This window comes from Arachis ipaensis, chromosome B06 (genome assembly GCF_000816755.2).
Source record: "Arachis ipaensis cultivar K30076 chromosome B06, Araip1.1, whole genome shotgun sequence".
Lineage (NCBI taxonomy): Eukaryota > Viridiplantae > Streptophyta > Magnoliopsida > Fabales > Fabaceae > Arachis > Arachis ipaensis.
The window spans coordinates 77,558,634-77,628,718 of record NC_029790.2 but is presented as its reverse complement, the minus strand read 5'-3'; the positions used below and the strand labels follow the sequence as shown (position 1 = coordinate 77,628,718).

The 70,085-nt window shown below is 37.0% G+C and overlaps 2 long non-coding RNA genes across 2 annotated transcripts; one reads left to right on the top strand and one right to left on the bottom strand.

Moving 5' to 3' along the window:
- LOC107648235 lies at positions 10,867 to 12,748 on the bottom strand. Its single transcript, XR_002348872.1, has 2 exons — positions 12,485 to 12,748; positions 10,867 to 11,243 (listed from the first exon to the last, which is right to left on the bottom strand). It is a non-coding gene; the product is annotated as an uncharacterized LOC107648235 (long non-coding RNA).
- On the top strand, positions 14,870 to 37,420 carry LOC110263361. The gene is made up of 4 exons (XR_002348873.1): positions 14,870 to 15,095; positions 19,695 to 19,697; positions 22,025 to 22,034; positions 37,407 to 37,420. It is a non-coding gene; the product is annotated as an uncharacterized LOC110263361 (long non-coding RNA).

Below are 70,085 nucleotides of genomic sequence, written 5' to 3'. Positions count from 1 at the left end.
CCAGTCAGGTGCAGAGATGACTGGTGCTGTGACCAGCTTGGCTTTCAGGGTTTCAAACACCTACAGACACTCTGTGTCAAATACAAATGGCATGTCAGCAGCTAGCAGCTTGCTCAGAGGTTTTGCAATTTTTGAAAAATCCTTTATGAACCTCCTATAGAATCCTGCATGCCCCAGAAAGCTTCTGATTGCCTTTACATTGGCAGGTGGTGGTAATTTTTCAATTACCTCTACCTTGGCTTAATCTACCTCTATTCCCTTGCTTGAAATTTTGTGCCCAAGGACAATTCCTTCAGTCACCATAAAGTGACATTTTTCCTAATTTAAGACCAGGTTAGTTTCTTGGCACCTTTTCAGGACAAGTGCTAGATGATCAAGACAGGAGCTGAATGAGCCTCCAAATACTGAGAAGTCATCCATGAAGACTTCCAGAAACTTCTCTACCATATCAGAGAAAATAGAGAGCATGCACCTCTGAAAGGTTGCAGGTGCATTGCAGAGACCAAAAGGCATTCTTCTGTAAGCAAATATTCCAGATGGACATGTGAATGCTGTTTCTCTTGGTCCTGAGGATCTACTGCAATTTGGTTATAACCTGAATAGCCATCCAAAAAGCAGTAGTATTCATGACCTGCTAGTCTTTCTAGCATTTGGTCTATGAATGGTAAAGGAAAATGATCCTTTCTGGTGGCTGTATTGAGCCTTCTGTAATCAATACACATACGCCACCCTGTAACTGTTCTTGTGGGAACCAGTTCATTCTTTTCATTATGAACCACTGTCACGCCTCCCTTCTTGGGGACAACTTGGACAGGGCTCACCCAGGGGCTATCAGAAATAGGATAAATAATCCCAGCCTCTAGTAACTTAGTGACCTCTTTCTGCACCACTTCCTTCATGGCTGGATTTAGCCGCCTCTGTGGTTGAACCACTGGCTTAGCATCATCCTCCAATAGGATCTTGTGCATACATCTTGCTAGGCTAATGCCCTTAAGATCACTTATGGACCACCCAAGAGCTGTCTTGTGTGTCTTTAGCACTTGAATTAGTACTTTCTCTTCTTGTGGATTTAAAGTAGAGCTTATGATCACTGAAAAAGTGTCACCCTCTCCCAGAAATGCATATTTCAGGGATGGTGGTAGTGGTTTGAGCTCGGGTTTAGGAGGTTTCTCCTCTTCCTGAGGGATTTTCAAAGGTTCTTTTATTTCCTCTGATTCCTCCAGATCAGGTTGAACATCTTTAAAGATGTCCTCTAGCTCTGATTCAAGACTTTCAGTCATATTGATATCTTCTACCAAAGAGTCAATAATATCAGTGCTCATGCAGTCATTTGATGTGTCTGGATGCTGCATAGCTTTGACAGCATTTAACTTGAACTCATCCTCATTGACTCTCAGTGTCACTTCCCCTTTTTGTACATCAATAAGAGTTTGTCCAGTTGCTAGGAAAGGTCTACTTAGAATGAGAGTTGCACTCTTGTGCTCCTTGGTGCACGAAATTGTGATCCTCAACAATGGCACCAAAGACTTGGAGCTCTCAAACGTGAATCACACTTTGTCACAATTCCGCACAACTAACCAGCAAGTGCACTGGGTCATCCAAGTAATAAACCTTACGTGAGTAAGGGTCGATTCCACCAAAATTGTTGGCTTGAAGCAAGCTATGGTCATCTTGTAAATCTCAGTCAGGCGGATTCAAATGGTTATGGAGTTTAAGGTGATGAAATAAACATAAAATAAAGATAGAGATACTTATATAATTCATTGGTGGATTTCAGATAAGCATATGAAGATGCTTTGTTCCCCTTGAACCTCTGCTTTCCTATTGCCTTCTTCCAATCATTCATACTCCTTTCCATGGCAAGCTTTATGTTGGGCATCACCGTTGTCAATGGCTACATCCTGTCCTCTCAGTGAAAATGGTCCTGATGCTCTGTCACAACATCAGCTAATCAGCTGTCGGTTCTCGATCATGTCGGAATAGGATCCATTGATCCTTTTGCGTCTGTCATACGCCCCACAATCGCGAGTTTGAAGCTCGTCACAGTCATCCCTTCCCAGATCCTACTCGGAATACCACAGACAAGGTTTAGACTTTCTAGATCTCAGGAATGGCTGCCATTAATTCTAGCCTATACTACGAAGGTTCCAATCTTAGATAAAAAACCCAAGAGATACGCATTCAAGTCATTGCTAGTAGAACAGAGGTGGTTGTCAGGCACATGTTCATAGGTGAGAATGATGATGAGTGTCACGGATCATCACATTCATCAAGTTGAAGAACGAATGAATATCTTGGAGAAGAAATAGACTTGAGTTGAATAGAAAAACAGTAGTAATTGCATTAATTCATGAAGAACAGCAGAGCTCCACACCTTAATCTATGGTGTGTAGAAACTCCACCGTTGAAAATACATAAGAACAAGGTCTAGGCATGGCCGAGAGGCCAGCCTCCAAAACGTGATCAAGGGATCAAAAGATAATTCCCCCGATTGTCTCAAAATACAATAGCAAAAGGTCCTATTTATAGAAAACTAGTAGCCTAGGGTTTACAGAAATCAGTAATTAATGCAGAAATCTTTTTCTGGGCCCACTTGGTGTGTGCTTGGGCTGAGCATTGAAGCATTTTCGTGTAGAGACTTTTCTTGGAGTTAAACGCCATCTTTTGTGCCAGTTTTGGAGTTAAACGCAAGAATTCTTGAGCTGACTTGGAACGCCTGTTTGGGCCATCAAATCTTGAGCAAAGTATGGACTATTATATATTGCTGAAAAGCCCAAGATGTCTATTTTCCAACGGAATTGAGAGCGCACTAATTGAGCTTCTGTAGCTCCAGAAAATCCACTTTGAGTGCAGGGAGGTCAGAATCCAAATGCAGTCCTTTTTCAGCCTCTGAATCAGATTTTTGCTCAGGTCCCTCAATTTCAGCCAAAAAATATCTGAAATCACAGAAAAACACACAAACTCATAGTAAAGTCCAGAAAAGTGAATTTTAAATAAAAACTAATAAAAATATAATAAAAACTAATTAAAATATACTAAAAACATACTAAAAACAATGCCAAAAAGCGTATAAATTATCCACTCATCACTCCTCCATTTCCAGCACTACAAAATCAGTGAGAAAGGCAAATGGCCCAACTTTGACAATCATGTCCTCAATGATGCCTGATGGATATTTAATGGAGCCATCAGCAAGTTGAAGACATATCCGGGTTGGTTTGACTTCTTCAGTCAAGCCAAGCTTTCTAATAGTAGATGCAGGTATTAGGTTAATACTTGCTCCAAGGTCACATAGGGCTGCTTGGTACAAGCACCCTCTAATGTGCATGGTATCATAAAGCTTCCTGGATCTTGAAGCTTCTCTGGTAAGCTTTTTAGAATGACTGCACTGCATTCTTCAGTGAGAAACACTTTTTCAGTTTCTCTCCAATCCTTCTTATGACTTAAGATCTCTTTCATGAACTTAGCATAAGAGGGTATTTGCTCAAGTGCCTCTGCAAACGGGATCTTTATTTCAAGAGTCCTGAGATAGTCTGCAAAGCGAGCAAATTGTTTATCCTGTTCCGCTTGGCGGAGCTTCTGAGGATAAGGCATCTTAGCTTTATATTCTTCAACCTTAGTTACTGCAGGTTTATTCCCTACAGAAGTGGTTGGAGAAGCCTTCTTAGAGGGGTTACTATCAGCAGTTGCAGGTGTCTGATCCCTCATTGGCGTTTGAACGCCAGGAATGGGGGCTGAATGGGCGTTTAACGCCAGGTTCCAACCCTTTTTTGGCGTTTGAACGCCAGATTTGGGCATCCATTGGGCGTTTAACGCCAGTTTTTCCCCCCTTTCTGGCGTTTGAACGCCAAAGTTATTCCTCTCTGGGCTCTTAATGCCCTCAGAGGGATTTTGGGCAGTGGTTTGGTCATCCTCTGTCATTTGTTCCTTTCTTGACTTTTTGCTACTTTGAGCTGAGTTATTCAATGTCTTCCCGCTCCTTAGTTGGACAGCTTGGCATTCTTCTGTTATCTGTTTAGATAGCTGCTGTCTTGTCTGATTCAATTGTGCTTCTATATTCTTGTTAGCATTTTTAGTGTCTTGGAGCATCTCTTTGAATTTTGCTAATTGTTTTGTCATAAGGAGTAATTGCTGATTAAGTTTAACAATCTGTTCTTGAGGATTAGGATCAGTAGTTACTGCCATAGCCTTTTCTTTTATGGAGGACTCACTGTTTGAGTACAGATATTGATTTCTAGCAACTATATCTATGATCTCTTGAGCTTCTTCAATTATTTTTCTCATGTGTATAGATCCACCAGCTGAGTGGTCTAGGGACATCTGAGCTTTTTCTGTAAGCCCATAGTAGAATATGTCTAACTGTACCCACTTTGAAAACATTTCAGAGGGACATTTTCTCAGCATCCCTCTGTACCTCTCCCAGGCATTATAAAGGGATTCATGATCCTTTTGTTTAAAGCCTTGGATGTCCAGCCTTAGCTGTGTCATCCTTCTTGGAGAGTAAAATTGATTCAGGAATTTATCTGTTAATTGTCTCCATGTTTTTATGCTTGATGTGGGTTGGTTATTTAACCACCTCTTAGCTTGATCTTTTACAGCAAATGAAAACAATAATAATCTGCAGACATCCTGATCCACTTCTTTATCACGTACTATGTCAGCAATTTATAAGAACTGTGCCAGAAACTCAATAGGTTCTTCCTGTGGAAGACCGGAATATTGGCAATTTTGCTGCACCATGATAATGAGCTGAGGATTTAGCTCAAAGTTGCTTGCTTTGATAGGAGGTATACAGATGCTACTCCCATATGCAGCTGTAATGGGGTTAGCATATGACCCCAGAGTCCTTCTAGACTGTTCACTTCCACTTATGTCCATGATGGAGAAAAGGGAATTGATATGAATTATATATTTTTTTTTTGAATTTTAATGCGGAAAGAGAAAAACAACAAAATGACTCTAAACTTAGAAATTTTAGATCAAAACAAAGAGAACAACAAGAAAACCTTGAATGTCAAGATGAACACCAAGAACACTTTTTTTGAAAAATTTTTAAGTAAATAAAAGCATAAAAACACACCAAACTTAAAATTTTTTAGAGAATCAAACAAAAATTTTCGAAAATTTAAAGGAAAAACACAAAGAAGACACCAAAATTAGAATTTTAAAGATCAACAAAGAACTAGGGACATGCAATTTTGAAAAATTAAAAGAAAATAAATCATGCAATTGACACCAAACTTAAAATATAAAACTAAACTCAAATAAAAGTCTCTAAACCAACAAAAATAAAATATTCCTAATCTAAGCAACAAGAATAACCCGTCAGTTGTCCAAACTTGAACAATCCCCAGCAACAGCGCCAAAAACTTGGTGCACGAAATTACAATCACACTTTTGTAACTCCGCACAACTAACCAGCAACTGCACTGGGTCGTCCAAGTAATACCTTACGTGAGTAAGGGTCGATCCCACGGAGATTGTCGGCTTGAAGCAAGCTATGGTTATTTTGTAACTCTTAGTCAGGATATCAGTAATTCTCAGATTTAATTGTAAAAAGTAAAAGAACATGAAATAAATACTTGTTATACAGTAATGAAGAACAGGTTGAGGCTTTGGAGATGCTTTGTCTTCTGAACCTCTGCTTTCCTACTGTCTTCTTCTTCATGCATGCAAGACTCCTTCCATGGCAAGCTTTATGTTGGGCATCACCGTTGTCAATGGCTACATCCCGTCCTCTCAGTGAAAATGTTCCAAATGCGCTGTCACCGCACGGCTAATCATCTGTCAGTTCTCGATCATGTCGGAATAGGATACATTGATCCTTTTGCGTCTGTCACCACGCCCAACACTCGCGAGTTTGAAGTTCGTCACAGTCATCCCTTCCCAGATCCTACTCAGAATACCATAGATAAGGTTTAGACGTTCCGGATCTCAGGAATGACCGCCAATGATTCTAGCTTATACCACGAAGACTCTGGTTTGAATCATGAGGCTAAGAGATATGCATTCAATCTAAGGTAGAACGGAGGTGGTTGTCAGGCACGCGTTCATAGGTGAGAATGATGATGAGTGTCACGGATCATCACATCCATCAAGTTAAAGTGCGAATGAATATCTTAGAATGGAAGCAAGCGTAATAGAATGGAAAACAGTAGTAATTGCATTAATTCATGAAGAACAGCAGAGCTCCTCACCCCCAACAATGGGGTTTAGAGACTCGTGCCGTAGAGAACACAACAAGAAACGTGTAAAGTATCATGAGGTACAATATGAATCACTAAAGGTAGTATTTATAGTAAACTAGTGACCTAGGGTTACAGAAAATGAGTAAGCTAGGTTGTTTATTGTAAAATTCTACTTCCGGGGACCACTTGGTGTATGCTTGGGCTGAGAATTAAAGTTTTCATGTGTAGAGACATTTCTTGGAGTTAAACGCCAGCTTTTATGCCAGTTTGGGCATTTAACTCCAGCTTTTGTGCCAGTTCTGGAGTTAAACGCCAGAATTCTTGAGCTGACTTCGAACGCCTGTTTGGGCCATCAAATCTCGAGTAAAGTATGGACTATTATATATTGCTGGAAAGTCCAGGATGTCTACTTTCCAACGCAATTAAGAGAGCACCAATTGGGCTTCTGTAGCTCCAGAAAATCCACTTCGAGTGTATGGAGGTCAGAATCCAACAGCATCTGCAGTCCTTTTTCAGCCTCTGAATCAGATTTTTGCTCAGGTCCCTCAATTTCAACCAGAAAATATCTGAAATCACAGAAAAATACACAAACTCATAGTAAAGCCCAGAAAAGTGATTTTTATTTAAAAACTAATAAAAACATAATAAAAACTAACTAAAATGTACTAAAAACATACTAAAAACAATGCTAAAAAGCGTATAAATTATCCGCTCATTAACCGCCAACTTGTGACTCATTCGCTTGGGGTCTATGCCTGGCATGTCTGCAACTTTCCATGCGAAGAGATTGACATTATCTCGTAAGAACTGTACCAGTAATTCTTTTGCGTCTCCCTTCTGGATCGTGCCAATATTAGTTGTTTTGTCCGAGGTATCTCCGATCTGAACTTTCTCTATTTCTCCTTCGGGCTGTGGACGGAGTTCTTCTCGTCTCTGAACTCCACCAAGCTCAATTGTATGGAACTCTTCTCCTCTGCCTCTGAGGTTTAGACTTTCATTATAACAGCGGCGTGCCATCTTTTGATCTGCTTTTATTGTAGCTATCCCTTCTGTAGTTGGGAATTTCATGCATAGGTGTGGAGTTGAGACTATTGCGCCGAGTTGATTTAGTGTTGTTCGACCTATTAGGGCATTGTAGGCTGAACTTACGTCGACCACGACGTAGTCTATCTTGAGTGTTCTGGATTGGTTCCCTTTTCCGAGGGTTGTATGTAGTGACACGTATCGTAGCGGTTGTACTGGGGTATCTCCCAGTCTGAACAGGCTGTTAGGCTATGCTCTAAGATCCTTTTCTTCTAAGCCGAGCTTGTCGAAGGCAGTATAAGATATCGGCGAAGCTTCCTTGGTCTATTAATGTGCGGTAGAGATTGGCGTTTGCTAGTATGATGGTAATGACCATGGGGTCGTCGTGTCGTGAGATGATACCGGATGCATCTTCTTTGGTGAATGTGATTGCAGGGATGTCGGGAGCTTCCTCCTTTCCTTCGACATGATATACTTCTTTGAGATATCTTTTGTGGGATGATTTGGAGATTCCTCCTCCTGCAAATTCTCCGTGTACCATATGGACATGTCTTTCTGGCGTACGAGGTGATCGCTCGACTCGTCCGACATCTTCATCCCTTCTTATCTTTCTTTGATCATCATCTCAGGTGGCCAGAAACTGATCTAGTTTTCCTTCTCTCACTAATTTTTCTATGATGTTTTTTAAGTTAAAGCATTCGTTGGTGGAATGCCCTCGGACTCGGTGATATTCACAGTATTCGTTCCGATTTCCTCCACCTCTTTTGCCTTTGAATGGTCGAGCTGGGGGTATCTTTTTCGTATGGCAGACTTCTTTGTAAACATCTACCAGGGATACCCTAAGAGGGGTGTAATTGTGATATTTTTAATTTTTTCCCCTTGTCGATCTTCCTTCTTTTTGGATTATTTATCTTTGTCTCGGTAGGAGAATCCGGATTTTGAGGTTTCTCCCAACCGAGAGTTTTTTTCCATGTTGATATATTTTTCCGCTCGCTCCTGCACCTCATCCAGAGATGTGGGATATTTCTTCGATATAGATTGGCTAAAAGGTCCCTCTCGTAGGCCATTGATGAGGCCCATGATGACGGCCTTTGTTGGCAAGCTTTGTATGTCTAGGCACATTTTGTTGAATCTCTCCATGTAGTTGCAAAGACTTTCCCGATCTCCTTGCCTGATTCCTAGTAGACTGGGGGCATGTTTGGCCTTGTCTTTTTGGATGGAGAATCTGGCCAGAAATTTTTTGGCTAGGTCGTCAAAGCTTGAGATGGACTTAGGAAGTAAGTTATCGAACCATCTAATTGCTGTCTTCGTGAGAGTCGTTGGAAAAGCTTTGCAGCGAACAGCGCTCGAGGCGTCGGTGAGGTACATTCTGCTTCTGAAGTTGCTGAGGTGATGGTTGGGATCTGTAGTGCCATCATACAGAGTCATATCCGGGAGTTTGAAGTCCTTAGGAATTTTAGATTTCATGATGTCCCTAGTGCATGGATCTTGATCTTTGCGTGAATTGTCCTCAGGGGTGGTCCTGGTAGCCTTTGCTTTGAGATCGGCTTCGAGTTGTAGGATTTTATCTTCTAGCTCTCGACGTCGCCTTACCTCTCTTTGTAGATCCTTGCCAACTTCTCGTTGATGCTGGCTTTCTTTTTTAAGTTGCTTTAAACGATTTTGAAGTGCTTCTATTACTCCTGGATTTGATGAGTTTTTGTCTCCGTTAGACTCCGGAGTATCTTTTGGTGTAGCGTCCGCATTTTTGTGCGGCGTTCTGTCCTCTAGATCTGAATCATGGTCGTTGTCATGGTCATCCGCCATGATGATGGGATGACTTCCAGGTCCCCGGCAATGGCGCCAATGTTCTGAGGGTTACCTGAAACTGTAGGCCGATCTCGAATGAGATCTTCTGTACTAGTCGGAGATGACGTCTCCGGCTGGCTGGTGGCGGCCGGAGCTGTTATGTCCGACTGGTTGGACTGGCTTCACTTCTGATCCTTGGTCACCGGAGGGTGGGGGTACCTGCAAGAGACTCCGATGCTTAAGTTAGCATGGGCATTAAGCAGGTTTATTGTAGAATCAGAGTATGAGTTATACCTGGGTGCTCCAGTGTATTTATAGTGGTTGTAGAGTGACCTTTTTAGATAAGATAAGTTAGTTATCTTATCTTATCTTTATCTTTGAGTTGAGGTCAGCTTATCTTCAAGGGAATCGCCTTTATCTCTATAGGCTTGGACGGCCTGTGGATTTGGGTCGTGTTCCTCTATTTGGGCCCTTTATTTGGGCTTCCTGTCGATTTGACCGACCTCTTTGAGAAGAGGTCGGATAGTCTGACCTGAAGAGGTCGGTCACTTTTGTCGCCAATCATCCCAGGTCGGGTAGCTCGACCCAGGGTATGAACAATTATTAAAGTATCAACAAAGTCATCATCTATTTTTTTGTCTATTTTAAATTTAAAAAGTGATAAGAATGTCGTTGATTTTTTGTCTATTTTAAATTAAAAAGCGACAACATTGTCGTCGATTTTAATAGCTATATTTTTTATTCATTTTTTTATTTGAAAATAGTAGACAATTAATACCAATAAATTTTTAAATATAAAAATAAAATTTATACTAAAGATTAAAAAATGAGGCAAATAAATTTTTGAAGAATATTCTATTATTATGTATCAATATGATGCCTAATAATATTGATTCACAAGAAGAAAACTATACATATAAAAATACTGAAATACACGTAAAATTAAATAACAAAACAACTTCCAAACTTTTTTCCATTATGTGTGCTAATTATGAAACTTTACATATAAAAATACTGAAATAAGGTGAAGAGAACTACTCGCTTACAAGACCCAAGAACTTAAACTAAACTTCAAAAAGGTTTTGATGAAAAGGAACAAAGCTTTGGGCTTCAAAGTTCAAACACTACATATTATAGTTTCCAATCTATGGGATCTATTCCCCTTTTCTCCAGAAGCTGGTTTGTGCGAGAGAAGTGCCTGCTCAGATGGATTCAGAATACACAAGATAGAAAGTAAGCATGAAAACTGGTTTAGGGGGATGATAAATAGATAACTGATTAACGTGGTTTTCAAAATATTTTTTTAGTAATATATGAGATCTACGTCTCTATTCATTTAAGTGGAAACCAAGATATGGCTCAATGTGTCAGCGGAACAGAATGTGAAACAGCTATTTCAGATCACTTGCCATGAAGATGAATAATGAAAACCAGTGGTGGAGTAGGAGAAAAGTGAAAAATGTTTTTTAATACAATAATGCCAAGTTGATGAAAGAGATTAAAAGAATGTTTGTATTTTAGACTGTGATGACTAAATATATTTGCACTCTCCACTTAATCAACCAAGCATGATGCTAACACTTACAACTTCCACTTTAGAACTCTGCAGGTCCTATTATAGAGCAGTAGTATTGTGTATATTATTTACCAATTCAGAAGTTCTTCTTGCGCTCATTATTTACCAAATTAACACAATTAAATTATACTTCAAAACAACCTTACCTGCACCCAAATAAGCCTTTATTTGCAGACAAACCAGAAGGAAGTGCAGCTTGAAGTATATGATGTTTTGTTGCATCAATTAACCTGAGTATGCACTCAATACAAGCTCATCAACAAATTTTGCAGAAATTATCTTCCAAGCAAGGAAAGAAAATAGTCCAAATTAGTTTATAGAAACTCTTCTGGGAGCAGCTTATAATTTTATACATTATAGATGTACATTTGCATAAAAAACATGCTTGTCATCTATTTCTGAAAAAGAGACAATAAATACTTGAAGTTTAATCTTTTCTGATCAAGCTAACTACATAAACCCAGGATGCCGACTCTACATTTAGTTTCTAAAGCTTGTAAGCTTTTAGTGTGTTATACAATAGAGGTAGTACCTAGATTTCTCCCGAGCATAGTTGCCCCACAACAGAAAGACAACACCTTCCCTTTTCTGTGAGATTGTTTTGATAACAGCATCACTAAATTGTTCCCATCCCTTTTTTGCATGAGAGTTTGCTTGATGTTTCCTAACTGAATTCACAAAGTATTTGTTAAAAGTCAACACTTCAGTACAAGCATAAAACACTAAAGATAGGTAAGAACAATATCCCACTAGATTAATCTGCAAATAACACAGCAAAAAATAGTACACATATAACTAAACAAAATAACTGATTGCACGTTCATTAAAATAACTGATTGCACGTCCACTAAAATAATAGCACACCATCCTAATTTGGTTTCCATCTCCAAATCTAGAATACTTTGATTTGTAGGGACCTGAAAATGGAAAAGAAAATAGTTGTTATTAACCTTACATTTCTCTTAACTCTAATTAGTCCTTAGAAATATTTCAACTTCTAGAATGATGATAGACCCTCTTCAGCTACTGTACAATAAACCACAACCTCTAAACTTGAATATTGGGAGTTTGGGACTCTATGAGAAAAAAAGGGGTATTGGGACTCTTGATAGAAATGGAATGTGCGATGTTATCTCAATTCTCAAGTTCAAATAACTTGGTTACTGGTAAATCAATTTGCCAAGAAAATCATGTCACAATACAAAAACAGTTGATGGTACATTGTCAATTTCTCATTCAGCCTACAATAACATTAGTCGCAAGGAATGTACTTTAATTAAATTAATGTGACAAGGATAATAGAAAGTAACAATACTAATAAAAATAATTGTTCTTAAAATACTAAAATGGAAGTCAGATTTTTTTTCCCTCCAAAGAAATGCAGCAGAGCATGGTCGCATTTTACTTTGGTTCATTAGAAAAAGAGCAGGCACTAGGCCAGAAAAAACAACACACATATCGACCCTGCATATGCTTCACCTTTGCAAAAAAAAAATGTGATTACAATGAGCAAAAATTAGAAATTGAATATTGAAGCATCTTCAACGAAAACAAGGATCAAACAGTTCATCTCAATAAAATCAATCCAAAGAAGTGGTTATACTTGGGAATGAAAGAGCCCTACAAGCACAGGAAGCAAGATCTAGCAAATACATAATACTAGACTGAAAACACAGTAACAACATGGTCATCAATGTCAAAACAACATCTATCTTTTGTGATCGATCTTAACTCGTTGGAATGTTAGATAAATGTTTCATGTTTCTTCAATGCAATTAATTATGTATATCTATGTCTATATTATTCCCAATGTAATTAAACTGATCTTAACATTTAGGATTCGTAACAATAAAATTGCATATAGCAAAGTCTAGATTGACATGCAAGAAACAGCAACAACTTCACTTACCAATTCGAGCAAGACGATTTATCTATCGAGGGATGGAGCTTCTGAACTTTAATTTATCCATCAAACGTCTCCCATCATTTTGGTGAGACGATCGCCACTCTCGCCAACGGAGATGTTGAGGACAAGCTTCTGAGGTGAAATGGAGAAAGCAGAAATTGGGGTAAAATGTAACCTGTGAATTAGGGGGAAACGAGTGAGGCGGGGAATAAGAGCGGGGGTAATTTATTGTTGATAAAAATCGACAGAAAAGTAGTCGATTTTAGTTAAAAAATAAATTAACATCCTGACCGTCGATTTTATATAATAGATCTAACACCATTCATTTAATTTTTGCAAAGAATCTCTATCATTTAAATTTATCGACAATAGGGGCCGTCGATATTATAAATATTAAAATAGACGAAGTATTTGTCGATTTTAAAGAAAAAGCATTTTCACCCTATTTACAGTCGACGTTACGACGATAATATTAAAGTCGCCAAAAAAATAGATGACTTTATCATCGATTTTAATATTTTTATTTCTGAATTATTTTTTTATTGTATCGACGAAAAACTATCGAAAAATATCGACATTAAATCTAACCGTCGACTTTTGGCATCGATAATTACAATATTTTTTGTAGTGTCTACAAATTCAACTAAACACAACTTTTTCTTAACATAAAATTTTATCATATAGAATTTATAATTCTTGACTCTTCTAGCATATTTCAGTCAATATAAAGTCTAGCATGTTGGCATCAATTTTGTACCCCTGCAAATATAAACAATGAAAACCAAAATTAAAAAATAACACATAACATTATCTCATCCGAGTAAAAATTAAGTTAGAACTTACAAGTTAAAATTAACTAATTCTTTAAGAATCTATTCTCAAAGTTCAAAACTAGCCAATCAAGAATGCAAATTATCAAGAATTACAAATTCAATATATAAACTTGGGCTAATTAATCACAATTCAATCACAACTTAGTGAGCAAAGTTATTAAATTTACATAAGTATCAATTGTCAAACAATCACTACAAAACACAATTTTCACCAAAATCTTCATAACAAATATACTTGAATTTTTTTTATGCTTTTACACTCATAAAGTTCCATAATGAGGTTTATGTCAAAATACAAGATAAAAACATAGAGAAGCACCTAAACACTATCAAGTAAAACATAAATGGTAAGGTAACTTGGCCTTGTATTTCCAACAATCTTCTATTACACATAAAAAGGAAAATACAGAGAAATAATATATTGATCATTACCAGTTGCTATGATACTCTCACCCAGTGCGAGGATAGCCCCAGGTGGACTCATGAAACAGCTTTTAGGTGCAGTCGTTTGAAACTGCATATACATATGAAATAATAATAAAAAAAAGGAATCTTGTCAAGATGTATAGCTAAGTTATCCTATTGATTTAAAATCATAACATATATCAATAATCAATTAATATAGTGGTATCGAATTGTTCTCCTGCAAACTATTACAAAGTAAGTAAGAAACAAAGAATACGCAATTGAGTTCAAAGCCAAAGTAACTCAATAGTAACAAAAACTAGAAATGGGGAAAAGGAAATGCTAAAAGAGGGGAATAAATAAATAGTTTTAGATATTCACTCTACCTTGAAAGCTACATAGGATTTAATGGTATTTTTAATCCTGATAGCACTCCTAACTTGTTTGCCTGGCTCATCTACAGAAGATAGCAAGGAACGATTAGACATCCACATAACACAAGGATTAGATTGAGCAATCATCCACAACATCAGCACAAAGAATCGTATCTATTGGATAAAGATCAAAATCACGCATTGAGCAAAAAAATATGAACACAAGCAGTGTGTGACGTCAACACATGCTGAATTGCTAAGACAGGAAGACGCAACAGAAGCACAAAGAACTTGCAATCTTTTTGCTAACTATCTCATTTATTAAACCTATTACTTTCAGACTTTATGGTTGAGACTTGTCGATTAGAAACATCCATAGGATTTACCTGATGATAAGTAGGCTAAACTGTACAAAGTATTTAATCTTCCATAGCATGTACATTAGGGTGTCACATTGTTAACATGAAAATTTAACGTCCTAAAAGAGAAAACATGAATACAGAAAAGCATTCAAGGCACACAAAATGGATGGACCTGTTTTGTTATAATTTATAAAGGTAAATGTACGTTAGCAGGAATTCATGTTGAATGCTTATCTGCCAACTTTTCATCTAAATCAAATTCTCAAGTTCCAACATCATAACAAGCATGAAAAATTTGCTACCAAATTTTCAATAAAAACAATAAGATTAGTAACGTACTTAACCCTGTGCAAATTAGACACCTCTGTAATAGTTTTTCTCATCTTTGAGGTCTCTCGATTGATCTGAGTCTCAATGGCGCAAAGCCTTCTAGAATGTTCAGCAACTTGGCTTTCTTTTCTCAGCACTGTTCTCCTATGAGCCGCTACTCTCCTCTCCTTGTCTCTCTCAAACTTAACCACCAAAAATAAAATCAAATCAACAAAATAAGAATAACTTTATGAATACCCAGATATTAAAATTACACCAAACAAAAAAGTAGCTCAGAATTTTAGATAGAAATAAAAAATTGAACTTCTCAGTGAACCATTAGTAGCAAAGGTCTCGATTGGTACCAGCGGCGAGTTACAACAGTTGAGAATTGAATGAAGTTGCAGCGGCAAGGAAGACGGCCATGACAACAGCAGCAACCCCCTTTCTGCAACGACGGCAACAGAAGCTTCGCTGGCAGTGAGTGTGGTTCGACGGTGGTGACGCGGATGACTCCCTTCCTTTCCCGCCGTTCTTCCTCCTCTCCTCTACTCAGATCGGCGTCGACGGCGGTGAGGGAAACTGCGGGACGTTGCGTGTGATGGCGGCAACAGCAACTTGAACGTTGGCTTAATTATATAGGGACCCAACTAAAAAAAATAGTGTAGGGACTCAAATAAAAGGGAAAAAAAGTGTAGGGACCCAATTAAAAAAATAAATTGGTGCAAGGACTCGATTAAACGAAAAAAAAGTATAGGGTCCTAATTAAAAATTAACTATAGGGAATAACATAGTAATTAAACCTATAAATTATTTAAATTAAACAATATAATTCTTCCATTACTAAATTTTAATCTCTATCATGCAAAATATTGAATTATAATAAAATTACATAAGAATCTTGTTTAATATAAAAATCAGCCGAACAGATGCTTTGTGACAAAAATTTTTATATTTTGTGACAAACAAAAAACTTGTTACAAACAATATTGAATTTTGTGACAAATTATTTTTTTTTTACAAAATAATTAAAGTTTTTGAAACAAATGGATATTTTGATACAAAATATTTTAAACTTTTGCAACAAAATACCGATTCGTTACAAAAGCCAATATAATTTGTAACAAAAAAAATTAAGTCATTACAAAATAACAAAATATTTTGTAACAAATTATATTGTTGTCACAAAACATTATTATTATGTAACAATTACTAATTTTTGTTACAAATGTTCCATTTTCTTGTAGTGTTGTATTGGAGTTGGGTGTGTTATCCTTGGTTGTGAAAGACAGTGACAAACAAATCAGATGGTCAGATTTAGGAAACCAAAAATCGGACCTTCCTATTTAGATTTTCTAAATTTCTAAAATTCTTTTTCACAAAATCTACCCTCATATTTGGATTTTTTTGAATTTTTCAAAATTCTTTGAGAAAACCTACTCTCAGATTTAGGTTTTCTGCAACTTTATTTTTCTTTTCAAAAAACCTATCCACCGATTTGTTTCCCCTTTAAAATAAAAAACTAACCCTACATAAATCGGAGGTTCAATTTGATTTTCCCATAAATTTGAATTTACTTTGTCAAAAATTGGACATTCGGTTTGTTCGTACCAGCCAAATTTGAGCCTCCGATTTGCAATTAGAAATTAAAAAAAATCCATATTAATAACGAACACCACTAATCCATAATTGAGCATAACACATGCTCATTCTCTTTTACTATAAAATTGAGCCTTTAAAATTACCTAACCTTAAGCCTTTTAAACTTCTCAGTTTTTACCCACTTGCTAAAATTGATGTAATTGAAGAAATTAAAAATACCTCCACCCATATTTTATTTCCATGAGCTATCCATTTAAGAGTACATATCTGATAGATATTTTACAACAATCATATCTTTATTACAAGTTGGCTTACAAATAATAACTACCTTATTTTTCTTTAACAGATCATGGAATGAGTTATTTATCAAGGCCCAATCTACAGAACTACAATATTGAGAGACAAAATGAATCATATGCAGAAGAGCATCAAGGTAAAATTGTGTTGTTTAAGCAGTTCTCAATTCCATATCATGTTTAAATTGAATTAAATTAAAAAGTGAGGAACATTTTTCAACTTTGTTTCGATTCACACATACAAATAGTTGACTTGCTACCTTCTGCCTTACTAACAAAATCATAATATTACATTACAGGAGAACCAGACCAGCAGCACGATATTCATAATGACTCAGAACCAATGCCACACGGTTAACAGCAAAAAGAATTATTCCCGCTTTTTTCAAAATAGCCCTATACAATTTCAAACTCACTATATTTTTCATATCACAGGTTATCTAGACCTTGGAGATTCGAATTTCAAATGCCGACATTGTGGAGCTGAGTTTTGGTATCAAGAACAAATTAACAAAAGCTATAATGCAAGGAATCCAACTTTCACTTTGTGTTATCGTCAGGGCCAAGTTGAATTACCTAAATTACAGGAAGCGCCTCAAATATTGAATGATCTAATTTTTTGTTGTGATGCAAAGGCTACTCACTTTCAAAAAACACGCGCACATACAATAGTATGTTTGCTTTACCTTCTTTGGGTGGAAAAATAGATAGATGGTCCTCCTACATTTATATTACATGGTCAAAATTATCATTTAACGGGAAGCTTATTACCAAAAGAGGGAAGTCAGCAAAATTTGCACAACTTTATATCTATGATACACAAAATGAGATCAAAAATCGCAGTTCCATTCTTAGGTATTAATTTAGTATTACTTCAATCTTGCCTCTATTTATTAAGCTTTATTTCATAGTGAGCATAATTTATACACAACAAAACCAACCAATGGAATTTGGAGATCATATCTAATGTTATTAAAATGTTAGATCAACATAACATTCTTGCAAAAAGTTTTCGCATGGTACGAGACGTAATTAGAACTAATCAACAAACTAATGTTCATTTACGGCTTATTGGAAAAAAGGGCAAAGATGGAAGGCGATATAATCTACCATCTGTTGATGAGGTTGCAGGTTTAGTTGTTGGAGATTTTGATTCAAATACAAAAGAAAGAGATATTATTATCAAAACAAAATCTGGCCAACTTCAACGAATTTCAGAATTCAACCCATCATATTTAGGATTACAATATCCTTTACTATTTCCTTATGGTGAAGACGGGTGGAGAGAAAACATCCTTTTAAACAAATTGCCAAAAAATTCTACACAGGAAATCTCCTACGTTACCATGAGGGATTTTTTTGCATTTAGAATCCAGCATAGACCAAGTCATGAAGGTATTTTGTTGTATTCTCGACGACTTTTTCAACAGCTTTTAGTTGATGCATTCTCAATGGTTGAAGCGGCTAGACTTAAATATGTATACTCAAAGCAAAGACAATTCAGAGCTGAAATCTATAAAGGTCTGAAAGATGCAATTCTGAACGGTGAAACTGAGGCATCGTCACTAGGCAAGCGCATTATTTTACCTGCAACATTCACAGGGGGACCACGATATATGATTCAGAATTACCAAGATGCAATGGCAATTTGTAGGTCAATTAGTTATCTAGATTTATTTACAATAGTAACCTGCAACCCCCAGTGGGAAAAATTGAAGCACTATTATAAGGAAAAGAATTTAAAACCTGAAGATAGACCAGACATGGTTTGTAGATTATTCAGGGCAAAGTTGGACATACTCACCAAAGCTATCCAAAAGAATAGAATTTTTTGTACATGAAGGGCAGGTAATACTCCAAACTCGCGCTTTTCATGGGAAAATGTTAACTATTTCAATCCATTATAATACAATCATACTTAATGCATATCTATTATTGCAGTTATATATGCTATTGAGTTTCAGAAGCGTGGATTACCGCATGCACATATACTACTATTTCTTGCGCAAGAGCAAAAATTCCCTGGTCCTGATGCATAGACAACATTATCTCAATAGAAATTTCATATCAGAATCTGGATCTAGAATACTATCAGACAATTAAGGCTTTTATGATGCATGGACCCCGTGGAATTGCAAACAAAAATTCACCTTGCATGGAGATGGTGTTTGCACCCGACATTTTCCTAAAAAAATTGTACAATTTACCACGATCGATCAAAATGGATATCCACTTTATAGACGTCAAAATGACGGTTATACCATTGAGGTTTCAGGTATTCTTTTGGATAATCGTTATGTTGTGCCACATAATAAGTTCTTATTAATGAAGTATGGTGCTCATATCAATGTTGAATGGTGCAATCAATAAAGATTGATAAAGTATCTTTTTAAGTATGTTAACAAAGGGAAGTGATCGAGTCACGGCTTCTTTTTATTCAACTTCAACGCTTCCCAATTCTAATTCAATCATAGATGAAGTGAAAATGTATTATGATTGTCGGTATATCTCTCTATGTGAATCTGCTTGGAGAATATTTGCATTTGGTATTCACTGTAGAAGACCTTCAGTTGAACGGTTAAGCTTTCACTTGCCCGATGAACAACTAGTTATCTTTGAAGATCAAGACAATTTGCAAAGAACTGTTGATAAAGAAACAATTAAAGAATCCATGTTCATAGCTTGGTTTCAAGCAAACACAGAGTATGAGGCAGCTAGACAATTAACTTATAACAATTTTCCGACTGAAATTTTTTGGAAACGCAGCCTTAGAATATGGGAGCCTAGAAAAACAAACACTGTTATTGGTAGATTATTCTTTGTCCCTCCATCTGCAGGTGAATTATACTATTTAAGAATGTTACTCAACATTGTTAAAGGGTCAAGAAGCTATGAAGAACTTTGGTCTTTCAATGATGTTGTTTATCCTACATTCAGAGACGCATCTTACACGCGTGGGTTACTTGATGATGATCAAGAATACATTAATTCTATTGAAGAAGCAAGTCATTGGAGTTCTGGATTTATCTGAGAAAGTTGTTTGCAAATCTTTTGTGGTCAAATTCAATGACTCGGCCTGAAGTAGTTTGGCAAAAATGTTGGACTTTACTTTTAGATGGGATACTACATAATCATATAGCTATGTTCAATTTACCATGTTTGAACTTATTCTTTAATATATTTTGCTGCAACTTTCTTCATCAAATGTCCACATGATATCATTTATTATGTTGATATTAATATCAAAATTGTTGAAACTTTTTAGCAAATATAAATGTCACAATGTACAATCAAATGTCTTAAGGTGTTTTTAGGGTGAATTTTCTAATACTCATTTTCAATTTTAATTGCAGATTTGGTTTTATCAAATGATGAATTATCAGAGCTTACTCTAATAGAGATTGAACAAATACTTAACAACAATGGCAAAATACTTCGAGAATATGCAACAATGCGATTTCCCAACATGGATAACATCCACAGCATGAGACATGGCTCTTTGCAAAACAAATTAATATTGGATGAACTCCGTTATGATCGAGTTATGTTGGCTAAGCAACACAAGCAATTTTTATCACAAATGACAACAGAACAAAAATATGTATATGACCCAAATCCTTCAAGCTGTCAATTCAGATATGGGTATGGAGCTACAGGAAAGACTTTCATTTGGAATACTATCTCAACTACTCTTAGATCAAAGGGTCAAAAAGTCCTAACAGTTGCTTCAAATGGAATAGCTTCACTCTTGCTATCTGGAGGAAGAACAGCTCATTCCAGGTTTGCAATCCCCCTAACTCCTGATGAATATTCCACCTATAATATAAAACAATGAAGCCCACTAGCTTAGTCAATTTTGGCAACCAGACTTATTATTTGGGATAAAGCACCAATGATGAATAAATTTTTCTTTGAAGCACTAGATCAAACTATGAGAGACTTGCTTCAGCACATAAATCATTCAAGTTTACAGTTGCCATTTGGGGGGAAAACAGTCGTCTTTGGTGGTGATTTTAGGCAAATCCTCCCAGTGATAACAAAGGTATCTAGACAAGATATTGTTAATGCATTGATTAATTCCTCTTATCTATGGCATGAATGCAAGTTATTAAGTTTAACTCAGAATATAAGATTAAGGTCTTCAATAGAAGATGAAAGCGTAAGAGAACAAAAAGAATTTGCACAGTGGATCCTTGATTTAGGAGATGGAAAGCTTGCTCATTCAGAAGATGGATACAATGTGGTCCCTATACCACCTGAACTCTTAATTACAAATTTTAATGACCCAATTCCTACAATTGTTGAAGCTACATATAGTGACTACCTAAAGGATCCCACAAAGTTCAGGAATTTGCATGGCCGTACTATTTTGGCTCCAACAGTCAACATTGTTGAACAGGTTAATGATTATATGCTAGCTTTAAATAAAAATGAAAAAAAAAGTTTATCTCAACTCCGATTCACCTTCCTTTAAAGAAAGTGCAGCAGACAATCTGGCATCAATGCACACTCCAGAATTTTTGGCAACTATTAAATCTCCCGGACTTTGAAATCATGAGCTTTGCTTTAGGCAAGGCTGTCCTGTCATGCTTATTAGAAATATTGATCATTCAGTAGGCCTTTATAATGGTACTAGATTAGTTATCACAAGGCTTGGCAACAAAGTTATCGAAGCAGAAGTCTTATTATGATCTAATATTGGTGAAAAGGTTTTCATACCTAGGATGACATTAACTCCTTCGGATACAAAACTGCCATTTAAGTTTCAACGAAGGCAATTCCCTTTGATGCTCTCATATGCCATGACTATAAATAAAAGTCAAGGACAATCATTGGATTATGTTGGGTTACTCCTTAAACAGCCAGTATTCACACATGGCCAACTATATGTTACAATATCAAGAATTACTAATAAATATGGACTGAAGATTGTTATTTCTCATGACAATTCAAATAATTACACTAAAACCAACAATGTCGTTTATCATGAAGTTTTTAGAAATATTTGATTTTGCCGCTGTATTGTGTCACACACAATAAGTAAGGATTATATTCTCAATTTCTTTGAATTATTTCTTAACTATTTCTTCCTTATTTATGTCTCAATATTTTCTTTCTAAAATTTTACCAAGTTTTACCCTTATCATTCTATCTATATGTTGTACACATTATTAATTTACAAACTCACTTGGTATTTATGTTGTTTATTGCAGCACAGCTATCAAATTTAGAATGGAAAATTTGCACTTTTGCTTCAACAAACAAATTTTCTTTTCTTGCCATGTATTTATACTAATTTACCATGTTTAATTAATGCATGATCCAGAATTATTATTTACATCATTTTCATCATATTTCTAAGCTTCATAAATGTAGATGACAAACATATCATTATCCAATTTCTATATTTTCTTCTCATATATCTGTTATTAATTGCTCAAACTTAATCACCCACTCGCGCATATGCGCGGGCCTCTTGCTAGTTATATATAAAAACTATAATCATCCCTCACAACACCAAAATTTACCTTATTTTTATTTTTATTGTTTTTTTTATAAGTCTTTTGACTAAATCTTATAGTGGTCCATCAGATTTACGACTTACACTAATTTGATTCTCTAAATTCTAACGACAAGATAGTAGTCTTCTAAATTGAGCTCTGGCCACCTTATTGGTCCATGAACCTTTTTTCGGTGCTAACTCAACAAACACAGTAATGATGTGGCTTTTCCTTATCACCTTGGACTGGAGTGAAATGACTACATTTTAGTTTGAAGGTCAAAATGATATGTAACAATTGTTACGACATGTAAAAATCGTTTTAGATGCCAATAAGAGTCATAAAGACAAAATTTTGTCCTTTATTGGGGACTAAACATAAACATCAAAGTTTCACATCAGTCCAGCGTGGCAAGAGAGTGCCATATCATTATTGTGCTTGTTGATTCAGTGCAAAAAAAGAGTTTATGGACCACTATAGTGTCCGAAACTTAATCTAGGGGACCAAATAAAACACAGACATAAAGACACAAAATGACATAGACACGATAAAACATAAAATTTGAGAACTTGTTTGATACTCATAAACATAATACTACTTCCAATTTACCATTCTAACAAAATGACAATGTTATCCCTATCACAAACTATTAACATCACCTCTTACCATTATTTCAGTTCAAATTACCACCATTAAAACCACTATAACCACCTCTCTACCACCATTTCAATACAAATTATAACTATTAATAATGATAAATAGAGAATAAATTAAAAATTTAGATCAATCTAATTTAATATATAAACACAATTTTCAATCAAAATCTAAATAAAAAAATATATGAATTAAAAAATTAAAATAGAGAACTAGATGGTTCTGGCAACGATGAAGAGAGGCGGAAGAATTGTAAAAAAAGACGGAGGCAAAACTGAAAGAGGCGGAGAGACGAAAGTAGATCTATGAGGCTGATTGAGAGAGGGAGAAGGAGGCACGACAGAGGCGATGGCGGTAAATTTGACAAAGATAGATACAAAGCAAAGTCGGCGATGAATCTAAGCAGAGGGAGGCTCGAAAATAAGGAAGCAGAGAAGAGTTTAGGCAATGGAGATAATGAAGATGAGGAGGAGAAGGATGAGGAAGAGGAGGAGGAGGCAGTGGAGATAAGGAAGATGAGGAGAGGCAACAAAAAAGGACAAAGAAATGGAGGCGATAGAGAAGGACAAAGAAGATGATGAGGCGGCAGTTGGAGTGGGAGGCATGGAGGAAGAAAGAGGGCATTGAAAAAGAAGGTAGGAAAGAAGAGAAAAAGAAGTGAATTAGGGTTAAATGAAGAAGGGTATAAATGGAAATAGAAAAAGATAGTAACGACAAAGGTGGAAATTAAAAACTATGTCTGTGTCTCAAATGTGTGTCACAGGTTAAAGGTGGAACACTAAAAACATGTATTTTATGTTCATGTGTGTGTCGCCGTATCTATGATAATTTTATGTCTCATTAAACAAACAATATACATATGTCACTGTGTCTATGTCTCTGATGAATATGGACACCAACCAAACAGGCCGTTAGAATCTAGAGGACCAAATTTGCGAAAATTGTGAATCTGAGAAACCACTATAGAATACTGGAGAGTGAAAACATTTTTCTGAAAGTCTCAACATCTATGAACCCTTAACTCTCTTAATCATATTGTTTTCTCACTCGTTTATTATTGCCTTTGTTAAATTTCCTGTTTTTATACTAAGTGTTCTTGAAATCTTAAGTTTTTCGTCTAACTAGAATAATCAATTGACTATTGCTTTGCTTCATCTGTTAAATTGTCGTAGAAATTATAATCCACTCCCGTGGTATTATTTAAGACGATTCGGTACACTTGCCAATAGTTTATAGTTTGTAAAATCCACATCATGTTTCAACAATTCTTTAATTTCATAAAGATTTTAGTCCATATGAGTTGCTGCAAGTTAATTTAATATTTTTTTAATCAACAAATCTACACTGTAACTCCATGATAATTTTCAATTATTGTGCACGTACTTGGAGACAGTGATGGTCATATTACATCTCTTTTATCATCAATTAGAGTTTAGATTGTAATTAAAATCTATTGTATCAGGTAAATTTTTTTCCCAAGAATATGACTCTCTAGATTTCATAACTTGTAGTATACTATATGCTTCCATGTAGTAATTAGGAAGTGTCATTTATGTTCTGGTCTTCCTCTCTCTTTTAATTTACCTAGCCACCTGATAGGATTAATATTGGGCTAGTCCAATTAGAGAATTATACTATAAATAGAAGTACTACGTAATAATGTAGGATATGCATGATGTAGTGAAAACTCTACTTTCTCTCTTTGGCCCTAATTCTAGGGACTTCTCTTCTATTCTCTCTGATTATCTCTAATTCTCTCTAATTCTTTGATATAAATTCGTATCAAATGGTGCTTTCATTGAACAAATCTCCTATGTTTGATGGCATTGGAGATGGTTCCCAGTGGTTTATTCTCATTGAACAATTTTGGAATTCCCAAGGTACTCCTGAAGAGCAAAGATTATTGGAAACTTCCAAATACCTCACGGGCAAGGCTCTAACATTGTTTCGGTTATGGAATAAATTCAATCCTACTACAACTAGATCAGTTTTTGATATGGCATTTTTGCATCAGTTTGTGCCAAATTCTCGTCCTATACTGCCATCAGAAATTTCTTGGAAGGAAGTTTTAGATCTAGATATAGCTTTGGAAGAAATTAGAATATACTTAGATAAGTATCAACCTCAGCCAGAGGAAGAATGTGATTCCTCAACAGCCAATCCAAATCCAATAATTCAAACCAATTCAACGTCAAACAAATTTCAGAATTCAACATGAATATAGAACACACAGAAGAAGAAGCAACAGATTTTAATTTTGAATTTCAACTTCAACAACAAGAGGATTCAACAGAAAGTGCAGATCAAGCGAAAATTCAAATCTCATACCCAAATATTCAATCAAAATTTCAAGCTCCAGTTACAGAAATTTCAGATCAAGCAACAAAGCTGCAATCATCGATGTCAATTAGTAATTACAATGACGCAACAACACATTATCAGCAACAATTAAAAAGTTCATATCAAATTTCAAATAACACAGATCTAGAAAAGAGGAACAAAGAGATCTTCATGGAAGGCGGCGACAGTGTGCAGAGTGGCGAAGATTAGAGCAGAGGCAGCGATACCGGGGATGAAGCCGTCGCGATGGAGAAGGTGGCGTTCACGGATCACGACCCGGCAGCAGTGAGGGTGACGCGACCACCACCAAAACCACCGCATCTGAACTCACACGTGGCGGTCTTGGGTGGCGCCGACAACACTTCAATGCTGAACAGAGGAGGCGGCATCGAGGAAGAAGCACCAGCCGGTCTGACCCTAGGTAGCGGCATCGAGGTCGGCGCGTCCACGATGGGCTAGCGGAAACTCGTGACGGTGGAGGGGAGAACAGCGTCAGTGAAGACGGAGGGCAAAACAACAGCGGTGACCGGTGGAGCTTGGGGGCGAGTGGCGGCTTTGGGAAGAGGCAGGGAGAACTCGAACAGCGAACAGCGGAGGGACGAGAGCCGGACGGCAACGGCGGTGCGTCCATGCGAGCTCGCAACGGCCGGCGGTGCGAGGGTTGGAGCTACAGCGGTGGTTTTCCATGGAACTGCGAGTGTGGATTCAGAACAAGGTCGATTAAAGAAGCAGAGCACGAAAAAAGGGGAGAAAAGATGCAATTTTGAGATAGGTTACAAATGACGCTATGCATTGGAGACCCTTGGGGTATGTAGTGGGCCAATGGCAAACCCAATTCCACCAGTCTGAAGCCAGCACAACTTTTTTGTTAACGGATCAAAACTCAAATCATAATTTTTGCTGAAGGTATATTAAGGTTCATTATGGGTTATTTGATTGTTTTGGTTCAGATGCAGGAAGCTTGTTATCTTTCAATTGGTAGATATTATTTTAAACAATGTGATCTTGGTGGCCAATTTTTATTTTAATTTTTAAGTAATAGTATAAAAAATATATATTTTTTAATTAATTTTGTTTAGTACTTATAATTCACATTTACGATTTTAATTAGGCTTTATATTTTTTTCCAACCTTGAGAACAAGGTTGTTTTGAAGGGTAGGATAATGATAGGATTAATATTGAGATAGACAAATTAGAGAATTATACTATAAATAGGAGTATTATGTAATAATGTAGGATATACATGATGTAATAAAAATTTTACTTTCTCTCTTTGATTTTAATTTTAGGAATTTCTCTTCTATTCTCTCTGATTATCTCTAATTTCGTCTAATTCTTGATATAAATTCGTATCACCACCATGGTCCATGTAATCCCATTTTTTATTTTCCATTTTATAAAAGAAATGCAAAATTTCTTTTCATTATTTTTTTCTTTGCACTAACATGGTAATTATAATTTTTTACCACCATCAATAGTTGCTAACAAGTTATAATTTTATTTATACATTGAGTTTATGAATTATGTTCCATTATTATGTATTTGTTATCGCTTGCCTTTTTTCTGCATCGGGTGTAGAGAAGCAGTAATCTTTAGCCCTTTTTTCACCGAAATCTTATATGATGTTGCAACGATTTTTTATACAAGTGGTACTAGAAAAGGTGCGTGTACGTAAGTATTGGACAAACATCAAACAATTGTTACAGTTTTTGCTTTTCTTTTTAAATATTCATCCAATATAAATTTATCTAATTCTTAACAAAATATCTTCTCAGATTATTAAAGTCATTTTTTTCTTTTTAGAAAAGTTTATTATTTAATTAAGAAAAATGTATTCCGAAAATGAAAATCCGAGTAAAGTAATGAGAGTTATTTTAATGATTGCGAACGTAATTAATATTTATTATTAATTGAAAAATAGTAGCTAGATATTTGTATTATATATTTTAAATTATGAAAAAAATAAATATGAAATATGTGTAAACAATTCTTATTAAATATACCACATGCTATTATGAAATTGTTCTATAATTATTCTCGTTATTTTAATAAACTATGCCATTTTTAGTTTGGTTTTATTTTTTTTTAAGAGTAAACTACCATTTCTATCCACGAAAGTTGAAAACGCTGACATATCTACCCATAGAAGATGAAAATTACCATTTGTATCCATAAAAAATAGTTTTTGCAAGCAAAATTATCCAAACCCTAAAAAATTAAATAAAATTCCTAAACTACCCTTCTCTCCACCACTATCATCTCCTCCCTCCTTTCTCTCTCTCTCTCTCTCTCTCTCTCTCATTTCTCTCAGCCACCCAATTCCAAAATCAACCACATACCACCGTATCACCCTCCTCATCACTGTTCACCCCCTTCTCCGCCAGCAACGTCGCAGGCTTACGCCGAGACCAGGAACACCGCGCCAACTTCTCCTCGCTACCATCACCATCGGCCTCGAACCAGAGACTACTGCATCAGAGACCCTCCTCTTCACGCTACCTTATCGCTGCCATAGCCAACCCTCTTCACCTCTTTTCGCGTCGTAGAACCACCACCGTCGTTTTCTGATCCCTGCCATTGTTATATCTACCTCTCCCCTGATTTCCTTTTGCTTTGTTCTTCATTACAGGTTCATGAACCAACCCATTTTTTGCAGGCTCCAATGGTGTCTCCCCGCAGGTGGAGCATCAGGCCTTCACCCCCGAAGAGGACGACACCATAATCAGAGCTCACGCTCGGTTCGCGGATGAGATATTTTCCGACGAGTCGCGGTAGCGGAGAGTGATTAATAGCGCGATTGCGCCGCTGAGGGATTCGGAGTAGAGGAAGGAAGGAAGAGAAGGATCAAAGCGTAGAGTAGAATTCATCGAAGAAGGCGATGCAGTCGTCGATGGCGGGGTTGATGTCAGGGATGTGGGCGATGAGGCCGTCGCAGAAGCCGTGGCCCTAATGGTTAATGGCGCAGGTGGCGAATCCGACCTCGGCGAAGTAGATGGTGGTGAGCTGGAGGAACCAGCTGGATTCGCTGGTAAATCCGTGAACTAGGACGAGGATTCCAGTGACGGTTGCGGGGGGGTAGCAGGAGCCACCATTGAGTGAAGAGCTTGAGGGGTGGTGGTGGGTGAAGGGGGTGGTGGTAGGATTTGAGATTAGAAAGAGAAAGAGGGGTGGTGACAGGGTGAAGAGGGTTAGGGTTAGAAAGGTGATTGGGTGAAGGAGGTGGTGTGGTGGTGAAGATAAGGGTAATTTAGGAATTTTAGGTAATTTTTTAGTGTTTGGATAATTTTGTTGTTCGAAACCCATATTTCATGGGTACAAATGGTAATTTCCTTTTTCTATGCGTAGATATGTCAGCGTTTTCAACTTTTGTGAGTACAAATGGTAATTTATTCTTTTTTTAATTATTAACGACTGATTACTATTTTTGGCATTGTTATCATCATGACTTGAAAAAGTTAAAAATAAAATTTATTTAAATTAAACATTAACAAAATTTGATATATTAGAGACAAAAAAATATAATTTATATTATTTTATATATATCATATTCTTTTTTTATCTACTAATTATTATACAAGTATTCTAATAAAAAATGTTTAGTTCTTAAACTCATACTTTAGCCGATTTTCTTAAAAAAATTTCAGATTCAGTTTTTGTCTCCACCATTTGTGTTTTCTTTTTTTTTGTTAACGGTCTACGGGTCTAGCCCACAGACGAGCCCAAACCGCAGGAACCGGAGTCCCCAACCCTAAGACCAGACTCGGTGAAGAAGAACGCCTCCATCTCCATTATGCGACCGAGATTCCTCGCAAGTTTCAATCCAACTGCTGCCTTCCGCTGTCTGCTTCCTCACCGTCGCCGATCTTCCTGTCGTCGCCTGCATCGGTGCCTTCTTCTGGATCTTCACCGGCGATGCTTCTGTAACGCCTAAATCACCCACTCGATCTCGACTTGCTGGGAGCACCAAGACAGAAGCTCGACGCCTTCTCCTTCGAGGTTCATCAACGATTTTGGAGTCCGATTGTTGCTCTCTGTTTTGTCAACGGCGCTAAACATCTCCACTCCAACGCCGACGAACACCTCCTTTGCTGCCACATGTCCAATTCAGATATGTTTCCCACCCTTAACTATTTAGATTTGTTTCTCACCGTTAGCAACCCTGTGCGTGCGTGCTTGTGATATGTTTCCCACCCTAAACCCACACCGATAATCATGTGTGGACGGAACTATTCTAAACTAGATCCAATAGGAATCTTCTTAATGTTGTTCTCCGAGTGCAGAACTAGCCTCGTCCTCAAAAGGTGGCATCGCTGGGTCTTCCTAGATACTCTAGTAGGTAAGTCTGAGTATGTCTGATCGTAACCTGCTCCTTAATTAGCATACTCCTCAAGCTTGGGCTCAAGCTTGGCCTTAGGCTTAGGTGCAGATGGAACAACAACAACAAGGGCCAGTGTAGCAAGAACCTTAGGGACAACAGGTGGATTAGCTCCATGAATCTCAAATCCCTCAAACGGACCTGCAAGATCAAGGACTGATGAATCGAAAGATATAGTAAGATGGTGGACAAACAAAATGTAAGTATGAATTTTGGTCGAAGCTGCCAAAATTGCACTCGACACCTAGAGGTCTAGATGGCAGTCATGCCCCTCTAAATAGTGGGTGAACTTGATCATCATCCCCATCTGTGAATCGTAGGAGGTAGGGAGAAGAGATAGAAATACATACTGTTTGAGACAGAGTCTCAGAAGGGGGAATGAGTTGGAAGCACAAATAGCGCGCGCACACACACATATCACCAGACATAACCTTTTTGTTATCACAACCACCATCCCGGAGTCATATCTCGTATACATAAATTCGCAGAACTACTACAGAGCACCATCGTCCAGCTTTCAAATCAAAACCAGAATAGTTTACTCACGGAACTAGTGCATAGCACTATTGTGCACTTTCATACCCAGTCTAGGTTCGCAGAACTTTCACACCTGCAGGTCATATTTGCATAATCATTCCTTTTAAAATAAACTAGGACTTATATCTTTAGCAACGTGTTCAAACAATTCATGTTTGGGAAACTCTATTTTGCTCAGGGATAGGTCTATGGTTATGTCATAATCATTTCTCAAATATCTCAATATCAAATATGCAAATTCTCAAAGTGACTTGCACACTTCTTTTCAACAACACCATACACTTCCAATATCCTCAATTAAGCCTTTAAATTGCCAAGCCAACAAAATCCATCCCAATCTATAGCCTTTATTAAACAAACAGCCCAAAGCACATCTTATCTCATTTATCAAGGTTCAAGGTCAAAATTTGCATAACGGGGTTTTATTAACTCTAATCCAGTGGCCCTAATCAATCTTGGACTCTAAGAGTAACACTCGTTTGACATCATAAGGATTAACAATTTCATATTCAATAGAATAATTCTTAAATATAGCTGGGTACTCATTCAAAAACCATTGTCTTTTAAATTTAGTTTAACTTCAAAGTACAACTATTTAAAACACAACTCTGCTTCTCAAAATTCACCAAAAATAACAAAATGCTCCTTCATTTCCAATAATATTTTATATATGATAGGGTTCTAACAATAACATCTTTCAGGTTAGATTTGGTCCCAACTCATTTGGTATATATAAAAATTTATGAAGAATTTATAAGGTGCTGCAGTTACAGGGTTTTAAAATCAGAAGACTAGAAAAATGCAGCCACTTCATAAATTCTTATAAATTCGCTCATTGATCATCTAACTTCACAATTTTACAACGAATATTAGAGACACTAACTTCACCCTCCTTTTAGTCTCAATGCATTTGGGTCATTGTGCAATTAAAATAAAAATTAACAAGTAGATTTTAAAATCACCGAATTTCTTTCACTAACCCAAATGACCTGAAACTTCACAAGAGATAATTGTGCTCCCCATCTTGTAACAACCTAACTTCTAGTATGTCATGATCACACTAGAGGCTAAGTGTTACTAACTTACTTTCCTTAAATTTAACTAATATTTTATTATAGGAGCCTAATTCGTTGTACGGAATTATTTTGCAAGGTAATTTTAATTTTTTCTTTTGAAAATGCGTTCGGTTTGATGAACAGAGACCTTTATAGATAAAATCACAGATAATAATAGATAAAGCAGTACCAAAAATTTCACGTATTTATATCGCTTGTTAATTAAAATCAGTAGTTATGATATCTCCAGGAGTAGCTAGTTATTAACTATTTACATATATACACATATGACATTTCCTAATCCCTCTAGATTACAAAAACGAGGGAATAACACTCTAGTTCTTCAAAATCTTGAGCCAAGATGACGTTATCAAAATACAAAATATCATCCATCACTTCTCTGCACGATCATACGTTATTACTGGGTCGTCGGTGCTCCATCTAAAGGGGAGAACAGGGATAAGAACTTGGAGATTCTTTGTAAGGTTGGGGTTGTTAGTTAATTTCTTTGATTCTTTGAGGTTTAACAAACAAATATTAGAATACAGAAAGACATTATACAGACAAAGAATTTAAAACAACATCACGCAGAGAAAGAATTTAAGAGGCACACGCATACACATGGAATATACATATAGCAAAAAAGTATGCACAAATAAGTATGATGCATGTCTGTCCTATACAGGTCATGAGCTCACGTGTCAGTTCACACTCTGCAACCCGATATTACCCAGGCACAAGACCCGGATATGGCTTTCCTGTTACATCAGTTGCATACAAGTTGTATGGCCAAAGCCACATCAGTTGACTTGAAGTCGTATAGTCGAAGCCACATTAATTGACTTTTAACCCATTTTTTACAGATATGCGTTCCCCTGGAAAGCAATTCTCAGTCCGTGCGTGTCCTACTATATAGTCGATGCCAAAGCTCAATCAACATTCACTTTTCAGTTTTCCTTTTTTATAAATCTTTTTTAGTTCCTTTCTCTATTCTTTCTATTTCTTTTCCTTAACGATTCTTTTCAATTATCAGTTTTCAATCGCTGTAAATCCTCTTAGTTCCTTTTTTATTTTATTCCTTTCTCTCAAATACATTCTTCGATATCCATTTTTTGTCCTTTATTCTCATGTCATTATTCCTTCTCTATTTTCTTTTATAATCTTAATTAGTCTTAGTCTTGGTGCTGGGCGCCCAATACCTAAATTTGGAGTAGAGTTGGGCACAACCTTATGGAGCCAGACTTTAGCCCTTTATTCTTTCTCCCATTGCATGAAGGCGCTGTGCTTCTATTCTTTGATGCTAGGCACCACTCCTTGGAGCCGGACTCCGGGTTTAGGCGCAGCTTGGCATTCTAGCCATTGGGCTTTTCTTTGGGCCTGCACCTTCAGCTTATTTTTGTGTTGAATTTTATCCTGATTTGCTTGATTTAAGTCTGAAAATATAATTATTCTAATATAACTCCAAATATATAATTATTTATCAAAACATCACTAAAAACATAAAGATTTGATTTAAAAACTAAGAAAACAAATGAAAAAGAAGCTCAAAAAGTTGTTAAGATGACGTGTCAACACCAAACTTAAAACTTTGCTTGTCCTCAAGCAAAAAGAAAGATAAGTCTTGAATATAAGCAGATTTCGAATAACTTAATAAGTCTTGAATATTTTGGAATTAAAAATCTTTTCAAAAACTAAGTTCCAAATTCTATTATAAGAATCCTTTTAGACTTGTTTTGTCCCTTAAGCACCTTGCTTAACACTTTAACCGAGAGAGACTTTTGAAGTTTCTTGACTATAAGTATTTTGTCTTAAGGTAGCTCTTAGCATATTTTCAACCGATAATTTCGGGCCAGTTGGCCCAAGTTATCAGGTGATATAACACCCTTCGGATCTAATCACCCAAGTCTCTCCTTGACATAATCACACCACAAGCACATAACTAATGTGGGCTCTCAATTGATAATCTTGAGCCAATTAGCCTAAGTTATCGGGTGATGAAGTACTCCTCGGATTTAATTGTCCATGTCCCTCCTTGAAACATAAACATTACAGGCACATAAATGGGCTCTAGTCATTAGTGCGAGAGCCTTATTACTTTTGAATATTCATGATTTTTTCTTATGTTTTTCTTTCTTTGTTTGTTTTCTCTCTATCTTCTTCGTTTTGTTTTAAGGATTTTTAAAGTCTAGAATATCATAATGTCTCCAGAATCTTTGTTTTCTTGGAGATTTTTTTTTTTCTTTTCTTCAAGATCATTCAAATACTTTTAAATTCATGGAATATAATCATGCTCACTGACCACCACATTTTGATAGAGCTTTCTTTCTTATTTATTCAATCAAGGGTCACTCTTGTTACTATAGTGTCCGAGGACAGTTACAAAGTAGTAAGAAAAGAAAAGAAGAACAAGAAAACAAAAAAATAGAAATATAATGCAAGGATAGAAAAGAAGAAAGAAAATAAAAACAAAAAGAAACAAAGACAAAACAAGTAAAGACAAAACAAAAGATAAAATAAAAATGAAAAAAAGATAAAAAAAAACCACCACACAAAATTAATTTATCGAAAGTCATCATTCATCATCATCTTTATTCTCGGTCTCAACCATTCCTTTTGGGATTTTTCTATTATTCAAAACTCTTTGTTTTTTTTCTAACTTACTAACACCAAACATAGAAATTTGCCAAAATTTTAAATATAAATATTTTAAGTGATATGAGAATGCATGTGCAAGCAGAAGGTGTATATTGAAGGATGATGAGAAAATATTGGAAAAAAAGGACCATTAATCAGTGGTGATTATGCAAAGAAAAGAAAATAAAGAAGATCATGCATGCAAAATTTTGAAAAATCAATTTTTGTTAAGTTAAAAAAAAATTAAGAACAGAAACAAGAAGTAAAATCTTTTTAGAGAGAAGATCCATGCTTTCCCAAGTAGGCTTGGCGCTGGGCACCAAGCTTTGGAGCTGGGCATTGCCCATCAAGAAAACAAGAGGCGCCAGGCATGAAGAGTAGGCGTTAGGCTTCTCTCCAAATTTTGTTCCCCTAGGAGCTTTCCCTTGCCTTGGGCGCTGGGCTCTAGGACATGGAGCTGGGCACCACCTTCTTTCACCCTGCGAAGGAGCCTAGCTCCCTCTTTGGGCGTTGGGCTTCACACTTATCTCTACTTTTTTTAAGACATTGAAAAATTTTGAAAAACAACGTGGACCAATATGATGAAAGTAAAAAGAAAAAAAATGCAAGAGAATCAATAAAGAAGAAGAAGGAGAATGCATTATGGAATACTTAAAAAAAAAAAAAAGAAGAAAAATACTAACGGTTGGGTTGCCTCCCAACAAGTGCTCTTTTAACGTCACTAGCTTGATGTTGAGTCCTCTAGATTGAGAGTTGGATTGTTTCATGGCATGTCCCTCTAATGCCTTCCTTCATTAAATATGCATCTTCCGGCTCTTCTTCCTTGTCCGTTACGAACTCCATAAGTTGGAGAGGGTTTTTAAGAGATCCTTTGCCCACAATCTCTTGGACTAGAAAGTCACTGATGTCAACCTTCGTACAACTCTCGGACACACTAGGGTATTGCATGGCCTTGAAAATATTAAAAACCACTTGTTCATCATGTACCTTTAGTGTTAGCTCACCCTTTTGAACGTCTATGAGTACTTGTCCGGTGGTTAAGAATGGTCTTCCTAGATGATGGAGGTGTCCTCCTCTTCCTCCATGTTAAGGATCATAAAATCAGCCAGAAAAATGAACTTTCTAACCTTGACCAATGCATTCTCTACTATCCCAAGTGAGAACTTCATTGATTGGTCGGCTAGTTGTAGTGAGATTCTTGTGGGCTTCACTTCTTCAATATGTAACCTCTTCAACATGGATAAGGGAATCAAATTGATGCTAGCTCCTAAATCAAAAGAGCTTTACCAATGGTGATATTCCCAATAGTGTAGGGGATTTGGAAACTACCGGAGTCTTTTAACTTTTGTGATAATTTTCTTTGAATAATGGCACTATACTCCTTGGTGAGGATGACCTTTTCTTCCTCCTTGAAATTTCTCTTCTTGGATGATAGCTCCTTCATGAATTTGGCATAGAGTGGCATTTGTTCTAAGACTTCAGCGAATGGGATGTTGATTTGTAGCTTCTTAAAAATCTTTAAGAACTTGGAAAAGTTCTTTTCTTGATTTTGCTTCCCAAGTTTTGAGGATATAGAATCTTTAATTCATGGCTTTTCACCTTTTTCTTCTTGGCCTCTGTTGGTGTATCAGCTTTTTCTTCCTCTAGGTTCTTATCCTTTATCTCTTTTGGAGGTTCTTCAATTTTTTTCTCATTCTCATTGGGAAGATCTTTGTTGATTTCTTTGCCCCTCCTTAGGGAGATAGCCTTACATTCCTCCCTAGGATTTTGGATTGTGTCACTAGAAAAGGAATTTGGAGGCTTCTCTGTCAATTGTTTAACAATTTATCCCACTTGCACTTCTAAATTTCTGATTGAAGCTTCTTGATTCTTGAAGTTGGCTCTTGTTTTTTGTATGAAGCTTTGTGTTTATTGTATGAAGGAGTTGGTGGTTTGGAAAAGTTTTTCAATAGCAAGCTCAAAAGATGAAGCCTTTTGATGGTTAGCTTGCTGTTGAAAAGGGCCATTATAATTCCTTGGTTCATGATTTTTCCAACTAAAATTGGGATGATTCGTTCAGCCGTGATTGTAAATTTTGAGAATGGATCATTCTCTGACTTTGTGGAATGTCCCATTAAGTTTACTTCCTCCACAGATGGTTAGTCCTCCTTGCTCAATTCACACTCTTCACTTGGGTGTGTTCCCCCACCCAAATCACATAGGGCTTGCATTTCAATGGCTGAAACTTGCCTATGTTCAAATTATTGTGTGAGTGAAAAAATTTGTTGAGTCAAGAGTTTATTTTGAGCAAGGATTGCATCCGTTGTATCCAATTCCATTACACCCTTTTTAGTGGACATTTCGGATGAATAAATGAAGTTATTAGCCGTCACTATTTTTATAAATTCCAATACCTCCTCAGGGGTCTTTCTATGTAAAGATTCTTCAGCTGATGAATTAATCATCGTTCTTGAGGTTTGAGAGACTCCATCATAAAAAGTTTGGATTTGAAGTCATTTGGAAAAGGCATGATGTGGACATTTTCAGAGCATCTCTTTGTACCTTTTTCAAACTTCATTGAGTAATTCGCCCTCCTTTTGGAAAAAGAAATTAATTTCATATCTTAACCGGGCTAACTTTTGGGGAGGGAAATACTTGGTTAGGAATTTGCTAACTAGGTCCTCCCAAGAAGTAATGTTGCCCAAGGGTTGAGTTTAGAGCCATTGTGTGGCCCTATCTCTTAAAGAGAAAGGGAATAGCCTAAGCTAGATGGCTTCAGGGCTAACTCCATTGCTCTTTATTATGTCACATAGCTGCAAAAAATTTGCTGTGTTTCTTTGGATCTTCTTGCGGGCTACCACCGAATTGGTCCCTTTGTACCAATTGTATTAATGATGGCTTTAGTTTAAAGTTGTTAGCTTGAATCGTATGCTTCACTATGCTACTTCCGCAATAGTGTAGTCGCCAAGAATCCTTCTATTATTATTTTTCTCTGCCATCTTTTCTACGTCTTCTCTCCTAGCCCTTAATCTCTTCCTTATTTGCGCAAGCATTTTTTCAATTTCCAGATTGAAAAGAATGCGATTTTTCTCCCCTTGCATGCATAAAAATAACAAGAAATCAAATGTACCGTACGGAATAAACAAAATAAAGAAGGAGAAAAAGAAAAGAAAAGAAACAAAAATACTAATGACACGTCATCTTAAGCGATATTTAACGTTCTTTTTCATTAATTTTCTTAGGTTTTAATTAAATTTCTTTTTTTTTAAAAAAAATTTAATAAATAATCAAATATTTGGAGTTAGGATAGTGTTTTTATATTTTCAAGAGTTTTTGGCTAAAAAACTAGCAACAATTAAAGCTTTCTACAAAAAAAAAAGACACAAGTATAGTATAGGCGTAACCTAAGGAACAGAAGTGCGCCCTAAGGAAAAGAGGAAATGGAGCAAAAAACATGTATGCATGCCTGGCAGATAGGCATGCACGCCTGGCGGACCCCCTTTGTAACAACCCGAATTTTTATGCCAACACGATGTTTTACAAAATATGTTATTTTCAGCAAACAGTTTTATTTCGATGAGTCAATTTTGAGTTTCGAAGTAAAATAAATGATAATATAATTTTATTATTATGTTATTAATTTATTTCACATACTATAATAATAATAGAGCCTAGATAATAATAATATTATTATTATCAAGTCCGATATTTGCCGATATACGTAATTATCAGTATTTTCTGGTGAGTTTAAAGTTGTTAATGCTTCACCAAATATCTTTCATCCTTAAGTTACTAACGTCATTTATATTAGTAACTCATAAACCCTATACATATATTATTATTATATGTGTTTTAATATATCCAGTTTTCATAATTATTCGCTTAAGATATTTATAACTTGAATCGCAGACTCAAAAGCTCTAAAACTTGATACCTAGCCAATAATCATCATCTAATGTTATCATTTCCTTAGTTCCATTCATTTTGGACGAATGCATTAAGGAAACAAAAGAAAAGAAATGAAAACGTGGCTTATATATATATATATAACCGTGACACCTAGCCATGCTTTAACATCGTAAATCATCATTTATCACCATCAGCCTTTAATCATCATCATTCTTACCGAACTTGGAAATAAAAGAAGGAAAGAAGGCTAACAGTGAGAAGAACGTGTTTTTCATGGAAATCAAACTTCTGGCTTCGATTTTTTATGATTCGTAACTCCAATAAAAAATCTAATCCAACTAAAATGTTCGTATCTTCCTTCTCTACACGTTGACTTTACTTTTGTTCGGGAGAAGCTGACGGTAAAGTTTTCCCTAAGTTTGATCGTTCGCCCGGTTGGTGTATGGTGCACGGAATTGTGATCACACTTTTCACAACTCCGGTACAACTAACCAGCGAGTGCACTGGGTCGTCCAAGTAATACCTTACGCGAGTAAGGGTCGATCCCACGGAGATTGTCAGCTTGAAGCAAGCTATGGTCATCCTGTAAATCTTAGTCAAGCGGACTCGATTGGTTATGATTTTTGATAATTGAAAGATAAATAAAATGTAAATTAAAATAATCATACTTATGTAATTCATTGGTGGGAATTTTAGATAAGCGTTTGGAGATACTTTGTTGCTTCTGAACCTCTGCTTTCCTATTGTCTTCATCCAATCATGCGTGCTCCCTTCCATGGCAAGCTGTATGATCCTCTCAGTGAAAATGGTCCAAGTACGATTTCTGCATGGCTAATCAACTGTCGAATTTCTCGTCTCGGATGAAAAATACCAGGTACAGCTACTGCACGGCTAATCATCTGTCGGTTCTCACTTGTGTCGGAATAGGATCTCTCTATCCTTTTGCACACTGTCACTGCGCCCAACATTCGTGAGTTTGAAGCTCGTCAAAGTCATCCCGTCCCAGATCCTACTCGGAATAGCACAGACAAGGTTTAGACTTTCCGGATCTCAGGAATGCTGCCAATTGGTTCTAGCCTATACCACGAAGGTTCTAATCTCACGGACTCGGTCCGTGAATCAGAGACCCAAGAGACTATACTCCGGCTGTCGCCCAATGACTACGTTGAACATCATGTAGACCGCTTGTGGTTGTCAGGCACGCGGATCTTGGCTAAGCGAGTAACAAAAGTAGTGGGTGATTGTCACGGGTCATCCCTTCATTCTGAGTTAACTGAATTAAGTACGATAGTATATCTTGGAGAAGAAGTAAGCATGAATTGAAAGAGAAACAATAGTACTTGCATTAATTCATGAAGAACAGTAGAGCTCCGCACCTTAATCTATGAGGTGTAGAAACTCCATCGTAGAAAATACATAAGAGAAAAAGGTCAAGGCATAGCCGAATGACCAGCCTCCCAAATGTAACATAAAACTCCAAAGATAGATCAGCTCCCCCGATTATAATAGTAAAAAGTGCTATTTATACTAAGCTAGTTACTAAGGATTACAGAAAATAAGTAACTAAGTGCAGATAGTGCAGAAATCCACTTCCGGGGCCCACTTGGTGTGTTCTTGGGCTGAGCATTGATCTTTACACGTGCATAGGCCTTTTCTAGAGTTAAAAGCCAGCTTGGATGCTAGTTTGGGCGTTTAACTCCAGTTCTGGTGCCAGTTCTAGCGTTTTACGCCAGAAAAGGGTCTCTGGCTGGCGTTTAAACGACAGTTTGGACCATCAAATCTCGGGCAAAGTATGGACTATTATACATTGCTGGAAAGCTCAAGATGTCTACTTTCCAACCCAATTGAGAGTGCGCCAATTGGGCTTCTGTAGCTCCATAAAATTCACTTCGCGTGCAGGAGGGTCAGAATCTAACAGCATCTGCAGTCCTTTCTCAGCCACTGAATCAGACTTTTGCTCAGGTCCCTCAATTTCAGCCATAAAATACCTGAAATTACAGAAAAACACACAAACTCACAGTAAAGCCCAAAAATGTGACTTTTGTATAAAAACTAATAAAAATATAATAAAAAGTAACTAAACATACTAAAAACTTAAAAATAATGCCAAAAAGCGTATAAATTATCCGCTCATCACAACACCAAACTTAAATCGTTGCTTGTCCCCAAGCAACTAAAAATAAAATAGGATAAAAAGAAGAGAAAATGCAATAAATTTCAAAATTATCAATTATGCTTAGTTCCAATTAGATGAGCGGGACTAGTAGCTTTTTGCTTCTGAACAGTTTTGACATCTCACTTTATCCTTTGAAGTTTAGAATGATTGACATCCATAGGAACTCAGAATTAAGATAGTGTTATTGATTCTCCTAGTTCAGTATGTTGATTCTTGAACACAGCTACTTTATGAGTCTTGGCCGTGACCCTAAGCATTTTGTTTTCCAGTATTACCACCGGATACATAAATGCCACAGACACATAACTTGGGGAACCTTTTCAGATTGTGACTCAGCTTTGCTAGAGTCCCCAGTTAGAGGTGCCCAGAGTTCTTAAACACTCTTTTTGCTTTGGACCACGACTTTAACCGCTCAGTCTCAAGCTTTTCACTTGACACCTTCACGCCACAAGCACATGGTTAGGGACATCTTGATTTAGCTGCTTAGGCCAAGATTTTATTCATTTGGGCCCTCCTATCCATTAATGCTCAAAGCCTTGGATCCATTTTACCCTTGCTTTTTAGTTTAAAGGGTTATTGGCTTTTTACTCTTGCCTTTTGGTTTAAAGAGCTATTGGCTTTTTCTGCTTGCTTTTTCTTTTTCTTTCTCTTTTTCTATTTTTTGCCAATTTTTTTTTTCGCAAGCTTTGTGTTTTTCACTGCTTTTTCTTTGCTTTGAAACCGAAAACAGAAAAACAAATAACAAGGAGATTAAAGAACGGGTCCACCTTAGTGATGGTGGCTTCTTCTTCCTCTTGAAGAACCAATGGAGTTCTTGAGCTCCTCTATGTCTCTTCCTTGCCTTTGTTGCTCCTCTCTCATGGCCTTTTGGTCCACTCTGATTTCATGGAGGATAATGTAGTGCTCTTGTTGAGGTCCATGAGTGGGCTCTCTTGTTTGCTCCATCCTCTTTCTAGTGATGGGCTTTTGAGATCAATCTCTCCATCTCCCATGACTCGGAGTTGGAAGCAACTGTGTTCCCTTTCCTCTTCCTAGAGGTTTCTCCGGCCTTAGGTGCCATTAACGGTTATGAAAAAACAAAAAGCTGAGCTTTTCCACACCAAACTTAAAAGTTTTGCTTGTCCTCGAGCAAAATAAGATAGAAAGGAGTAGAAGAAGAATGATGCAATTAATTTTGAAAACTTATTAATGTATACAAGAAAAATTAGAAAGAGTTGAGAAGAATTTGAAAAGATATGTAAGTTTTGAAAACGTTTTGGAAGGAATTTGAAAAGAATTGAAAAAGAATTAAAAAGATTTGGAAAGATTATTAATTTTTTGGAAATAGAAATTGAAAGATGAACGTTTAAAATATGTTTGATGCAAAAAATTATGAAATAAAATATGAAAAATTGAAAAAAAAATCGAATTGGAAACAAATTTACCTCCCTTGTGTCATCCTGGCGTTAAACGCCCAGAATGCTATCCATTCCGGCGTTTAACGCCCACTTGACTGCCTCTTTGGGTGTTTAACGCCCAGCTAGATACCTGACTGGCGTTAAACGCCGGGAATCCTTCTTTACTGGGCGTTTTTCTGAACGCCCAGAATGATGCCTGCATGGGCGTTAAACGTCCATTCTGCTATCCTTACTGGCGTTTAAACGCCAGTAAGTCTATCCTCCAGGGTGTGCTATTTTTGATGCTGTTTTTGATTTTGCTTTAATTCTGCAGCCGTTTTTATGATTCCACATGATCATCAACTTAAAGAAAACATAACATAACAATGGAAAATGAAATGAAAAAGTAAGTAACATAGATAAATAAGATTGGGTTGCCTCCCAATAGGCGCTTCTTTAACGTCAATAGCTTGACAGTGAGCTCTTAGAGAGCTTCACAGAGACTCAGAGCTTAATGGTGGCCTCCCAACACCAAACATAGAAGTTGAGTGTGGGGCTCTGTTTGACTCTGTATTGAGAGAAGCTTTTCACGCTTCGGCCTTGCACTCTCTTTTGGGATTCTCTTCTGTATTGCTTGGGAGAGTACTAGGAGGAGTTTCAGTAACTCTTTTACTCAGCTGAACCACTTGTGCCTCCAAATTTCTGATGGAGGATCTTGTTTCAGTCATGAAACTGAGAGTGGTCTTAGATAGATCAGAGACTATGGTTGCTATGTCAGAGAGGCTCTGCTTAGAATTTTCTGTCTGTTGCTGAGAAGATGATGGAAATGGCTTACTATTGCCAAACTTATTTCTCCCACCATTATTATTATTGAAGCCTTGATTAGGCTTCTGCTGATCCTTCCATGAGAAATTAGGATGATTCTTCCATGAAGGATTGTAAGTGTTTCCATAGGCTTCTCCCATGTAATTCGCTTCTTCCATTCCAGGATTCTCAGGGTTATAAGCTTCTCCTTCAGAGGAAGCTTCTTTAGTACTGCCCGATGCAGCTTGCATTCCAGTCAGATTCTGAGAAATCATATTGACTTGCTGAGTCAATATTTTGTTCTGAGCCAATATGGCATTCAGAGTATCAATCTCAAGAACTCTTTTCTTTTGAGTCATCCTATTACTCACAGGATTTCTTTCAGAAGTATACATGAACTAGTTATTTGCAACCATTTCTATGAGTTCCTAGGTTTCTGCAGGTGTTTTTTTCAGATGAAGAGATCCACCAACAGAGTGGTCCAATGACATCATGGACAATTCAGACAGACCATCATAGAATATACATAAGATGCTCCATTCTGAAAGCATGTCAGAAGGACACCTTCCGATCAATTACTTGTATCTTTCCCAAGCTTCATAGAGGGATTCACATTCCTTCTGTCTGAAGGTTTGGACTTCCACTCTAAGCTTGCTCATCTTTTGAGGTGGAAAGAATTTGGCCAAAAAAGCATTGACCAACTTTTTCCAAGAGTTCAGGCTTTCTTTAGGTTGTGAGTCCAACCATATCCTAGCTCTGTTTCCTACAGCAAAGGGAAAAAGCATAAGTCTATAGACCTCGGGATCAACCCATTGGTCTTCACAGTGTCATAGATTTGCAAGGATTCAGCTAAGAACTGATGAGGATCTTCCAATGGAAATCCATGAAACTTGCAATTCTGCTGCATTAGAGAAACTAATTGAGGCTTAAGCACAAAATTGTTTGCTCCAATTGCAGGAATTGAGATGCTTCTTCCATAGAAGTCGGAAGTTGGTGCAATAAAGTCACCAAGCATCTTCCTTGCATCTCCACCATTGTTGTTGGGTTCGGCTGCCATGTCTGCTTCTTTTTCAAAATTTTCTGTAAGGTCCTCTCCGGAGTGTTGTGATTTAGCTTCTCTTAGCTTCCTCTTCAGAGTCTTTTCAGGTTCAGGATCAGCTTCAACAAGAATTTCCTTATCCTTGTTCCTGCTCATATGAAAAAGAAGAGAACAGAAAAGAAGAGGAATCCTCTATGTCACAGTATAGAGATTCCTTTATGTGTCAGAGGAGAAGAAGAATAGAATGAAGAAGGAAGAAGAAGAAATTCGAACACAGAGAGAGAGAGGGTTCAAATTATTAGATAAAAGAAAAGAAAAATATTTTGTTTTTATTTTAATTGTAAGTTAGAATTCGAAATTTAAGAAAAGAAATAAAAGCAAATTGAAAACTAAATAAATTAATTAATTAAAAAGATTTTTTGAAAAATTTGTTAGTTAGTTTTCGAAATTAATGAGAGAAAAGTAGTTAGGTGGTCTTAAAAAAGATAAGAAATAGTAAACTTTTTTTTTAAATTAAAACAAACAAGTCAAGTGGTTAATTGAAAAATATTTGAAAATAAATTTTGAAAAGATAAGAAGTTAGAAAAAGATTTTGAAATTAAAATTTTAAAAAAGATATGATTGAAATTTATTTTGAAAAAAGAATTGAAAAAGAAATTAAAAAGATTTGATTTTTAAAATTAAAGTTGATGACTTGACTAACAAGAAACTAAATTTTAAAAATTTTTGACCAAGTCAACTCAAAATTTCAAAATTTATGAGTAAAATAAAGAAAAGATCTTATTTTTGAATTTTTTTGGATTAATGAAGAAAGAGAAAAACAACAAAATGACACATGACATAAAAATTTAAGATCAAAACAAATAATGCATGCAAGAACACTTTGAATGTCAAGATGAACACCAAGAACACTTTGAAGATCATGATGAGCATCAAGAACATATTTTTAAAAATTTTTAAGAAAAGAAAGTTATGGAAGACACCAAACTTAAAAATTTTTAAACTTTAGACACTAATAATTCGAAAATGCATATGAAAAACAAGAAAAGACACAAAACAAGAACAATTAAAGATCAAACAAAGAAAATCATCAAGAACAACTTGAAGATCATGAAGAACATAATGCTTGAATTTTCGAAAATTTTAAGAAAATTAAAAAAAATGCAATTGACACCCAACTTAAAATTTGACACAAGACTCAAATAAGGAACACAAAATTTTTTGGTTTTATGATTTTAGTAAATTTTTTTGTATATTTTTTGAAAAATTTTTGGAAATAGAAATTAAAGAAATTCAAAAATTTTTAATAAGAATTCCAGGATTCATGCAATGTTAATCTAAAGCTTCGGTCCAAAAGAATTGGACATGGCCAAATGACCAGCCAAGCTTTAGCATAACAAATACAGACATGTCCTTTCTACAGTGGAAAGTGGAAACCTCAGTCCAAAAGATTAGACATGGCTTAACAGCCAGCCAGGCTTCAACTTATCTCATGAAGCTCTAGAATTCATTCTTAAAAAATTTTTTATGAATTTTTCGAAAACTACATTTTTTTTTGAAATTAAAATTAAAAAGCTTAAACTTAAAATAAAATTACCTAATCTAAGCAACAAGATGAACCGTCAGTTGTCCAAACTCGAACAATCCCCGGCAACGGCGCCAAAAACTTGGTGCACGGAATTGTGATTACACTTTTCACAACTCCGGTACAACTAACCAGCAAGTGCACTAGGTCGTCCAAGTAATACCTTAAGCGAGTAAGGGTCGATCCCACGGAGATTGTCGGCTTGAAGCAAGCTATAGTCATCCTGTAAATCTTAGTAAGGCGGATTCGATTGGTTATGATTTTTGATAATTGAAAGATAAATAAAACGTAAATTAAAATAAAGATACTTATGTAATTCATTGGTGGAAATTTCAGATAATCATTTGGAGATGCTTTGTTGCTTCTGAACCTCTGCTTTCCTATTGTCTTCATCCAATCATGTGTGCTCCCTTCCATGGAAAGCTGTATGATCCTCTCAGTGAAAATGGTCAAAGTACGGTTTTTGCACGGCTAATCAACTGTCGGATTTTTCGTCTCGGAAGAAAAATACCAGGTACAGCTACCGCACGGCTAATCATCTGTCGGTTCTCACTTGTGTCGGAATAGGATCTCTCTATCCTTTTTCACACTGTCACTGCGCCCAACATTTGTGAGTTTGAAGCTCGTCACAGTCATCCCGTCCTAGATCCTACTCGGAATACCACAGACAAGGTTTATACTTTCCGGATCTCAGGAATGCTGCCAATTGGTTCTAGCCTATACCACGAAGGTTCTAATCTCAAGGACTCAGTCCGTGAATCAGAGACCCAAGAGACTATACTCCGGCTGTCGTCCAATGACTACGTTGAACATCATGTAGACCGCTTGTGGTTGTCAGGCACGCGGATCTTGGCTAAGAGAGAAACGAAGTTAGTGGGTGATTGTCACGGGTCACCCCTTCATTCTGACTTAACTGAATTAAGTACGAGAGTTTATCTTGGAGAAGAAGTAAGCGTGAATTAAAAGAGAAACAATAGTACTTGCATTAATTCTTGAAGAATAGTAGAGCTCCGCACCTTAATCTATGAGGTGTAGAAACTCCACCGTAGAAAATACATAAGAGAAAAAGGTCTAGGCATGGCCGAATGGCCAGCCTCCCAAATGTAACATAAAAGTCCAAAGATAGATTAGCTCCCCCGATTACAATAGTAAAAAGTGCTATTTATACTAAACTAGTTACTAAGGATTACAGAAAATAAGTAACTAAGTGCAGATAGTGCAGAAATCCACTTCCCGGGCTCACTTGGTGTATGCTTGGGCTAAGCATTGAGCTTTACACGTGCATAGTCCTTTTCTATGGTTAAACGCCAGCTTGGATGCCAGTTTGGGCGTTTTACTCCAGTTTTGGTGCCAGTTCTGGCGTTTTACGCCAGAAAATGGTCTCTGGCTGGCGTTTAAATGCAAATTTGGGCCATCAAATCTCAAGCAAAGTATAGACTATTATACATTGCTGGAAAGCCCAAGATGTCTACTTTCCAACGCAATTGAGAGCGCGCGAATTGGGCTTCTATAGCTCCAGAAAATCCACTTCGCGTGAAGGAGGGTCAGAATCCAACAGCATCTGCAGTCCTTCCTCAGCCTCTGAATCAGACTTTTACTCAGGTCCCTCAATTTCAGCCAGAAAATACCTGAAATTATAGAAAAACATACAAACTCATAGTAAAGCCCAGAAATGTGATTTTTGCATAAAAAGTAATAAAAATATAATAAAAAGTAACTAAAACATACTAAAAACTACTTAAAAATAATGCCAAAAAGCGTATAAATTATCCGCTCATCAGTGTACTAGGAAGCATAGCTGATTTCTGATGTTTTCTTTTTTTGTTGTTTGGTCAAAAGCTTTCCTGGAGTTTCCATTATCTTGATTTCATACAGAGGTAGGGTATTGGCAATTTCTCACCAGTTAAATTTGTATTGGATATGTGAATTGATGTTGTGATTGATTATTGATTGGATTTGATTGAATTTATGTTGAGTTTTTGTGATATATTGATATTTGTGATAAGTTTGAGGTTCGGTCGGTTTAAGTGCAGCCAAGAACCGAATTATTTTGATGAATTCAGGACTAGGATTATTTTGAAAATCAAATAAAATTTTGTGTAATTAAAGGGCCGAGAGATTGAATTAAACATTGTAAAGAATCGGTAATTGTAAAGCTCTGAAATGGATTTAAAGTTATATATACATATTTTCGAACTGATTATAAAAATATATTTTTGATTTTAAAGAACTGTATTTGTTACCATGATAATATTATTAATTTGAGAATGAAATTTTGTTTTGATAAAAATTGAGGATGATTTTATAAATAAATAAGTTTAGAGGTATTTTGAGTAAAAAGTAAGTGTTTGGAGATGAGCGGATATTTTTATAAAAACTCAGAGTTACTTTTGTAAATAATAATAAACAAAGAGCTAATTAGTATTTTTCTAAAAATGTTGGGTTAAAAGTAAAATAAATAAAAATTTGAGGTTTAAAACATAATTAATAAAAGTTTAGAAGTAAAACTTAAAAGAGTTAAGTCTTCAAGGAAGTTATAAATCCTATTTATTACATAAATTATTTTATATTTATTAAAGAAAATTTATTATTGTTATTAATTTATTAGAAATATTATTTTGTAAAGATATTATTATTATCGATATTATTAAAGGTAAGATAGAACAAAATTAAAAAAAAAAAGAGAATAACTTTTTTAAAAGATTTGGAGTCACAAAGTTAACTTAAGAATCTTATGATTCTCTTTCCATAAAATACTTTGTGGATGGTGAGAGAACAGTTTGAAGATAGTTTAAACTATTAAGGATAAATAAGTAAAAGATTGAAGAAAAAGAGAAGATAAATCGGCATGTGTGATTATGGGAAAGTCACGAGTGGGTGATGATAGTATGGTTATGGTGCCAAAGGATAAATGCTAACAAGCCGTGGGCTTTGTATGTGAATAATTGTGTGGGGATGGCCGTAAATATGGAATGGTCAGGAGAAGGGGTCACATGCTTTAGCTGGAGAATCTGCGCCTGTAAGTACTTGCAGAGGTCATGTTCGACATACTTCAACTGGAGAATCAGCGCCTGCAAGTAGAAACTTGCAAAGGTTATGTAATTGTAAAGCCTCATCCGACTCGCGAGTTGGATCGCGTCGGGCGTGGGTCAAAACTGACAAATGAGCTCATTACCTGCGATAGGACTAGACATGCATCATCCTTGCTGCGCATTTGTATTTTACTTGATAATGTAAAATTGTTTGTGATTGTCTTCTTATGTTTGTGCATTCCTTAATGGTATTCTGAATTGTTGTGACTGGCTATTTCTCTATGATGCTTGTATATTTGGTTGTGAATTAATTGAACTGTGATAATATTGACTTAACTAACTGCACCCGACCCTACTAAGAACTCCCCAGTTCTTACCCTTTCCTTCCTTCCCCATCAGATAGAGATGGGCATCCTATTCTATGAGATGGACCATTCCTATATATATGAGGATCTTGTACAGCATAGATTTTAGGTAGTAGCTGCAGAGATTAGGACCCATATGTAGCTTCTGCGCGACCACCCTTTTCGACACCCGATTAACACTCCGCTCTTCAACCCTGACTTACCTTATGAGTTTCCGTTGCATTGGCTTCATCCTGATGCTCCGTTTCACTCATTCCATGATGGACATATATATACCGCATCAACACCCTGATCAGCCTGAGGCTCAGGTGGTCCCTGAGTCTGAGCCTATGGAGAAGCATGTTCCAGAGCCTATACCTGAGTGGGATATTCCTGTAGAGCAGATCTCATTATCTTCGTCTAAGCCTTCATCTGAGGATCTGCACACCACCTCTATTAGTGGACCGACGAGTGTGGGCCAGAGCACGAGTACGAGTGCTAGGACCCTTCCTAAGATTATTGAGATTTCTGATGATAAGGACGAGGATTCAGAGGAGTGTTTGGATATGGTTGAGATTTTCTCCGACGATGACAGTTGATGCTTGGAAGCTGAAGATGTGACTTTTGGGAGTTTTTTGTGTTAGCCTAGCTTTTGTGTTTAGTATCTCACTTTTGATTAGACTCGTTGAGAGAGTAGGATGTGTATAGTTGACTAGGCTAATTTTCAGACGCCAGCTTAGGGGCTTCCTATATGGACCAGGGCCCGGAGTATTGATTATGTATATAATAACAAGATGTGAAGGGTTGTACGCTAACTTATGACCTGTATATTATCATATGATGTATATTATCTCTATCTCTGATATTTGTGTTATTTTATCGTACTTATTTAATTATTTCTTTTTAAGAAAAGGGTTTTTCTGAAAATTTGATCGCGCACTAATATGATTACAGGCTTAATAATAAATATTTAGTTAATTTTTAGGAAAGCAAGTTAGTGACGCTTGATTTTCAGTATGATCATGACGTACTAAAAATTGGGTCGTTATAATTTGGTATCAGAGTAGTTCGTTCTAGTTAGAGCCTGAGGAGCAGACTGAATCATGGTTCATTGCATACTCTAAGTTGTATTTCATACATTTCGGATATTTTGATAATATATATTGCATGAATATCGATGTGTATCTATTTTAGAGACTATTCACACTTTATCTTAGATGTTAAGACTGATCACCTTAATATTGAATGTAAGGTGTGAACAGGATCTTGATGGCTGCACAGAGATGAGGACATGGTAGGCGTGGTGCAAACCTTGTAGATGATCCGATGAGGGATGCAAATACTTTTATAACTGCGGTAAACACCATGGCTGAGGCTGAGCATGAAACAGCAACTGCTACAATGCAAGCAATTTAGGAGATAGGAATCGAGATCGTAATGGAGGACGTAATGGTGAGCACAACAGAGACTGTAATGGTAATGAAGGCGTTGGAAATCATGATAACCCTATGACGCTGGCAACTTTCCTGAAAGTAAATCCGTGCAAGTTTAGAGGAACGCTGGTGGCTATTGAAGCTGATAACTGGTTCCGAGGTATTGAAAATTTGTTAAAAGCGTAACATGCACCAGAAGGACAACATGTAGAGTTTGCAACCTATATATTGGAAGGGGAAGCTGAGCACTGATGGCATGGAGTGCAACATTTGCTGCGGCAGGAGTCAAAAGAGACTGTCTGGGATACTTTTAAGGAGGAATTTTACAAAAAGTATTTTCATAGATCCATTCGTGATGCTAAAGAGATGGAATTGATGCAGTTGAAACAATGGAATATGTTAGTGTCAGAGTATACACGGAAATTTGAGGATCTGTACTGATTCTCTAAGATCTGTCAGGGAAATCTAGATGATTTTGAAGAATGGAAGTGTTTGAAGTACGAAGGAGGACTTTGAGATGAGCTAATAGATTCGTTGTTACCATTGGAAATATGCAATTTTGCAGAGCTTGTCAATAAGAGTTAGCTAAAGGAAGACTGTAACAACCCCGTTTTTCGAGTATGCGATATCTTTTCTGAAGGCACGGATTTCTTCGGAAGATCAGTAAAGGGAACACCTCTGCTGTATTATCAAGCATCTTAATCCTCATTGTCATTATATCATCCTTAAGCTAGAACCTCTTCTGAGGCAAGCTCGATAACGCAATCATGAAGAACCTTGTTTTTGAACCGTATCAGTTAGGAGTTTTGATTTTAGTTTTCGTAAATAGTCTCTGTTTGACGAACCGGACACGATTCATGAGAGAAGAGAGATAATAATATTATCATTATATTAGTATTAGAAGATGCTTGGATGATATTATAAGGTTACCTGGTCTGTTTTAGTCAAAAACAGGAAATCGGTTTAACCGAGTTCACAGTTTACTGGTGCAGCTTAGCACCAGCACTCTCTGATGACTTTAGCAATGCTAATGCCTCATCATACATGTTCTATTCTCATATTAAATATGTTACCAGTGTCATTTATGCTAGTAGCTCAGAAAAGAATTTTTAGAGATGTTTTTACAAGTGTTTCGATATATCTAGTTTTAGTAGTTATACACTTGAGATATTTTAATATTATTTTAACCCACCTCCAAGCCAACCAATCACAACTCACCCTACACCCCCAAAACTCCCAAGGCTGGTTCATTTGCTTCTTGTGGCCGAAAATCATCAAGAAAAAAAGGAGAGAAAGTTCTTGGCTCATAAATCTTTAAAGCTTGATTTCTGCTGAACTAAAACTCAAATCAAAATTTCAATCCAACCAAAATGACCCTCTTTTCTTTCTCTACATGATCATATGACTTATCAAGGCTGGAATCAAAGTGAGTTGGCTACACCGTCTCCCTTTTGCTTCAGTTTCAAGGAAACATGCTTAAACATATGTTTTCTTGATGTTCTTCCTTAGGAATCATGCTTAACTTGTCTTGAGGGCCAAGAAACGTTAATTTCTAGCAAGTTTAAGGTGATAAATCCCTTCCTAACATGCTGAGTAAGATTCGGTTAGTTGAAGGTTTTTGGATTTAAAGTTGTTCTTGATGTGATTTAGGAGGAAAAAGTGCTTAAGGACCACCTGAGAGTATAATCGAATTTGGAGTAGCAAAACCAGGTAGGGTTTGATGAAATTAATCTTGATTGATTGTGTTTGAGTTGTGTGATTATGTTATGGTTTGTCTGTGCTTGAAATTGATGATTTATATAAGTGATTTTTGTTAAAATTTGGTGAAATTTTGATGAAATTTGATGAAATTCAAGCCTTGAGTTTGTGTTCTTAGAGAAGCTAGAAAACAAAACCCTAACCCTTAAATTGGGGTTCAATTTGTGTTAAAATCAAGTAGAAAAGATTAGGTTTCAATGGCTGCTAATTTATTTTGAATTATGGTAAAAATCGGTTGCTGAAAAGATTGAAAAACGGGTGAAAACAAAGAAAGAATTTGAAAAATTTATAAAGAACACGAAAAACACTTTGAGTGTGGTGAAGAACAATGAAGAACACCTTTTTGATCCATAAAAGGGCAAGGAAGTAATTATTTTGGTGTTTGAGGGGTTATTTTGTAATTTCTAAAAGTTAGACTGGTTAAAATAGAAATATTAAAAGTTACAGGTGGTAAAAAATGAATTTTAAAGGTTAAAAGGTAAAGGTAAGGTAAATTTCGAAAATTTAATGATAAAATAATAAATAATAATAAAATATTGCGAAAAGGCAGTTTTTCGTAAAGCTTTAGAAAGACAACTTTAAGCGCAGAATTTCATAATTACCTTCATAAAACACTTAGGGAGTGGTAATAACATACTAGTGAGGCAAAGATAAAGGAAAGATAAAAAGTTAAAGAAGAAGTGAAAATCGAAGAAGAAGTCTGTAAGGTTTTAATAACAGGAAAATAGACAGAGATTAGTGAACGAACTAGGAGCAACATAGTTAGTATTTGAGTTGCGCCTAAGATCAGGTATTATATGAAAAGTTAAACTATTTTAGTATAGACTTAATGAACCTATACTTGGGACGGGCTAACTATTCATACCGAAATTTACATAAGCTTTAAATACATACATTAAGCAGAGAAACCAGAGTAGAGTAAAGAGATACAGAGAAAAGAGTAATCAGAGCAGAGTAAAAAGACAAACAGAAAATAGTAATATGATAAAGAGAATAGAGAACAAGTAGAGGGCCTGTTGAAAGGTCATTTGTTGCATTAAAGAAACTCTAGAGATTTTTGTGTGTTCATTTACTGCATTGAGGCAGTCAGATAGATGGTGGTACAACCACTGAGAATGCTTTCCTGGGATACCTTGCTATAATGCTTTACTGTAAGACAGAGGTTGCTTACAGAGGTATTGAGATCAGTGTGCTCCTGTAAGACAGAGGTTGCTTACAGTGAGTGTGTTGTGCTCCTGTAAGACAGAGGTTGCTTACAGCGAGTGTGTTGGGCGTATATCGGCTAATAAGTGCCGCCATGCACGACAAAGGTTGCCTGCAGTGGATACCGTGCAAGACAAAGGTTGCATGCAGTGGATATTGCCAACAGCAGACAGAGGTTGCTGGGTAACGTCCGGAGTAGGTATGTAACCGACAAATGAGCTCATTACCTGCACTAGGGCTAGACATGCATCATAATTGGTTGTGCATTTCTTCTGTTATGTTTGTTGTATGAATGTATGCTTTCTTTGTTTGTATTCTATTCTCTGTGTCTATGTTTTATTTTTTTTGTATTCCTTTGTTTGTGTTTTGCTTTTTGTTTTCTCTAATTTCTCTATTTATCTATATTTTCTATTTTTTACTTCACTGTATTATGCTATTCGTCTGCGAAACAACAAAGAATTAATGAACTTAACTAATAACCCCGACTCTACTAAGAACTCCCCAGTTCTTACCCCGTCTCTCTCCCTTCCCCCTTCAGATGGAAGCAAGAGTACCCTTCGGTAGTTCGTTGATGATCATTCTGCAAAGAGAATTCCGCTCTAGGTAGTCTTCTGAGTCTAGAGTGAACTCTGTTATCTATTTATATGTATATACTATGAGACCAGCCAACGTCTGCACCCCGTTTGTATGCAAGCTTTAACTTAAATCCTGTGTACGAGACTCCTATTATGTGGCTACTTTATAAGGTACCAGAGAGACGTCATATGGAAATGACTGATCGTGTAGAGGAGTAGTAGATAATGTTCCACCTTTTAATGACGTTCTACCTGACTTGAGTTTTGAAGACTTAGAATGTACTTTCCCTCGCTTTAGTAGTTTAGAGGGACTAGGTGAGTATAGAGTCTAGGCTAGCCTAGGCACCAGCTTAGGGACTTCTTGAACAGGTCAGGGCCTGGGATGTTGTATGTATATATATGTATATAGTTATTATCTAGCTATATCTAGGGGTGTTCTAACTAAAAGTCTATACTCTAATAATGGCTGGATCACCGAATATTGTCAACTGCTTATGATGTATTTATGTGTGGTTGTTTATAAATGTTTTATCTGTTACTATTTATGAACTGATTATGAATGATTCTATTTATTAATCCAAACGTTTTCAAAAAAAAAAGTACCTCGCAAAATAACTACGCTTTTAACAACGAATCAGGCTCATATAATAAATAATAGATAATAATTAGGAAGAGAAGTTGGTAGCGCTCAGTTTCTAGTATGGTCATGACGTACAAGAAATTGGGTCGTTACAAAGACTGTGAAAATAGGATGGTAGCATCAAGGATGAGTCATCTGAGCTTACCACTGAGAAACTTTAATAATTTCCATAGGCATGCGATATGGCGGAAAGTTAATTTTAAGGCGTCGGTAGTACCTATGCGAGGAAATCAACAAGTTAGAAACTTTCCTACGTGCTCTACTGCTGGGAATGGAAATAGATCAAAGACAGAATGCTGGTAAGCAACCTCAGCAGATTTAGAACGGTCCGACGTGTAAGCAGTGTAGGAAGGATCACACTAGTAGACCTTGTTATTTTGGAATGAAAGTTTGCTACAACCAAACCATTTTCAAAACCAAATCATTTAAACTCAAACATAATTCATTCTTTTCTAAAATTAATCAAAATCAAATAAAACAATTCTTCAATCCAAATCAACCAAAATAAAACTTTTCAAAATTCTTCTAAAAATTTCGAGAACACTTCTACTAAAATTCGGACTTTGTCACCCTTCTCAGGTCCCATCCAAACCATTTCTCAAACACCTTTCAAATTGTTTCCAGTATATCAAACTGATGAGCGGATATTTTATACGCTTTTTGGGGATAATTTCATATAGTTTTGAGTATGTTTTAGTTAGTTTTTAGTCTATTTTTATTAGTTTTTAGGAAAAATTCATATTTCTGGACTTTACTATGAGTTGTGTGTTTTTCTGTAATTTTAGGTGAAACGCTGAAAGCTAAGCTGGTCACAGCACCAGTCATTTCTACACCAGACTGGACATTGCCATTTGAGTTAATGTGTGATTCTAGTGATCATTTGATATAGAAATAAGAGACAGAAAAGGGACAGAAAACTAAGTGGTTGATCATCTGTCCCGGATAGAGCCAGTAGAAGGGACGCCCCCCCTTCTCTTGAGATCTCTGAGACCTTTTCGGATGAGCATCTATTTGCCATTCAGGAAGCACCATGGTTTGCCGATATTGCAAACTATAAAGCTGCAAGGTTCATACCCAAGGAGTACAATAGAATACAAAAAAAGAAACTAATTACTGATGCAAAGTGCTACTTGTGGGATGAACCCTATCTCTTTAAGAGATGTGCAGACGGAATTATCCGTAGGTGCGCGCCTAGAGAAGAAGCACAGAGGATCCTGTGGCATTGCCACGGATCTCAATATGGAGGCCATTTCGGAGGTGAGCGAAGATATTGATTCTGATAAGAAGTTCATTGTCAATGGGTAGAGAATCAAGCATTATCTTGAGGGCAACATTGAGCAAGAATGCTCAAGGCTAAAGCTAGATTAAAAGCTCAGCAAGGTCCAGCTAAAGACAATAAAGAAGCACTTGCTGGGAGGCAACCCAGCCATGGGGCAACAATCCTCTAAGCATTTTGCCCTATTTTTATTTTTATTTGTTTATATAAAGTTCACTGACACTAAGGTACAAAATCATTTGTATAAGTTTACAGGGTTACAGAAGGAATCAACACACAAAACAGAGTAAAAGAGCTCAATGGCAAGAAAACGCCAGTAAGGGGCATTTTGGGCGTTCAGCGCCCAAAATGGGCATCCACTGGGCGCTGAACGCCAGTAATGGCAGCAATTGGGCGTTCAACGCCAGAAATGGCCACCCACTGGGCGTTGAATGCCAGTAATGGCAGCAAGTGGGCGCTGAACGCCCAGGAGATCAGCATTTGGGCGTTAAACGCCCAAAACAGGCAGTGTTTGGGCGTTCAAACGCCAGGATGGTGGGGAGGAGCTCTCCTTCTACCCATCTCCTCCTTTTTCTTTTGCTTGAGGACAAGCAAAGCTCTAAGTTTGGTGTGCTTATCCGTGATCACTAAGATCATGGCCCCTAAAGGAAAACAACCCACTCCAAGAGGAGCAAGGGCGTGATTTAAAGGACCAAGCACCTCACAAACTAGAGGAACATCCACTTCCCAAACCTCAAGGTTGTTGAGTTTTAATCTTAGCCTTAACTCTGTGATAACTGTTCTTATTTTAATTTTACCTTAGGAGTCATATAATAGTAATTAGTATCTATTTGATTTTATCTCCAATTAAGCTATAGTTTATTTTTCTCATCATCATTAAACATGAATAAAATAGTAGATCTTTTGAATAAGAAGCAATAAAATTTTGAGTTTAAATAAAAGAAATTCTAATTGGTTAAATGTGGTGGCAATGCTTTCTGTCATTTGAATGAATGCTTGAACAGTGCATATGTCTTTTCAATTTGTTGTTTAAGACTGTTAAATATGTTGGCTCTTGAAAGAATGATGAACATGAGACATGTTATTGATAATCTGAAAAATCATAAAAAATGATTCTTGAAGCAAGAAAAAGCAGCAAAGAACAAAACTTGCAGAAAAAAAAAAAGCAAGCAGAAAAAGCCAATAACCCTTAAAACCAAAAGGCAAGGGCAAATAAAAAGGATCCCAAGGCTTTGAGCATCAGTGGATAGGAGGGCCTAAAGGACTAAAATCCTGGTCTAAGCGGCTAAACCAAGCTGTCCCTAACCATGTGCTTGTGGCGTGCAGGTGTCAAGTGAAAACTTGAGACTGAGCGGTTAAAGTCAAGGTCCAAAGCAAAAAGAAGAGTGTGCTTAAGAACTCTGGACATCTCTAATTGGGGACTTTAGCAAAGCTGAGTCACAATCTGAAAAGGTTCACCCAGTTATGTGTCTGTGGCATTTATGTATCCGGTAGTAATACTGGAAAACAAAGTGCTTAGGGCCACGGCCAAGACTCTTAAAGAAGCTGTGTTCAAGAATCACCACACTGAACTAAGAGAATCAATAACACTATCTGAATTCTGAATTCCTATAGATGCCAATCACTCTGAGCTTCAATGGATAAAGTGAGATGCCAAAACTGTTCAAAAGCAAAAAGCTACTAGTCCATTCGATCTGAAAGAAGACGAATATCCGGAGATCCAGGAGCAAATTCGAATCAGGAACTGGGAAGTCCTAGCTAATCCTGAAACGAAAGTAGGAAGGAACATGGTCCAGGAGTTCTATGCTAATATGTGGCAGACTGACAAGCAAAAACTATCTGGAACTGCCTATTATGAATTTCGGACCACGGTCAGGGGAAAGATTGTTCACACCACCCCTGACAAGATCAGAGAGATATTAAAGCTACCTCAGCTAAAGGATGATCCAGACTCCTTCAACAGGAGGATGATGAGAGCAGACATTGGCCTGGATAAAATTCTAGAGTACATATGTATCCCTGGAGCCAGGTGGACCACCAACACAAAGGGCATCCCAAATCAACTCAAGAGAGAGGATCTCAAACCAGTTGCCAGAGGATGGCTGGACTTCATTGGGCATTCTCTGTTGCCTACTAGCAACCGTTCTTCATATAGTTTTGAGTATGTTTTAGTTAGTTTTTAGTCTATTTTTATTATTTTTTAGGAAAAATTCATATTTCTGTACTTTACTATGAGTTGTGTGTTTTTCTGTAATTTCAGGTATTTTTCTGGCTGAAATTGAAGGAGCTGAGCAAAAATCTTATTTAGGCTTAAAAAGGACTGCTGATGCTGTTGGATTCTGACCTCCCTGCACTCAAAGTGGATTTTCTGGAGCTACAGAACTCGAAATGGCATGCTTCCAATTGCGTTGGAAAGTAGACATCCAGGGCTTTCCGGCAATATATAATAGTCCATACTTTGCACAAGGATAGACGACGTAAACTGGCGTTCAACGCCAGTTCTCTGCCCAATTCTGGCGTCCAGCGCCAGAAAAGGATCAAAAGCTGGAGTTGAACGCCCAAACTGGCATAAAAACTGGCGTTCAACTCCACAAATGGCCTCTGCACGTGAATTGCTTAAGTCTCAGCCCAGCACACACCAAGTGGGCCCCAGAAGTGGATCTCTGCATCATCCATCATAGTCTACTCATATTTTCTAACCCTAGGCTACTAATTTAGTATTTAAACAACTTTTAGAGACCTATTATGTATCTCATGACATTTTAGATCTAAACTTTGTATTCTCTGATGGCGTTAGTGACAGACGCAAAAGGATAGTAAATCCTATTCCAACTGGATCGAGAACCAACCAGTGATTAGCCGTGCTGTGACAGAACGCGTGAGCGTAGTTTTCACTAGAAGGATGGAAGGTAGCCATTGACAACAGTGATCCACCAACACACAGCTTGCCATAGGAGGACGTGCGTGCGTGAATCAGAAGACAGAGGAAAGCAGAGATTCAGAAGACAAAGCATCTCCAAAACTCCAACATATTCTCCATTACTGCACAACAAGTAACCTTTAATTTATGCTCTCTTGGTTATTCGCAACTCAACTGACAAACATAATTGACTTCCTGACTAAGATTTACAAGATAACTATAGATTGCTTCAAACTAACAATCTCCGTGGGATTCGACCCTTACTCACGTAAGGTATTACTTGGACGACCCAGTGCACTTGCTGGTTAGTGGTACGCGTTGTGAAAAGTGTGATTCACAACTCGTGCACCACAAACCAATTCCAACAGCAAAATCATTTCCAATAAATCAAAACTATTTCTAATATCAAAACATTTATAAAATAAACCAATTAAAAATCAAACCATTCTCATATCTCGAATCATATCCAATTCCAATACTCTCAAATCATCCTATCATAATCCAGGAATCAAATTCAAGAAATCAGTGCAACAACGACCAACTCTACCAACTAAAACATCAAATAAGAAAAACCAGCTTCCACAATATCAAATTAGAAAAACCAGCTTCCACAATAATTCAATAAATCATCCGATAAATAATCACATTCATCCAAACAGTTCAATTCAATTCATAAGACTCAAGTTACCATAAAATATATTTTTCATACTATTATCAACTTATAACAACTTGGTAGAATGAATCCCCATACCTTCGTACTGTTGTACCAGCAAGTGCACTGGGTCGTCCAAGTAATACCTGAGTGAGTCAGGGTCGATCCCAAGAGGATTGTGGTTTGAACCAAGCTATGGTTATCTTGCAGGTCTTAGTCGGGCAGATCAGAAAGTTGTTGGATATGGAATTGTATTAGGACTTTTGGATTCAGCAATAGGAATATGTTGAAGTATTGGAGTTGCTTTGTCTGTTTGAATTAACTCTGGTACTACTATCTTCTCTACTTGTGAATGATCTTCTTCTATGGCAGGCTGTATGTGACCAATGCCATGGGCCGTGGTCATTGATCTCCTCTACTACAGATTAAACACCATTGGCCGTGGTCATCCAATCTGACGAAGGGTGAAGTGCTAGCAAGTCATTCTCCTGGTGATCCTACTCAAAGCGCAACACACAAGGTCGAATCTTTCGGATCAGAGAACGCTGCTTCTTTGATTCTAGCCTATATCACGGAGACCCTAATCTCCGCAAAAATCAGCTGAACTGGTGTCTCGAGAAGTCTCCAACAAAGTCATGGATTAACCGTCTGAGAGATGTATAAACATAGCTGTTGGCTCGTGCTTTCTAGTCACGTATTCACACGAACCCAAGCAGACGTGGGTGTTTGTCAGACAGGTTCGTCTTAATGTGATGAACAGAGCTAATTTGTCAGATGATTGATGAGGGAAAAACGATTTCACACAAACTCACCGGCAAGTGTACCGCATCGCATCAAGTAGTAATAACTCACAAGAGTGAGGTCAATCCCACAGGGATTGATGGATTGAGCAACTTTAGTATGGTGATGAATTTAGTTAAGCGAATATTTGAAGATTTGAGTGAAGCTTGATTAACAGAAGTAGAATTGCAAGAAAATAAAAGGGAGAAGGTAAATTGACAAAATCTTAAAGTGCAGAAGAAGTAAATTGCAGAAACTTAAAGTGCAAGAAAGTAAAAGAGCAGAAACTTAAATTGCAAGAAAGGTAAATAACTGAAACTTAAAGTGCAAGGTAATGAAATTTGCTGAATCTAAATTGACAAAAAACTTAAATTGCACTAAGAGTAAAGGGATTTGGGTATTGGGATTCAAGTTGAACTAGAAAATAGAAGTGCAGTGGATTAAAGAAGTATGAGATGACAAGAAATTGCAGAAGAACTAAAACAGAAATGAAAAATTGCAGAAAAATCAAAACAGCAAGAAAGCTTAGCTCAATTATGAAATCCTAAAAGAGAAATTTAACAATTGCAGGAGAGAAACAAGAACAGCAAGCAAATCTAGATCTCAATTACTCTCTTGACCAAAAAGTAAAGAAGGAATTACAGAAGAAATACAATGAAAATAGATAAGAGGATTGAGATCCAATTTCCAATTCTTAGAACTATAAAAAGGAAAAGTAAAAGATGATTCTCAGATGAAGAATTTCAGTGGAGTTCTTCAATCTGAGTTCAAAACCCAAAACAGAAAACAGAAGTTGCAGAAGAAAAGAAAAATGAACACAGAAAGCAAACTTAGATCTGATCCCAATTCCCCAAATTCTAAAATTCTAGAAAGGAAAAATAAACAGAGCTCAAAAAGTCCTCTCTTAAATCAAACTTGCTCCTATTTATACACTTTCTATTTTCAGTCATTAAAACTTGGAGTGGGCTTTTTGATTTGGCCTTGAATGAAAGTGGGTCAGGGGTGTCTGGTGCTCCTTCCAGTGGAGCGCTCTGTGCACTTCATAAGCGCTACGTTCATTAGCCTAGGCGTGCCCCTTCACGTGCGCTTTGGTGCACGCTTCTCCTCACTAGCGTTGTCTCAGTGAACATTACGTTGGGAGAATGAGCGCTGCCTAATGCGTGGCCTCCTTGGTGCGTTCAATTCCTTGCCCAGCGCTTTCCTCATTGGCGCTCTCTATTTGAGTGCTACATTTGCTTCTTTGAGCATAGCACCATTTGGTGCGCTTATTTCCTCACTAGCATTCACTTAGTGACCGCTGTGTTACCATTTTGAGCGCCACCTACGCTGTACGGATAGCATAAGTCCTTTGCTCCAAGCTGAAATTCATGAGAAAGTTAAGAAAGTGAACGTGGCACTCACTTCCAAAGTGAATGCTAGCTGTTTGTGTTTCCTAAGCGTGGCGTTCTCTATTTGAACGTAACGCTTCCCTGATTGCTTCCCCATTTTCTTCATTTCTTCACCTACAAGCAACCAAACAACCAATCAAAGTCTCACCAAAATTCACAAAGTCTTTGCATCATTCATGAAATTAATTAATTCTAACATAAAACCTATGATTTTGTGTAAAATAAATGGTGTTTGATTGATTCAAAATAATCATGAAAATTCACTCCAATCACTTACTTATTGTGCAAGAAAGTGCATAAAACCTAATGAAACATATGAAAAATACTTGTAAAACTAGCATAAGATGACTTGTCATCACAACACCAAACTTAAATCTTGCTTGTCCCCAAGAAAGCACTAAACATGAGAAGAAATGAGATAAAACAGAGAATAATGTATGTCCTTATTTAGCAAGTAATCAAATTTGGTTCATGGGTTTTATGCAGACAAAATGTAGCTCAATTATTCTTAGCTGTTAGCTATAAAATGAGCTCAGTGTCAAGTGTTGCAGTAGCCTTTTGGCTCAATTTTTCTCAACACCTCTTCACTACAGACACTTGGTTCACAATTCTTCTTAGGAACATTGATGCACAGGACCTCCTTAGGTCACTAAATGCTTTGTAACTAGGTTGCTCTTGATAATGGACTTTTGGTTGGTAATCCCGGATTAGTTAATTCAAGTTACCAAGTTTTAAAAGACTCCTCAGAACCTAATTGTCCAAGCATATCCTAGTACAAGAAGCACCACAGGCATATGTCCTAAGGTCCAAGCTATTGTTGTCCAGCCTTATTATTTGTTTCTTTCATTCTTGTTGCCAGTCCTTGGCTTTACTTTTCTTTTTCTTTCTTACTTTTTTTCATTTTCCAGGGATGTTCGTTAATAAAAGGTTTTATAACAGCCACTTAGTTCTCACTACAAAAGACATTCTGTTCTGCAGCTTTTATTATTGAGCTTATCATCTAGTCAAGCAATTACCACCACTGAACTTTATTCTAATTCCTACTACATTGGACAATCACTTTCTATTTCAAACATTTTCTCTTATTGATGCAAAAGGGAAACAAGATATGAATTTAAGCAGATGAAGATAAAGACAAGCATTTAAACTAGTGCAATTTTCAGACATCAAAATTTGCACTATTTGAACTAAACATCAAGGTAAACAGCAGCTTCTTATTCAGAACATTTCAAAGCAGAGTGAATTTTATGACAATACAACCTCTCAGGAGTGTATTGCAGCTTTCTTTTTGTCATCATCATCTTTTACTTTTGCATTTCCCTTGGTGATGATTCTTTTAAGAGGCTGGGTGTCTTTTCTGCACAATTATTGAAAGTTGCTTCTTTTTCCAAGCACTTAGGCAGATGGTTAGCATGCATGAATTATTGTAGGTTCTTGAACTTACTTTGGTGAGGGAACACCAAACTTAGTCCTTTGCTACTGTCTATGATGCATCAGTTACATGAAACCTTGTGCTTTTGCTAAAAGTAATAAAACTAAAAACTAGAAAACAGACAATGGTTTAGTGGTTTCCCTGATTGCTTGGAGCTAGTAGCCATTTATGCAGAGGGTTGAAATGTGTTTTTAAATGAGATTTTTAGTGGAACACCAAACTTAGCATCCTTCATTCACCCTTAAATTATTTTGGTGTGCAACACTAAACTTAGCTCCTTGCAATACAGATAAATCTACTTAACCCTTTTATTGAAATAGTTAAGAAAAAAAATCTACCTCTGCTTGGGTTGCCTCCTAACAAGCACTTCTTTATCGTCATTAGCTTGACGTTCTTCATCCTTGTTTATCCCAACTCATGAATGCTCTCTTCTTTGTCCCAATGGCCTCCCAAGTAATACTTTTTCCTGTGACCATTTGCTGTGAAATTGTTCTTTGTTGCTTCATCTAGCAGTTCAAGGCTTCCATAAGGAAGAACCTTTGTCACCAAGTAGGGACCAGTCCATTTAGACTTGAGTTTACCAGGGGAAACTTTAAACCTGGAGTTATACAAGAGTACTTGCTGTTCTGTTTTGAACTCCTTCTTTGAGATCCTTTTGTCATGCCATCTCTTAGCTTTTTTCTTGTATATCTTAGCATTTTCACAGGCTTCCAGTCTAAACTCATCCAACTCATTTAGTTGCAGTAGCCTCTTCTCTCCTGCTACTTGAGAATCAAGGTTGAGGAGTTTAGTAGCCCAGAAAGCTTTATGCTCAAGCTCTACAGGGAGATGACAAGAATTGCCATATAATAATTGAAAAGGAGACTTTCCAATAGGAGTTTTGAAGGCTGTTCTATATGCCCAGAGAGCATCTTCTAATTTTCTGGCCCAATCCTTTCTTGTGTTCCCCATTGTCTTCTCCAAAATTCTCTTCAACTCCCTATTTGCAAGCTCTGCTTGGCCATTGGTCTGTGGGTGATATGGTGTGGCTACTTTATGCATCACCCCATATTTGTGAAGTAATTTCTCCATCTGTTTGTTGCAAAAATGACTACCACCATTACTGACAAGACCCTTAGGCACTCCATATCTAGTAAAAATGTGCCTCTTAAGGAATTGAAGGACAATTTGTGCATCACATGTGGTTGTTGCTATGGCTTCTACCCACTTTGAGACATACTCTACTGCTACAAGTATGTTTTTGACGGAATATGAAGGTGGAAAAGGGCCCATAAAATCTATGCCCCAAAGATCAAAGAGTTCTACCTCCAAGATGTAGTTCTGAGGCATCTCATTCCTTCTTGTTAATCCTCCAGCTCTTTGGCACTCATTGCATTGATGAACAAACTCTCTAGCATCCTTGAATATGGTTGGCCAATAAAATCCGCTTTAAAGTACTTTGGCTGCTGTTCTTTCTGGCAAAAAATGTGCACCATAAGCTGAGCCGTGACAGTGCCACAATATGTCTCTCATCTCCTTTTCAGGGATACATCTTCTAATCATCCCATCTGGACACCTCTTGAACAAGAATGGTTTGTCCTACAAGAATTTCTTGGCTTCATTACATAGCTTCTTTACTTGTTGTTTGGTAAACTCTTGAGGAATATTCCTTCCCACCTTATAGTTTGCAATGTCAGCAAATCAAGGTGCCTGCTGGATTTGAAGAAGGTATTCATCTGGGAATTTTTCATTCACTGGTTGTGGTGTATCTTGGTTAGCTTCTTGTGATAGCCTTGACAAATGGTCTGGCACTTGGTTCTCATTCCCTTTCCTGTCTCTCACTTCAATGTCAAATTCTTGTAGCAGCAACACCCACCTAATAAGCCTTGGCTTTGAATCCTGTTTAGACATGAGATACTTGAGAGAAGCATGATCAGTATATACTATAACCTTTGAACCAATCAAGTATTGTCTAAATTTATCAAATGCATATACAATTGCCAAGAGCTCCTTCTCAGTGGTGGTATAATTTTTCTGTGCTTCATTTAACACCTTGCTGGCATAGTATATAACATGATGCAGCTTGTCTTTCTTTTGCCCCAATACAGCACCAATTGCAAAGTCACTTGCATCACATATAAGTTCAAAAGGCAATTCCCAATCTGGGGTGTGATGATTGGTGCTGTAGTGAGTTTTCTTTTTAAAGTCTCAAAGGCATGCTTGCAATTATCATCAAAGGTGAAAGGATTATCAATTACTAGCAAATTGCTTAGTGGTTTTGATATTTTTGAAAAATCTTTGATGAATCTCCTGTAAAAATTAGCATGTCCAAGAAAACTTCTTACTGCTTTCACATTAACAGGTACAGGAAGTTTTTCTATGATCTCTATTTTAGCCTTATCAACTTCTATACCTTTGCTTGAAACTTTATGCCCAAGAACTATCCCTTCAGGAACCATGAAATGTCATTTATCCCAATTCAATGCTAGATTAGTTTCTTGGCATCTTTTCAAGACAAGAGTTAAATGATGAAAGGAGGTATCAAATAAATTGCCAAAGACAGAAAAATCATCCATGAAGACTTCTAAAAATTTTTCCACCATGTCTGAAAATATAGAAAACATACACCTTTGAAAAGTTGTAGGGGCATTGCATAGCCCAAAGGGCATCCTTCTGTAAGCAAAGACTCCAAAAGGACAGGTGAAGGAAGTCTTTTCTTGATCCTTGGGATCCACCACTATTTGATTGTATCCAGAGTACCCGTCCAGGAAGCAATAATATGCATGGCCAGCCAATCTTTCCAGCATCTGGTCGATGAATGGGAGAGGAAAGTGATCTTTTCTTGTAGCATCATTCAGTCTTCTATAATCGATGCACATTCTCAACCCAGTCATGGTCCTTATGGGAATGAGTTCATTCATCTCATTGAAGATGACAGTCATGCCACCTTTCTTTGGCACTACTTGTACTGGACTCACCCAAGAGCTATCAGAAATTGGGTATATGATTCCAGCATTCCATAGCTTCATCACTTCTTTTTGAACCCCCTCCTTCATGGTTGGGTTAAGCCTTCTTTGGGGTTGAACTACAGGCCTTGAATATTCTTCCAACAGAATTTTGTGCATACAGATGGCAGGGCTTATGCCCTTGATATCATCAATCGTCCAACCCAAGGCTGTCTTGTGAGCTTTCACTTCAATCAGCTTTATTTCTTCTTCTATGTTTAAGAAAGAATTTATGATCACTAGCAGGGCCTCTGCTTCTCCAAGAAAAACATACTTGAGATGAGGGGGAAGAGGCTTTAATTCTTGTTTTGGCCTCTCCTCTGTCTTGCCTTCGGAGGAAATTTCTGCTACTTCCTCTTCTGTGAAGTCTTGTTCCTCTCCTGTTTCCTCTTCTTGTTCCTCCTAGTTGTTATCTTCCAGTAGCTCCTCCTCCACTTCTTCTATCATTTCCACTCTCATGTACTTTTCCTTCTCATGAGGATACTGCATGGCCTTGAAGACATTGATGATCATTTTTTCATCATGCACCCTGAGGGTCATCTCACCTTTCTCCACATCAATGATGGCTCTTGCTGTTGCTAAGAAAGGTCGTCCCAATATGATTGAACTGTGTCCGTCTTCTTCCATGTCCAAGATAACAAAGTCAGCAGAGAAAATAAATTCTCCAATCTTCACCAATAAATTTTCTACAACTCCATTCGGTATCTTGAGTGATCTGTCAGCCATTTGAAGTGACATCCTGGTGGCTTGACTTCCTCTATTGCAAGCTTCTTCATTAGTGAGAGGGGCATTAAATTGATGTTGGCTCCTAAGTCACAGAGAGCTTTTTCCAAGGTCATGTTACCTATGGTGCAAGATATGATGAAACTCCCAGGATCTTTAAGCTTTGGTGGGAGCCCTTTTTGAATTACTGCACTACATTCCTGGGTTAAGATCACTGTCTCCTTCTCATTCCAGCTTCTTTTCTTATTGATGAGCTCTTTGAAGAATTTTTCATATAGAGGCATTTGTTCTAGAGCTTTAGGAAGTGGAATGTTGATCTCCAGCTTCTTAAAAACTTCTAAGAACTTGGGGAATTATTGATCCTTCATTTTTGCAATCTTTGAGGGTATGGCAGAGGAGGAGTGTAAGGCTTCACCTCTTTCCTCTGTTCTTGTGAGTGTTCCTCAATAGCTTGCTTCCCCTTCTTTGAAGCTTGAGTTTCTTCATTCTTCTCTCTGAGCTCTTCCTAGTTCTTTTCTTCAATTGTCACTTGCTCTTTACTGTTGGCCTTATCATCCTCAGTTGGCTTCTTGGTGGCTTCTTTATTACTCTCCAATGTCCTTCCACTCCTCAGTTGAATTGCTTTACATTCTTCTTTGGGATTGGGAACGGAGTCACTTGGTAATGCATTGGGTGCTCTTTCAATTGCTGTCTACTTGGACAATTGGCCAATTTGCCTCTCTAGATTCCGCAGTGAAGCTTCATGGTTCTTATGGGCCAATTCTTGATGCTTGATCATCTTTTCCATCATTATCTCCAAGTTGGAGATCCTTTGAGATTCTTGGGGTGGTTGTGGTTGATTATGGGATGTTGAGGGTGGATGATAGTTATTTTGGTTAGTAGATGGGTTGTTGGGTGGATAGTAGTTGGGTTGGAGTTGATTGTTTTGTTGTTTTTTGTATTGGTTTTGGTTAGTGTTTTGAGGATTCTAGTGGTTTGTGTTTCTGGAATTATTTTGGTTTGAGTTTCTCTGCCAAGACTGCTAGTTTTGTTCTATCCCCATTTCAGATTGGGGTGGTTTCTCCAAGATGAGTTGTAAGTGTCTCCACGGAAATCATTTGGTCCAGAACCTTGATTGTGCATGTACTGCACTTGTTCAGGCTGCTGTTCTTCATAGCTTTCCTCCTGCTATCCCCACACCACTGGTGGTTGATTAGTTGTGCTCACTGCTGCAAGTTGTAATCCATCCATCCTCTTTGACATTGTTTTAATTTGCTGTTGAAGCTGCTGGTGCATGAGTTTATTCTGAGCTAATATTGTATCGACTCCTTCAAGTTTAAATACACCTTTCTTTGGAGCTGCTTGCCTTTCAGAGGAGTAGAAATACTCATTGTTGACCACCATGTCTATGAGATCATGTGCCTCTTGAGCAGTTTTCATCATTTGCAAAGATTCTCTTGAGGAATAATCCAAAGCTTTCCTTAAAGGTAAGAACAAGCCTTCATAGAAATTCTGCAACTCCACCCATTCACTGAAAATTCCTTCTAGACACTTTCTGATCAGAGTTTTATACCTCTCCCAGGCTTTATACAATGATCCTTCTTCTTGCTGTCTGAAGGTTTGCACATCAGATTTTAGCTTAATGACTCTTTGAGGTGGATAGAATTTGGCTAGAAATTTGCTAACCAAATCATCCCAATTGGTGATGCTTTCTTTAGGGAAGGTTTCTAACCAATGTGTGGCTTCGTCTCTCAGTGAAAATGGGAATAACAAGAGTTTATAGATGTCAGAGTGGACTCTATTGGTTTTGACAGTGTCACAGATTCTCAAAAACATAGAGAGGTGTTGGTTTGGATTTTCAGCAGCACTTCCTCCATACTGACAATTATTCTGAACCAGGGTAATCAATTGAGGCTTGAGTTCGAAGTTATTGGCATGGACGTTGGGTGTTAGGATACTGCTCCCACAATTCCTTGGGTTGGGGATAGTGTAGGAGGCTAAAATTCTTCTTTGAGGCTGGCCATTGTTATTGGCCACATTCTCAAGTGGATTTGGGACATTCCCTTCCATTTCTTCATTTTCTTCTTCTCCAACAACTCCCTTCTCTCTTGCTTCTCTTCTCAATCTCAAGAGTGTTCTCTCTGGCTCAGGATCAATAGATGTGGATTCACCTCTTCTTCCTCCTGACTTAAAACACACACAAAACCAGAAACCAAAAGCAATTTACTCTACTGCTAGAGTGAGGTTAATGTTAGTTGAGACAAAATCTTAAACATTTAAAATGCTAAACAAAAACAAAGAAAAAGTGCTTAATCTAGATTATCACCTACTTAATCATTGTCAATTTATATCAATCCCGGCAATAGCACCAAAAACTTGATGAGGGAAAAACGATTCCACACAAAATCACCGGCAAGTGTACCGGGTCACATCAAGTAGTAATAACTCACAAGAGTGAGGTCGATCCTACAGGGATTGATGGATTGAGCAACTTTAGTATGGTGATGAATTTAGTTAAGCGAATATTTGATGATTTGAGTGAAGCTTGATTAACAGAAGTAGAATTGCAAGAAAATAAAAGGGAGAAGGTAAATTGACAAAATCTTAAAGTGCAGAAGAAGTAAATTGCAGAAACTTAAAGTGCAAGAAAGTAAAAGAGTTGAAACTTAAGTTGCAAGAAAGGTAAATAACTGAAACTTAAAGTGCAAGGTATTGAAATTTGCTGAATCTAAATTGACAAGAAAGTTAAATTGCATTAAGAGTAAAGGGATTTGGGTATTGGGATTCAAGTTAAACTAGAAAATAGAAGTGCAGTGGATTAAAGAAGTATGAGATGACGAGAAATTGCAGAAGAACTAAAACAGAAATGAAAAATTGCAGAAAAATCAAAACAGCAGGAAAGCTTAGCTCAATTATGAAATCCTAAAAGAGAAATTTGACAATTGCAGGAGAGAAACAAGAACAGCAAGCAAATCTAGATCTCAATTACTCTCTTGACCAAAAAGTAAAGAAGGAATTACAGAAGAAATAAAATGAAAACAGATAAGAAGATTGAGATCCAATTTCCAATTCTTAGAACTATAAAAAGGAAAAGTAAAAGATGATTCTCAGAGGAAGAATTTCAGTGGAGTTCTTCAATCTGAGTTCAAAACTCAAAACAGAAAACAGAAGTTGCAGAAGAAAAGAAAAATGAACACAGAAAGCAAACTTAGATTTGATCCCAATTCCCCAAATTCTAAAATTCTAGAAAGGAAAAATAAAAAGAGCTCAAAAAGTCCTCTCTCAAATCAAACTTGCTCCTATTTATACACTTTCTATTTTCAGTCATTAAAACTTGGAGTGAGCTTTTTAATTTGGCCTTGAATGAAAGTGGGTCAGGGGTGTCTGGTGCTCCTTCCAGTAGAGCGCTCCGTGCACTTCATGAGTGCTATGTTCATTAGCCTAGGCGTGCCCCTTCACGTGCGCTTTGGTGCGCGTCTCTCCTCACTAGCGTTGCCTCAGTGAACGCGACGTTGGGACAATGAGCGCTGCCTAATGCGTGGCCTTCTTGGTGCGTTTAATTCCTTGCCCAGCGCTCTCCTCATTGGTGCTCTCTATTTGAGCGCTACGTTTGCTTCTTTGAGCGCAGCACCATTTGGTGCGCTTATTTCCTCACTAGCGTTCACTTAGTGAGCGCTGTGTTACCATTTTGAGCACCACCTACGCTGTACGGATAACACAAGTCCTTTGCTCCAAGCTGAAATAAATGAGAAAGTTAAGAAAGTGAACGTGGCGCTCACTTCCAAAGTGAATGCTAGCTATTTGTGTTTCCTAAGCGTGGCGTTCTCTATTTGAACATAACGCTTCCCTGATTGCTTCCCCCTTTTCTTCATTTCTTCACCTACAAGCAACCAAACAACCAATCAAAGTCTCACCAAAATTCACAAAGTCTTTGCATCATTTATGAAATTAATTAATTCTAACATAAAACCTATGATTTTGTGTAAAATAAATGATGTTTGATTGGTTCAAAATAATCATGAAAATTCACTCCAATCACTTACTTATTGTGCAAGAAAGTGCATAAAACTTAATGAAACATATGAAAAATGATTGTAAAACTAGCATAATATGAGTTGTCATCAATCATCCTATTCACCATGGTGAAGATCGGATATACATCTCAGAAACAGATCAAACACGGATCGGAGAAGAAATAGTAATACTTTTATTAATTCATAGGACTCTGCAGGCCTCCTCCCCTTAACTTAGGAGGTTTAGAAACTGATGCTGAAGTAAAACGTGTATATGTTCGAAAATATGATCCAAAAGCTCTGAATTACATAAAATAAATCCCTTG